Source organism: Molothrus ater, chromosome 11 (genome assembly GCF_012460135.2).
Source record: "Molothrus ater isolate BHLD 08-10-18 breed brown headed cowbird chromosome 11, BPBGC_Mater_1.1, whole genome shotgun sequence".
NCBI classification, from domain to species: domain Eukaryota; kingdom Metazoa; phylum Chordata; class Aves; order Passeriformes; family Icteridae; genus Molothrus; species Molothrus ater.
In genome coordinates this window covers 5,049,608-5,119,719 of record NC_050488.2, presented here as the reverse complement: position 1 = coordinate 5,119,719, position 70,112 = coordinate 5,049,608, and the positions used below count along the sequence as shown (strand labels likewise).

The 70,112-nt window shown below is 46.8% G+C and overlaps 2 protein-coding genes across 3 annotated transcripts; one reads left to right on the top strand and one right to left on the bottom strand.

Moving 5' to 3' along the window:
• Window positions 1-29,848: 29,848 nt before the first annotated feature.
• Window positions 29,849-40,442, bottom strand: C11H3orf18 (chromosome 11 C3orf18 homolog). Of its 2 annotated transcripts, none has more exons than XR_008508570.1 (5): window positions 36,645-37,041; window positions 35,285-35,310; window positions 33,686-33,815; window positions 31,244-32,426; window positions 29,849-30,320 (listed from the first exon to the last, which is right to left on the bottom strand). XR_008508570.1 is itself a non-coding variant. In XM_036391021.2 (5 exons), the coding sequence occupies exons 2-5, from the start codon at window positions 36,876-36,878 to the stop codon at window positions 32,346-32,348; spliced, it is 471 nt and encodes a 156-aa protein (XP_036246914.1). In that variant the 5' UTR covers window positions 36,879-37,041; window positions 40,359-40,442; the 3' UTR covers window positions 29,849-32,345. The 2 variants fall into 2 exon arrangements, 1 of the variants encoding a protein (XP_036246914.1); XM_036391021.2 differs by adding an exon at window positions 40,359-40,442 and having other exon boundaries at window positions 29,849-32,426.
• A 193-nt stretch (window positions 40,443-40,635) lies between these two features.
• Window positions 40,636-67,130, top strand: HEMK1 (HemK methyltransferase family member 1). The gene is given in 12 exon segments (XM_054516096.1): window positions 40,636-40,791; window positions 43,178-43,604; window positions 44,069-44,160; window positions 45,133-45,226; window positions 56,753-56,837; window positions 56,840-56,901; window positions 58,932-58,996; window positions 60,792-60,841; window positions 62,062-62,167; window positions 62,880-62,975; window positions 64,707-64,820; window positions 65,157-67,130. Coding segments are annotated over 11 exon segments (1,062 nt in total). The 5' UTR covers window positions 40,636-40,791; window positions 43,178-43,343; the 3' UTR covers window positions 65,194-67,130.
• Window positions 67,131-70,112: the final 2,982 nt, after the last annotated feature.

Below are 70,112 nucleotides of genomic sequence, written 5' to 3'. Positions count from 1 at the left end.
GCAATAATATTCCAGCATTCCTTCATTTATAACAGGGCTGAAGTCTACAATGTGTCTAAGGTGACCAGGAGAGATTCACATCAGACCTCTGTCATTTGTTTGGTTCCACTGGAGAACAAAAATTTATTCAGTATTATCTTCATTTTGAAAGTAAGAGCAGTGATACTGGAGTCTTCTGTAGCAGGTATGGAGTGAGTAGGGACAGTGAATGAAAGTGAGGAAAACAGGAATAAATAAATTGTTTGCTTGTTGTTCAGTGTTTCTCAAATGATTCATGTTGGCAATACAACCTGAAGGGATGAAATTAATAAAGTCCAAACTGTCTGTTCTTGCACTTGCCATGCAGGTGCACAGAGGTAGTAATGGCAATGGTGTTACATTGGTATAATTGCATTGTATGTTTGTTTTAAGAGGCTGGCAAAGAGCTCTTGGCTATAAAGGGTTGGGATGTTCAAAGAATACAAGAGCAAGATTCCTTTTGCCTGAAGGTCCAGCTGCATGTTCAGCATCTCTCTAATCCTCTTCTCCTCCCTGGACTATGTTTCTTGACCTCCGTGGGGGGTTTTGATCCCCAAGCAGAAACCCCAAATCTATTACTTGGCCATAACTGCCTGAGGGGAATATACCACACAGAAAATCCTGGCACTTCCCTATGGAAACAGGGCAATGTCTGGAAAGAGACACAGGAACTCGACTCTTTGGCATGGGTGTCCCCACCAGGAGTCACAGCCCGTGCTTGGCTGATAGGGAGTGTCTCCTCTCAGAAATTTCTGTACTAGCAGAAGCTTCTATCATCTCTTTAGGGGCTTTTGGTGATGCTTAGCAAAAGAACTTGTGGTCTCAGCTGTAGACCAGGTAGCTACTGCTGTGTGGGGGTAAATAGCCTACCAGATCTGTCAGTAATTGTCACCTCGGTCACTGGCAGTCACCTCTCAGCCAGAGAGCTGAACTGAAGCCATGGATGCTGAACCATCTCCATGCTCTGAGACATTTATGCCAGCCCAGCCTGGGAGCTCAGCAGCAGCAAGGTGGACAGTAGGGCTTGGGCTGTGTCCCTGGGTGCTAGCAGAGCCCTCAGCCAAACCCCATCAGGCTGTTGGGCTATTCCATAAAGGAAGAGGCAGTGGCTTTGCCTGCCTCTGAAGGAGTGAGCAGGACCAGGCAGCTGTTTGACCCACCACCACTTGTGCTGGCTGCCTGTGAGGAGAGCAGGGAGCCCTGGGTGTGGGCACTGGGCTGGCTGCGGGAGGCACCCACCCACCCACCTGGAACACACAGGGCCCATTAAGAGTTAATGCCTACAATTGGAAATGAGCAGCAAGAGCTGGAGGGTTCAGAAGGATGGTAGTGGGTGTGAAACACTCTAACATTCCCATTAATTTGAAATGTCTCCGTTCTGGCCAGAAAGAAGTGCCCAGATTTTTTAGTCAATATTAATTTTACACTTGGCACCACAGGAGAGTGTGAACTGCTGAGTTCACAAAGGGCCCATCTAATAAACAGACAATAGAAAATCAGAAAAGGGAAGATTGAGCTCACTTGCCCGGGCAATGAGAGTATAATAACCATGGGGGCTGCAGAGGGCAATGGAAAATTCTGAGCAGTAATGAGGAGTCACAGCAAGTGCCTGTGCCTGGGCTTGCTGGGCACAGGTAGGAGCCAGGAGAGAAGGTGGGATGGTGCAGCATTGTGTGGGGAGAAGGAAGGCTTGGATCAGGAATCAGAGACAGATGAGGAGGAGGATATCTCGTCACAGGTGTGCTATAGGAATGAAGGGCTAGATTAAAAAAGCAAATTGTTCTCCTTCAAATGAATCTCAAGCCAGCTCTCCATCTGATTTCCTTTAGAAGAGGGTTTGGCATTTTAGATGGGCTCCCACATGCATGACTGGTGCTTGTCAGCTCCCCTCTGCCCCTCCCTGTTTGATCACCTCTCCTTTAAATGAACTTTTCCCATCTCCTGGTGGCCTGCAGGATAGCAGACATCAGGCTTTAATAGCCAAGTGAATACTGCAGAAGTAAGAGAGGAACTTGATTCCAAGGAGCCAGATGCTGCTAGCTTTTTAATAAACCCAGAGGAAACTCTCTGGGAACTGGAGATAATTGTGAGGAAAACAGGTTGGTTTGTCAAACATGTTTGCCTGCTTTCCTCAACTTTCAAGCAGTCTGCAAAACAGTTTCTTTAATTCAATCTTGTTGCCTAGCACAAGACTTTCCAAAACCAGAACTACTTTATTTCAAACTAATCCATGGGCACTTAAAGCATACAGAGCTCCTGGTGCTCCGTGCCTTGGCCTCTCCTTTCTTCCTGTGGTAGTAGAGTCCAAAGCTGGATAACAGACTGAGGACTTCATTTCCTGCTGTGGCTGAGCTGATGTTTCAAAACAGATTGATTTTTCAGCAGGATTTTTCTTTTAGTTCCCTTCCCTTTTCTTCTTAATGAACACTTTTCATATCTGTAGAATCTGAATTCTACCTCGATTGAAATGGCACCACTGTTATCAAAATTCAAAGCCTGGATCTCAAACCCCAAGCCACTGAAATCCCTGGCAAACTTAGCACCTGGTTAATGAATACATCTTGAGGAGCCCAGATACTTTATTTTCATTTCTGTCACACAGTTAGTGTTTTTGATCTGCCCATTAGAGAAGCAAGGTGAAAGAGTAAGAAGTTGCCTGTCTCTGCATTATCTGCCTGTGACAAGGTGCCAGTGGCTGCTGCATCTGATCAGCTGTAATATTCAGGACTGATTTCTGGATGGAAAGCCACTGATTTTGTTTAAGATCAGAAGAAGGAAAAGAGGCACGACTTCCCAGCAGTTGTGATCCTGTCAGTGAGATTAAAAACAATGAAATGCATGGCATGTGAAGTCCTTGAAAAGAGAGGAAATCAAAGCCCTGGTAAAAAAAAACGGGGAAAACGAAGTGTGGTTAGACAAAGGAATAAGGGATACGCGTGAAATGCATGTGTTGGAGAGATGGGGCAAATAGACTCCTTTGGAAGAATGATGAATTCCCAGAGCCTCTGGTGTGAAAAAGAAAAGGCTTGTGGAGAAATCATAAAATATACTAGGAATGAGGACAGGGGTGGGAGATGGGGCAGTCCTACGGAGGAATAGAGTAGCTGGGTGCAGGGGCCTCCTGCAGCAGGAGAGGTCCCTTCTCTCAGGGGTGACACAGCACCAGCACTGGAGACCTTGGGCAAAGGCAGCAGCCTGTGGGAATGTCCTGGGCAGATGGCTAAGTAAATCATAATGCAGAGACCTGGGCTCAATCTCATTTGAAACTGCAGCTCCTCAAGTCTCTTCCTTTTCAAGCTCAAGCTGTGTTGCTGGAATTGTCTTCATACAACCTGGAGGTTTAACTGGCTTTTCAGACAAGCTGAAATACAAGTAAATAACTGCAGCCATCTTTTTGCACCCAAATTTGCAACACTCCCGAGTATAACCAAAGAACAACATCTGTTCTGAGGTGGGAGTTAAAACCTATTGTGCATCCTCTGCAGGTGCCTTGCACTTGGTCTGTGCCTTTCCCCTGCTTGTTCTGTGCAGCCCAGGAGACTCACCCTGGAAGTCTTGGGCTGTGAAGTAAGGACTTGTACCCCAAGCAGCTGTGTGCTTCTGGGAGGTCAGCAAGGCTGAGGGTGCCATTCATGGCAGAGGAGTGCAGTAAAGTGAGGCTTTTTATTTTTTAACCTTATTCTATCCCATTTATTAAATGTCTGCTTGAAGTTGACTGGCTGTGTTTGTACCATTGGACTGTGTCTGTCTTGATCATGGCTCTATCTGGGAGTGATGGAGGGGTGGGGAAGACAAGTAAAGCTCTGTCTTGATGACAACTTCTGCCCCAACTGTCTTGGTACACAAGCTGAAGTGTGCACATCTTCACATCTGCATTTTTTCAGTGGAGCGACACCTCCTCTTTCAGCCCCTAACATGAAGACTTAATAAATGCAACCTTTGACTTCTCCCTTCTCTTTCATTGAACATGTTACCTTTGTCCATGTGTTTTAGCACCTTGGTGTGGTGGCTGGCAAAGACCTCACTAGGACCCTGCTGTCTGATGTGGTGTGGATCAGGCTGTAAGAGTTGAGGTGAATGATAATGTGTCTGTTCTGAGATAGCCACCCACTTACTAACATGCTTCATTTGGCCAAATAGCTGGACAATTCGCTTACTTGGAAACACACCCCTTTTGTGACTGCTGCTGCTCTGTGATGGGGGAGCATGAGGCCAGTTGTGGATCAGTACTGGGTAGGTGCCACATAGTTCCACTGCTGGGTCTTGAGTGCAGTGATCACTGCACCTCTTGCACGTGTGGTGAGTCCCACCCTCCCACACAGGGCATGTGCGAGGGTTTTGGGTAGGAGGGTGTGTGTGGGGCTCTCACTAGGCCTCCTTTCATTCTGAACTCCCCCTGGCTGCTTGCTGAGGGTGTTGATAGCACCTTCTTGCTCCCCCACTTTGTCACAGAACATAAAATGCTGGCAAAACAGGTTTCTGATTTGGATCCAGAATCCAACATTTGAGCAGCCGTGATTGCTAAGAGATTGCCAGGACTGGAAGGCTTCACCTGAGGTCTGAGGAACTCAAGTATGAAATAGCTGCATTGCCAAAGGCAGTGTGTAACATTGCTTTTAAAAATTTCTTGGCACCTGAAGTATGGAGAATGGGTAAATATAACATTAATCTTTAAAAAAAGGTTTGGGAGAATCCGGGAAACCAAGAGCTAGGAAGCCTGGCATCTCTAGTACATAAACTAGTAAAAGCTGTAATAGACAAAAATATGTTTGACAATGAGATAAACACAATCACATTGGGAAAAGTCAGTGTGGTCTATATGAAGGCAGGGTGCTAGTCTTGCAAACCTCTTGGAGTTCTTGGAAAAGAATGTTGATAAGAGTGAAAGAGCTGGTACTAGATTTCTGTAAGACTTTTGACAAAGTTCAGGATACCTTACTGGGAACATGTGCAGACCCTGCAAAGAAGAGAAGATCCTGCGATGTACAAATAATTGACAAAGAGATTGGAAACAAGGTGGGAGAATGCTGCCAGTTTCACAGTTCAGTGCTGGGATTTCTAATGTTGAACCTATACAGGAATGACCAGCAAACTGGGAGAGCAAGTCTGCAGACTAGCCTGTTAAAATAAAAATTTTCAAGGCAGCAAAGATGATGGTTAACAGTGAAGTATTGTTGAAAAATCCCGAGACTGAGTGGCTGGCCAGTGAAATGGTGGATGAAATTTCAAGTAAATAAATGTGAAATGAGGTATGCAGAGAAATAGGGATTGTTGTGCATCTAAAATCATGGGCTTGGAGTTGGCAGAGATCTTGAGGTTATGTCATATAACCTGTGAAAGCATCAGGTCGAGCTTAAGAGAAAGATAAATCAAATACTAGAAGCTCAGAGAAAAAAAAAAGACTAAACCAGGAAAAAGGAAAACACTGTTGAATGGTTATGGAGAGAGTGTTTGGTTTAAGTTATTTGGTGTTTGGTTTAAGTCTTGTTTTGGTTGGCTTGTTTGTTTTAGTAAAAAAAAGCCTGATGTGCTTTCACCTTCAATACAACACATGGTTCTGCTTTCTCCATACTCAAGGAATATACTAGGCATGGGAGAATTCCAATAACAGCTTCTGTATAGAATTGAATGAGAAACTGTCCCCAGCTTGGAGGAGACATGCCTGAGAAGTATAGCAAAGGTGGAAGAGCTGTTGACTGCCTTCCCCTGCACAGGAACAAGGGGTTTTCAAAGAAAGCCTTGGCTTGAACCATCATGAATGTTCTTGACTTCTCTGTTGTAGGGTGGTTTTTCTCATGTACAGCAAAATCATCTCTCCTGAGAAATGCTGCTTTCCTATCTGAATTTCTTTGCTGAAAAGGGAAGACCAAGTTCCCCTAGGTAAAATCTTGTGTGATAATTTATGCATTCATTATGCTGGCCCAGCCTCCAAATAGATGTTTGGCTGTGGAGGGAGTTTCCTCACCCAGATGAATCACTCACTGGTATTTATGCCATACATGCATGATAATCTTTTTGATCTCTGTAGGCATCTGGGATTCTTCTGCTTGGGTAACTGGCAGCCAGCCTGGCTCATCACAACTGGCAGCTGCAAAGGTGGAGACTGGCTAGAAATAGCTGAAAATTGATAAGACCCTTTTGGAGACCTCTCTTCCTTTTGCTTTGAAGGTGTAGCATGCTTGATTGCCACGTTTGCACCATTGCTTACACACTGCCCTGTGTCATCTCTGTCCCCACAGCACAGGGCCTTCCATAAGAGCTGGGTGAGGGGGGAAGTGAGCACAGGGAGTTAGAAGGGGCAGGGCTCAATGTGGACTTCAGAGCCCCTGCATAGTCTTACTGGATGCTGAATATTCTGAATTTGCTCTCTGCAAATCCCCATCAATCTGTGGCTTAAAGAACCTGGGGAAAGTGTTGGAGTGGACAGTGTTTTATCACTAGCAGGCCAGCTCCCACCTGCATTAGCACATGGCCCCATCCAAAGGTCACTTGGGTGAGCTGAGCAAGACTTTTTCCTATCATGTAGGCTTTTTCTCTTTTATGTGCATCATTACAGACATGAGCCCTGCACCTTGTCTCTGTGCAAGGTGTGTGTAATGTTTAGGTCATAAAGATTAAGTCTTGCATTTGCCCCTGGACTTGAGAAGAAAAATCAGCCCTTATCAGGAAAGGCTGTATAAACAGCTCATTTCTACTTTTCTGTTACTCCCCCTTACTCAGTCCTGTTTGTCTGTCACAGTCCTATCAGCACACTATTATTGTCACCTTTAATCAACCCATGAGTGTCTAGCAGGGAGGTGTTTTGGTAGACATGTGTGTGCTTGGGAGTCCTTGGGGCCCTTTCCTCTAAGGAAGTTATGGAGAATAAATGGTCTGCCAGAGTTTAAAGTGGTGCTGCTGGAGTTATGGAAGAGAGAAGTGCTGTGGAAGTACCTGAGATCTCAAAATGGTGTTGCCAGAATGTTGAAATGCAATTGAAGTGTGCAGAAAAGAAGGTGGAAGGAAAAAAGATCCTGAAAATAGATTTCCCAACAGTTTTAAAATTAGATTTTCCTAGTGTTTGGTTTCTAACAGCTTGTAATCAGCTAATGCTTGTGCTGTCAACGCAGGTGCTTGACCATCTCTGCGGGTTCCACGTTGTGTGTTTCAGTGACTGGTGGTTTCTGAAAGCCCTGCCTGCTCAGCAATGAGCTTGTGGGCAGCTTGGTAATGGGGAAAAAACCTGCAGCTTTCCCTCTGGGAAATGTGTGGGCAGAGTGCCGCTCTGTGGTGACACGGAGCACGGCGTCCTTGGCGCGGGGTGGGGGTTGAAAGAGCATCTCTTTGAAGCTGATGGAAGGATGCCTGATTTCTTTCCAGGGTTTGGGTTTTGCCTGGTAAAGGAGCAGGAGCAACTCTCCAGACTCTTATATTTTGGTTGTATATTTCCTCCCCAGGAGCCTTTTGAAAAAGGTAAAGCAAAACGTGTTCTGCTCCAGTTGTGTGTTAATGTCATGCCTTTCCTCAAAGGACAGGGAACTAAGGAGGTAAGAACAGGACACATACAGATAATATGCCATGTTCTGAAATTTTGTCCAAACAATATGTTACAAATTGCCTCAGCTGTAGACAACACAAATTCAGGTAGTTGGGGCTGTGTTTTCTTGTACCTGTGCCAGCCATGCCAGGACTGTACTGTGATCATATCTCTATTACAGTGTGCATTCTGCACCCACAATGCTTATACTGAGACTAAAGTTGTCTTTGTTACTTGTCCTGGCATCCTCATAACTTGGTCATTTGGCTTTACTAATAGGTCTCACACCTTAATTCTTGCTTTTCACTGCTTTTTAGCTTATATATATACAAGTCTGTGGATAATTTGCTTTGGGTTCTGCTGCAGGGAAGGGAAGGCTTGCTTCTGAAGCTGTTTGTTGTAAGATTGAATGCAAAAGAGAACAACAGTAAGCAGCAGCCACCTTGCCAGGGGCATAGCCTGCAGGCTTTCCCTGTGCTATAAACCAGGCACTGGCTCTGCAGCTGTGCCATCCATATGCTCAGTGGCTCTTTGCAGACATCATTCCAAAGCAGCCAGGCTTCATGAGCTCTTCAGCCTGATCATAAGAAATTTGGTAGAATTTAGAAGTGTGTGTGAGCTTCTCCTTTTCACTGTCCCTTTCAGTGTTGTAAGGAGGATTCAGCTGCTGGTGTCTTGAAGCTGCACATGGGATCCATGTTGTTAAATCAGGGAGGGGAGCATGGTATGCACCACATTACACCTTCAAATACACACACACTCTTTATGTGTGTGCTGCTCTTCCCTGCCCTTGGAGGGCAACTAAGGGATAGTCATGAGCCTGAGCTGTCTCCCTCAGAAATACACATCTTTCTCCATGTGTCCACCAACCCCCAGCCTTTTAGTTTCCCATCTAGTCCTCCTTCATACCTAGCTATCTGCTGGTGGAAGGTTCATTTTGTGTTACAAAGGTCCTTCAAGCCCATCCCCAGGCAGTCTTTCACAATGTCTCCACATGGCTTAATCGACCAAAGTGTGAGCTCTTTCTAATTCTAGCTGCACCTTTCTTGCCTGCAGCAAAGCTGTTCCCTCTTCACATTCTCAGTTGTCCCACCTTCCTTGTCTGCACATTGTCAGGAACAGTAACTGTCTGTTGCTATAAAGGTAGAAAAAGGTCACCCTTTTTACCAGCTGACAGTGCTTATGGCATTACTTTGGCAAGATTTATTCTTCCCATTGCAAGAATCAAATTCTATCGCCTCTGGTAATTAATTTACAGAATTTTGGGTCTGAAATGGTGAAATATTCTTTAGCTTTTCCATATGAATCACAAGCTTTGTAGCTGTAGAACCAGATGGGTTCTAAAGCTTCAAGTAATACCCGAGTAGTTCAGGAGATTTTGCAGCCATGGAGGACAAGTAAAAATTCATTCTGGTCCCCAGGGATCACCTTTTCTGGCCCTTTCATAGATAATTCTGCATAAACATACTTGACTACAACTTAGTTAGAAACTTCATGTCACAGAAAAGAGGAGTTGCCAGACACACTTCATTTCTCAGGGAATATTTGTTACTATCTGTGCCAACCCTAGTGCTTGTGTGACCCATTTGTAGTTTCTCCATGGGAAGAGGCTCCACAAACTCATAACTTAGTCCAGTGCTTTGCTGTCCTGACCATTAAGTCATTAGACTTTCCTCAGTGTTCAACTTAACTTCTGCATTTAAACTAACTCTTTATCCTATCCACATTATTACTTTCCTAGATGCTGCACTACTCTGTGTATTGGAAAGTCATTATCATGTCTGTCCTTGGTGCTCTCCTATCTCTTTCTTCACAAGCCATGTTTTCTAAGCCTCTGATTTTTTGGAGGCCTTCCAGCAAGTTCACAACTTTCTTAAAGTGAGATTTTGTAACCCCGTGTCATCCAGAGAGTTTGAATGAAAGAATTAAGAAGTGTAGTATTGTGGGGCACACTTCCATTACAATAATAAAATAGAGCATGGCAAATCTATTTCTTATCTTGTGGAAATCACACCTCAGCCTAATCTCCAGTTAAAATATTCATTAATGCAGTCTGAATAATAAGCACATATAGAACAATTACTGTGAATCCAGCTTTCCTTACACTTAGGAGATACAGGTTTGTGCACATGAGAGGTTCTGACAAGATCAGGATAGCAGTGAATGGAGCTTTTTATACACACCTGTCTCTAACAGAAAGGGATTATACATAAATGAATCTCCAGCTGGTGTTAGCCTACATATCTCACACTGGGCCACAGTGACCAGTCTGGTTTCTGGAAGACTGAAGATAAGGAATAGGAATACAGGCAAAGACTTGCACTGCATTGTGGTAAAATCTGGATGCTTCCTAAAGGAAACTAGTGAGTGTCTTGCAGGCATAACCTAGCCCTTGTGCATATCAAGTCTTGCTGCAAATGTATGAAACTCTCTGGGAACATGAATGTCTTGGCAGGTCACTCAGACTGTGCTAATTTGACCCCATGCCATCTAAGGAATCCTTGTACTCTAGATTTGACTGCTGCTGCTTTTCTGTTGACTGGTGTAGGTCATGCTTGTTCCTCCTTCATGGGACCTCCAAAGGGGACATTTCATCAGATGGTGCAGTTGAGACCAGGCTTTAGCCCTAGTGGGCACACTGCTTTGGTACCTAATATTTGGAGATGAGGAGAGGGGTGCAACAATGTTTGGGGTTTTGGGGGTTTTTTAAGGCTTTAGAGCGTGAGATTTAAGGATCTTTGTCTGCTTAATTTTGCAGGAAAATTGTTTGAGTGGACTTGATAACTGAGCAGGGAAAGCTGTGTGCTTTTCTGAGAAAAGTATGATAGGAACCAGCACCTGCAATCTGAAAGCACAAACCAAACTGTAAATTAGGCACCCTGTTTAGAGGGATTAGCCACTGAAACGCGTGTCCAAGGGTGTGGTACATTCTCCATCCCATGAGACCTCATTATCTGCAACTCCCTGAAAGGAGGTGGTAGCCAGCTTGGGGTCAGCCTCTTCTTCCAGAAAACCAGTGTAGGATAAGAGGAAATGGCCTCAAGCTGTGCCAGGGGAGATTGAGGTTGGGCATCAGCAAGAATTTCTGCACAGAAAGGGTTGTCAGGCATTGGAAGGGGCTGCGCGGGGAGGTGATGGAGTCACCGTGCTTGGAGCTGTTCAGGAAACAGCAGATGTGGCGCTTGGATCCATGGTTCAGTTAACATGGAGGCATTTGTTCAAATGTTGGATTTCATGATCTTGGAGGTATTTTCAAATCTTGATGATTCTGTGATTGTCTTCAGAAACACATTTTCTGGGACTGATGGTTTTGTCAAGTGTAAGATTTTTGGGCTCAGTCCAAGAATAATGGTGAAATGTCAGTCATTTACATACAGAATGATCAAATAATTTCTCTTAGCCTTAAATACTTAAGAAATTATGAAGTGTGGATATTAAATTAAAGACACTATTTTCCAATATGTGCCAAATAAATATTAAATAGGACTCCATGTTCCAATTTTGTATCTGACATTTCCTAACTGGAAGTTTAATTTCTAGAATATTAATAATGTTCTTCAGCACTTAAGGACTGTCAGCCATCTCTGGTTTAGTGTTGTAGAATCAAGTTTAATACTGACTTGCTGGGAGGTGTTTGTATGAAATGCAGATTTCTTAATTTTGTACCAAGGGTAACAATTCAAGTTCTGACTCGGTCATTATGATTACACTATGTTCATACAGCATGCTTGCAGCTTTTTGTCTAGTGATATTTAAAAACAACTTTTTAAAAGTCATTTAAAAATGAAAGAAGTTTGCATATTTTCATATGGAACAGTAATGCTTATGTAGGAGCATATTTGATAAATATTTATATATATACATTTAAATTAACAGACAATAATTTTCAGGTACTTGATTTCATACACTATTTAATGATTTTTGGATTAGACATTGTTGCAGGGGTGATCAAAGGGCTCTCTTAGCCTTTCGTGTTGATTTTGCTTTATTAGTGGTTTGGAGCTCCAAACAAAATCTTGAGCCACTTTGCCTAAGACATTAAATTACATGGTAGGAAATGAATCTCTTCCCAAAGGAAATATTGTCTAAATAAGCCAGATGTTACCTGGTTTGTTATCCCCCCTTTACATGTGGAAAATTGAGTACAGAGCAAAGGTGCCATTCCTGAGGTCACAGGGAAAGCACGTGGCAGCCCCAGGGACTGGACACATTTCCAGAGCCCCTGTCAACAGCTTTAACCAGAAGATCATTCCCTGTTTATAAGGTAGGGCAAGATCAGTATTGTTCCCGACTGCAGTAAATTATTTAGGTGCCATATTTAGATTTAGAGAAGTTACTGAGGAGCTCAAGTGATGCAAACCTTCTGTATGGATGACTCTAAGGAAAAAAAATTGTCTTTAGTTTATTCAGTGGTACTGTCACTGTAAGCTATTTACTACTTGACATAAAGAAAAGCCTCAGATTTTGTCTCTAAGATACTGCAATGGGTTTTTGCAGGTGCAGATTGAGGCATTTTAAGTCTATAGTTTTGCTAATGGTGGTGTGCCAAAAAAACCCAACATAGGTGTCTTGAATATGTCAAGGCAGTTGCGAAAAGTCTGTGTTTTCCTTGGCAAAATAGTTTTGGGGAGTTTTGTGAGATCTAATGGCTGTTCACAGAACTAATACAAAATACCTAACTTAGAGCTATGCAACATCTCCTTTTTAAGTATGTTTATGCTTAACTGAGCTCAGCTTCCCATTTTTATTTGTGGCTTAAAGTAAATGCCCTGAGCACATTTTGCACTCAGATTAATAACCACTTTATCAACATAAGCCTTCCTGGGGCTGCCCATTTGGGGTTTTTGTTTTGGTGTGGTTTTATTTCTTTCATAAAACAGGGTCAGCATGGTTCTCTCTAGCATTTGTAAAGAGGGAAGTACATGAATAATCTGTCCCCTTTATTCAGATCATTCCTTTCACTTTTGGAAACTGGCCTTATTTTCAGTTATCAGGCCGATACGTGGAAGCTGGCTGGTGTAAGTGGTCTGGTTGGGGATTTTTCTTGGTGCTGGTGGTTGTGTTCAGTGTGTGATTCCAGGCGTGTCGAGGGGAGCTGGGTTTCACTTGCAGTCACTGCTCAGGGCTGCCATCTCTGGAGATCTCCGGCAGCACTGGTTCCATATCACAGACTGGGAGCACAACCCACGGTGCTGGGCTCGGTCTGAGGCTCCTGAGATGAGTGTGTGCGGAGACCTGGGTTAGCTGCCTCTCACCACTACAGGGGGCTCCCAGCTGCTGGATACCTCTCTTTCTCTCCTGCCTTCACTGCTAGCTCTGCTGGGGCTGCGTCAAGCGCTGCTGCCCAACTTCTCAACAGGTAAATCTTGTTCCTTTCTTACGGCGTCATCTGAAATGCGTATGCAGAGCCAGTCTGCAAGATGCTGGGGTTTATTAAGGTGTGGGGATTAGTGAATTGCAGGTTGGTAATTGGGAAAACCTACTTTCAAGCAGCCTGAAGTACAGAATTTGCTGCCTTGTATGTCCCCGTGCCAGGTGCCACAATGCCAGTCCTTGGCAGGAAGTGCAGAGGGCCATTTCCTGGCTTGGCACAAGTGGACAGTGTTTTGCAGATGTCAGTAGTTGAGCTGTACAAGATATTCTGTAGAGGAAAAAGGCTCGATGCTATCTCAAATCAAAATAGCTGTGATTTTTAAATTCTTAGTAGACACAGATTTCTGCTTTTCCTGTTATTTTCCTGTATATACTGTTGGGTTTTTCTCCACCAATTTAACTCTGCAGTGCTTGGGGTGCTTGCTTTTTGGATGAAAGTGTCTGGACAGAGACTTTAAGATAAGAAAGAGTTCTTTGGCTAATGTTTGGGTCTTTGGACAAATTCCTTGAGGGAGAATTCTACCAGGCTTCTAATGTGTACTGCTAGGAAGTCTACAATCCACATAGGAGTCTCACTGATCTGGCTTGATCATTTTGGGAGAATTGCTGGAAGTGTCCAGAGTGTGAATGACAGGTGTTTCAGACCCCAGGCCCCAAGACTTGGGATCCTGGGTCTGGTACAAGGTTTCCTTGGATAGAGGCAGTGAGCTGAGCCGTGTCCCCTGCCTGCTGGGGTTTGGGAGGGGTGGGAAGTGCTGTGTGCCTCTGGGGAACCCAGCTCCCACTCAAACGCTCTGTGCCGGGTTCCCAGGGCAGGGAACTCCACCTGACAGCTTTGGGCCAAACTGGTCCCACGAGCCTTCAGCTTCCTGGGGAAAGAGGGTGAGGGTGTGTTCTGCTGCTCAGCAGGATGTGGCTAATCCTGAGCTCTATTTCTTCAGTTGCCACCACCTCTCCTTTGTGCTCCTGAGCTCAACATGGGGGAGGCTGCTCATGCATTCCTCTAATGATGCCTTGCTCTGTTCTCTGCTGCTGAGAGTTCTTCGTGTCACTCTGCAAAAAAGGAATTACTTAATCCTCAATCCCTCCACCCCAGGTTGAGGGAAGTATTAATACTTCAGTGCTATTCCATAATCTTACAGAGAGAAAATGTGAAGCGTAGAAAGATTACATGCCTTGCCAAGTTCAGAGTCAGAAAGAGATTCCAGATCTCTCTTCCTTTCTGCTCTTGGTATCCCCACAGTGCTTTTCCATGGCTCCCTGGGATGGTTAACTGCCTCCTTGGTTTGCTTTTTCTGACCATAAGAAGCTTGGAGCTTTGATAGGGTTTAGAGGCTGATGATGCTGAGGTAGGATTGAGGTTGAACTCACTGTGGAATTCTGTGGTAACTTCAGGGAAAGTCCTGTGCATGTGGACTGAACAGGACCTCAGCACAGCCCGGACTGTATGTGTGGCTTGACACATTGCACAGGCAAGAGCAAAGCCTCCCTTTGCTGAGGAAGAACTGGGAATACTTCAGGCTAACTACAGCAGAACTATGGTGGTATTTCTATGACTAGATGGGGTATGGATTAAGGTGAACATGGTGCCTCTCAGAGCAATAACTGGCTTAGGTATCTGGACAAAGAGAAGATGGCAGACAGTGCATCAAGCAAGGCTCATTCAAGAGAGCTCTTGCAGTGATGTGCTGATGCTGGGCATCGAAGAGTTGGGAAAGAGGAAACAGAGCCTGTTCATGTTCACATCATTGCTTGAAACTCCATAATCATCAGCCCTTTTCCCATGTTGCTGTGTGTGTCTCTAATGTTTAAAAAAAAAAAAAGAGCTCCTAGACCCAGTTTTCTGGTAGATAGGTCATTATTCATAAGCTCCTGTCCCAGCCTTGCCTCCTTTGGTGGCTGTGTCAGAGCAGCCCGAGGCAGGATGGCCTTTGGCCTCGCTCAGGCTCTTTGCCCTCAGCCCCATCTGCAGGGTAGCTCAGCATTCAGGGAGCTACACACCAGTTTGTGGATGGAGAGCTGAGACACACAGGGACACTTTGATTGGGGTGATGCAGAGGAGTCTATAACAAAGTGTGAAATGTAGCTCTGTTGAGCTACAGAAGCTCTCATTCAGACCTTGAGCAAGTCTCTAGAGCTAATGTGAAGCACGGAAGCCCTTATGGTTCCTGTATTTTTTGTCCTCTGTAAATTTAAATAGTTTGTCTTCTGACCTGGGTATTTTATCAGTCAAGATATGCTGGAGGTGGTGGAATAGCTTGCTGGTTGAATCATTTTGGAAGCCACTGCTATTAACGTTACACAAGAACTGAATCTTTCCCACTGAAGTGTTGCTTAGCTCATGCTTCTCAGATTCATGTGAAGTTAAGTTAGGCTGTCTTTACTGCAAATAGTTTTGAGAGTAAGCATCTTTATCATATTCAAAGTGTTGAGATCAGATTGGAAAGGGTGCAAATGACAAACAAAATGATCAGGAGATACAATTGCATCCAAGAAACAAACGTGCTGGTTTATTCAGCCAGACAAGAGAGATGTGGAATCTGGTACAGTTTAATAATGGAGGAGAGAGAAATGTTGCTGCTGAAGGACTTGGTGATGCAAGAACAGGTGACAATAAATTGTTCATTAAAAAAAAAAAAACAACTAACTAGCAAGGAACTAGGAGACTTTTAAGCATGAGATCAAAGAAGCTTTAGACTTAGCCACTCAGAGTAGTCAGGGAAATCACCTAGAGAGGTTAGTTATGATTTTGAGAAATGATTTATGAGACAGTGGCAGTTACCTTCTGTTGCCACAAACCTGATTTAGTAGCTCATAAGTTCCTCTTTTTACAGAAAAGTCTGGCAGAAAAGGCACATTTGCCAGAGTGTTACTGCCACTGTACTTTCCCAAGGGAGCTGTTCCAGTGCATGGCTATCCTGCCTTTCTGGTAGAACTGTCCATGGGGAGCTGCAATGAATTGTGTTATATCTTGATCTACTGCGAGATCTGAAAAGATGTGAGCGTTTGATTTCTCGGAAGGTGAAAGTAATTTCTCGTAATACGAGCGCAGGTTGTTATTGCTGCAGTTATTGGAATGAGAGTTTTCTCCCTGCCTGGCTCTTTAGATGCCTTGACTAGCAAAGTCTTTTATCCCCCTCTGCTTGATGCAGGGCTTGGACCAGATTTTTCCTTCTGTCTTTTACCAGAGGAAATAAAGAGTGACCACGTTGATGGAGCCAGTGAAGCTCCCCTGGGTTCGCTGTCACACATGACAGCAGCACAGTGGTGCTGTGCTGCTAAGTGGGAGTTGTGCTTGGGAGATAACTCCATCACTATCTCTATCATAAAATGAAAAGTTAAGGCTATAATGCAAGGTCTCTTATAATCACACTCTAATTATGCTTTGTAAAAGGCTTTGCAAGCTTTTATTTTTTAAGTGAGCACTGCAGCTAGAGGAGTGTTTCTGGCAGTGAATCACACACGTGGTTTGGGAGGTTTAGTGCAATGTCTCAAGCATCCCTGTGTCATACTGTGTCTGTCCCAAGGACATAGCCCAAAATGTAACCTCACTGAGGAAACAAACAGGGAGGGGTTCTGCCCTTTAATTTACCTGCCCAAGTCAGCAGCCTCATCCCCAAGGCTTCCTCGGTAGTCTATGGAAAGGGAAAAGTCCCTCAAGAACACTGTTCAATACTCTGTGTTAGGCTACAGCTGCATTGTCCCCAGGAGAAGCTTTTCTTTCTGAGAATTTGTGATGTGAGAAAAACTGGCTTTGTACAACTTAGGACTTAAATCAGGTGTAAAGTACTATGACTGTGAGCATTCCCTGCCCTCTGCCAGGTGCCTGGGAATGCATCTGGGACATGATGCTTTCTTTTGAGTGATGTCTCTACAACACAGAGGTCTCAATCCTGCCAAAATCATGCATTCACATCCCTGTGCCATTTGTAAAGTTTGTTTATATGGCTGACATAAAGGTGGTCTAAAGCCCACAAACATTTGGATAGGTTTTTCAGATCTTGTGCCCTTGGTGGATACAGTGTAGGCCTGGGCTTTATCCCTGCTGGCTCCAATCCCAGCAGGGAATGCAGTGACCCTGGAAGGTATACTTGGCTTTTGCTATACAGTGTGGCTCAGAATTGGTTTGGGGGTTTATATGTATACATGGAAAGTTGTTGAGAAATTTGAAGTAACATTGCAGTGGGTGCTTTTGCTTTGTCCGTGTCTTGCTTGAGTCATGTAAAGGTGACAAAAGCCCTAAGGGCTGATGCTTGTATAGTTTTGCTTGTGTGTTTATCTTTTCACACCAGGCTTTGAGAATGATGTGCCTTTGGTGGGTGATAGGTATGTGGAAGAGAGATGTACAAAGCAACTGCTATCTCTTGACAGTCTCTGGCATTTGTCTTCTGCAGTCCTGCCTGTAGAAAGCTGGCCAGATATGTTAAAGGCATTGTAGAATGTATTAGTTTAGTAAGGTTTAGCAAAAAGTCATTGTGCAAGAACTGGCTTTCTTTGCATCTGGGGAAAAATTCTGTGCACTGTGGTTGCTCCCACTTGAATAATGACATGCAAAATTTGGATTCCATGCAGGTGTCAGTTACAGTGAACTCTTGAGGGAGTTTGTGTCAGTAAGAGCAGTGGCTTCAGTGTCTTGTCACGACTGTGCAGATTGTGTTAGGATATGGAGTGAAGGTTGGAAGTTCCCTTGCTGCATCTGTCAGTGACACTGTCAGCTTCTGCATGTCCTGCCTGTGGTGACCAAGGAGGACATGCAAGCTGAGACTGAAAAATAGAATGAAAGTGTTGAACTTCACCCTCCTATCAGCACAACCTCCTCCAGATAAGGAGCTGTAATCTCTGCTCAGGGACCTGGTCTGGACAGCACTTTCACACTTGTCCATTCCTATGGCCATATCTGTTCCCTTTCCACTGGCAGCGGAGGGGAGGCTCAGGCTCTGGAGGCTTCAAGCCACCTTTGCAGCACACTGGGCTCATCCAGGAGCAGGTGGGTGTGACATGAGCTGGGCCTGGCTTAGACCTGCCTTAGGGAAGAGCCACGAAGGCTTCTCTCCTCCTAGGGCAGTCCAGAGCCTCAGTGACCCTCCCCTGCCTCAGCCAACTCCAGGTGCTGCCACCAGCCCGTTTGAGCCCCAGTTCTGACCAGAAAATGCAGGCTCAAGGAACTGTACCTGGCCAGAGGGCAGAATATTTGTTGCCATCCTCAGTTAAGGTCCTCTCTTCTTTGCAACTTGAACATCTGATCAGACCACAAGACTGTGTCTGTAAAAGCACAGCTCTTCTCTGAAAGAGACTGCAAGTGTTTCATGCTTGTCTCTCAGGGACTTGGTGGCAACTCTGCGTGGCTTGCCAGTAGAAAGAAACTTTTTTTTTTCCCCTTCGTGCCTCTCCTCCAGATGCAGCCTGAACTCAGAGACCTGAGCTGTAGTCTTTTCATCACCCTCTGATCAGAGGGTTTGATAGAAAAGCTGAGTGTGCAGCAGCACCTGTGAGCTGGGGCCCAACAGTGTGCACAAAGGGACATGCAGGGAGTTCTCTTGGTAGGGCTGCTCATGCATGAGCTGGAACTGAGCCCAGATGCTGCCCTCCAGCATTATTTTGAACAAAAAAGTCACACTCTTCTACATGGTGCAGCTGTGCCCTTACTTAGTGCTGCCTTTATTGCCTCAGGTAGAGCCTGCTGGAGGGACCTGGGGACTCAGCAGTGCTCAAGGCCGATGGGGCAAAGAGCTCTTTATGCTTGCTGTTGTTATCTTTCATTTAGCAGGTGGAAAAGAAGAATTAAAACAGGTAAAGTGAAGAGTTGCAAAATAAAAAAAAAGTTGTCAGGTGATGGTTTAGCAGAGAATGTAGAAATGCATGATTCATCTAGATACTCCTGCTTTTCTAAGCAATAAATGGTGCCACTTTCCTAACTGCACTGTTCTCAGCTGTGTATTTTGTGATAACAACTACTGACAAAGGAGGATTCAGCTAGCACTGCTGGCCTCTGTCCACCTGAGCTCAGCCTCCTGATCCCCTCCCATCTTCTTGAGCCCTCCCTTGTGTGCAAGAAGGAAAGGAAGGCCAAGGTCTGGAGGTGCTGTAAGTGGACTCAGATCCTTGGCTAGGTTTTGACTCCACACACAAGCAAAACTTCAGTGACCCCCACCTCTCCTAATGTGCCTGGGATTCAGGTTTCTGCTGAGGTTCTGGTCAAGGTCTCCCTTCCTCTTCCTTCTTTGGGATGTGAGGGTGTCCAGGCTTGCAGTCAGACCTCCACCTTCTCTGGCAGACCTGTCAGAGGAGAGAGAAGCAGGGAAGGTCACTGGTTTCACTGGTTTCTATGTACTCTCAACAGCTCATGATCTTGTATATTTCTTAGAGCAAATAATTTGGATCAGGGCTCATTCCAACCACAGCAGGCACTAAGCAGAGCTTGGGGCCAGGGAGGAGGCTCACAAGCCTGCTGATTCAGACTTCCAGCAGACAAGCCAGTGCTCAAGATCCTACCAAACCCAGGTCTAGGGGCTTGTGCTGTCCTGTAGAAAACAGTGAGCTTCATGTAGGACCAAGGGCTGAGTGCCGTGAATGGGGTCAGGCCATCTCTCCAGACAGTGCCTGTTCAGTCAGTGACTAAGAACAAACTCTTGAGAGGCAGCTCCAGAGCCAGACTTCTTAGAATTTGTACCCTTGGACTTGTTCTCTTAAGCATCCTCATGTAAGGCTCTGTTAGCTGTAGATTTTGGTCTCAGGATTAGCTTTGGTATTTGACAGTATAGGAGCTCCAAAGGAAGCTTTGCCCTTGACTGGTGCATTTATAACTCACCACCACCACTTTATTTCCCACCTCCTTCCTTTTTGGAGGAAGCCTCCAAAGAGTAGAGTTTAGAGAGCTGCAGACATTCTCTTTTGATTCAGATTAAACTGGGAAAGGTAGATACAGGTACCAGCATAGTCCATGCCTGGAGCAATTCAGTTCCTTTGGACAAAAGCCTCAGAAAGCTGAGGAATAGGCCAGGTAAAAAAATGTGCTCTATAGATTTTCTAGAACCAGTTATGCTCCCAAATGTCTGCTGGGTCCTGAACTCTTGCAGCTGATGAAAACAATAGCAGCTGCCATGCCTGATTCTTTCTCATTTCAGCCTTGCAGGTAGAGGAGAATCCATAACAAGATAAAGCAAAAAGAGGAGACAAGTTTTCTTTCCCAGTCCAGGAAAAAGAACCTGTTGGATTATAACCCGCTAACAGTGGAGAGTGCCAACATGAGCAGCGACGGGGCAGAGAATCCCATCTCATCCACACTGACCCAGGGCCTGAAGAGAAAGAGGGGGAGACCAAAGAAGCAGCCACAGGTGAGAGAACATCATCCCAAGAGGATGCCATGGCAGTAGCCTGATGGGATCTGCAGGCAGCCCTGGGAAGCTGCTTGCTAACAAGGACAAGGGGAGGAGAGGTGTTCTGGGGTAAATGCTGGGGCTACCCAGGACAGCAGCAGGATCTGCACCCTGGGAAATCTCAGCTCCTGGCTTCAGAGGCGCCTCTGATGTGACAGGCAGTGACAGTTCAGCTAGGACATGTGTAAGAGGGGCTGGCCAGATCTCTGTTCTAGCCTGGAGACTTTCATGTGTCATCACCCTCTGTTTATGCACCAGTAATTGGATAGAACAGGTGAGGCCCCTTGGCTAGAGTTCTTGGAACTTACTCATTTCCCCAGCCCAAAAGACAAAAAGAGGTAGGAATATTGCTGATCATCTTCTAATGCACTTCCCAGCTGGAAAAGCAGAGACAACCAGCTATTTAGGGGTCTGGGTGTTCTTAGTGGGGTAAGGCAGTTCAAGACCAACCAGAATGAGAAAACAAATTGTTTCAGGGATCATCCTGCTTAAATGGTTTTCTCCTTTTATCCCAGGAGGATGGTGGAAACACAGCTATTATCCCACAGGATGCTGTGGAACCACAGCCACTGAAGAAACCACGAGGAAGACCAAAAGGAAGCAAGAAAATTACTGTTCTAACTGGAGGAACGGTGAGAGGAAATGGGTTATACTCATTTACAGAGGAGAGAAGCACTGCCAGAGAGACCAGCAGGGATGTTTCTCTTAGCTTAAAAATAGTGAAAGTTGCCCCTAATTCAGCTCAGCTTTAATTACCACCGTTGGACAAATCAGTTACTGTGGTTTTAGTCCTTACTCACCTCCCAGCCTTCCTGTGTTGCCACTGCCTGTTCAGCAGTTTCCTCCCAGTGTTTCTCCTCCACCACTGCCAAATAATCACAACCAGTGCAGTCAGGCAGGTGTTTCCTCCTCAACTGTCTTCTATCCTCACCTTTTGCTTTTTCTGCTACTTGTGAGACAAAACCTTTTCTACAGAGGTCACCTTGGCCATGTTCAGTGGTTTAGTCACAGTGCCCAGCAAATCTGAGAGCTGACAATATTTCCCCTTTGTTTTCAATAAAGGCAGGACCTTCTGCTGGGAAGAGGCGAAGAGGGAGGCCCCGCAAGTGGGTGAGTACGGTGTTCAGTCCTTTCCCTCTTCTCCAGTCACAGATCCTGGGGAACTTGCAGCTGTGTTTGCCCTTCTCAGACTCTGTGTCTGCCACAACATTCTTTGAGCTTTGGTAGCCTGGAAATAATTAGGGAAGCTCTGACTGCCTTCCTGATGGCCTCCAAGATTCAGCTACTGAAGAATTCTGAGAGCCATGGGGAGATGCTGTACTTAATTCAAGACATACCAGACTTCCACAGTATAGCACTTTCTCAGGCTTGGAATGTCAGACCAGAGATTCCATCCTTTCTTAGAGAGGGGTTGTCTTCCCAGGAGACTTGAAAGACTGAAGCAATTGCTTAGCATGTCAGTTTGTCTCAAAAGAAGAAACTTAAAATTAAGCGAAAAGAGAAATTTGATGAATGGAGAAACTTTGAGTCCTGTCAGCAAGAGACTTTTTCATGCAACAAACAAAGGATTAGTAAGAGTTAGTAGCTAAGAAGAAAACATTTCAGGTGTAAAAACAAGACAAAATCCTTTTAATCAATAAGGATATTCAGTCCTGTGAACTACTCATGGTATGTTACCTGTCATTAGGAGTGATTAAAAACCTCCACAACAGCCACAAACCATTATTTAGTGCGCATCACATTGCTAGATCCAAACCCAAGCTGTGCACTTGCTGCAGGAATCCATAGGTTTGTTGTACAGCTGTGGTGGCACAGGAGTGCTCAGGAGGGAAAGGAGCACTTCTGGCTCAGCAGAACCAGAGGGACAGAGCAGCCTGAGAGGGCCATGCAGAAGGCTTGGAGGGAAAGGTTCACCAGCCGGGAAGTGCCAGGATTTGGGAGAGAACAGAGGTCTTTTCTGATGTGACAGTGACCTTGCATGCAGATATTTCCTGGATAGTGGGAAGCTGTTTGCAAACCCTGTGCAGAAGGTCCCAGACAAGGGGACTGTTGCATAAATCTGAATGTTCCTTCTCTGCAGTCCAGGTAGACTGTTACCAGAGAAGGTAAGAGTCAAAGCCCATTGCTTTCCCCAAGCCCATTTACCTTATGTCATTTAAATACACTGATTAGGGAAGCCTGTGTTACCAGTGCTTAAAGCAACCAGCTGTGCAAACTGAGATCCTCAAGCTCTGTGGAAAATCATCAGAGGCAGAAGTGGCTGTGTCTTACAGAACAAAACCTTACCCAGTGAGTTCTGCTGGTGTCATTTCTGGACTGACAAATCTCAAAGACAAGCAGGAGTTTTTAACATTTCAAGATGTGTCATTTTAACTTTGGTTATTGAAGGATTCTGATGTTTCAGTTCAGAATTAAAGAGCTGAAGAATTTTTGGGGAGCAAAACCAAAGCAGAAGAAAAAGAACAATAATTTTGGGTTTAACTGTCAATAGACAAAATGTTTAGGTGGTCAAGACAGGGAAGAATCTGAATTATAGAAAATATTCTTGATTAAAACAATCTCCACAGCTGCATAATGGGCAGCTTTTTTCAAAGTGTTGGGCTGTGTGTCACAAGGCTGATATTGGGATGGTTTACTATGGATTCTGACAAGTATTCAGAGACTTGTGAATGTGTGTGGACACTGCATGCCCTGGTGTGTATTCTTGCCTATGGTTGGATGTAGGAGTTGGTGGCAAATGGATGTGCTGTCAGGGCTGCACAATCTTCTTTAAATAATAATCCACCTACTTTGCATATTTTCAATTTTGTCTTTCTATACCTAATTTTGCATGGGAGGGGGGGGGCTTGTTTATTTTTGGTGTTTTTTCTTTGTAGCCTCAAGCAGTGGTCCAAGAGGGAGAGTCTCAGGAAGGAAATCCTCTGGAAAGCAGTGACTTGAATTTGAACTCGGCACCAGCCACACAAGGTTTGAAATTAGATAATCATAATTACATGAGACTAAACAGTAGAGCCACACTCTGGCAATCCATGCACTTACCCACAAAGCTCTGGCTGTAGTCTTCCTGGTAAGTCCTATAAACAGAGGAGCATTTGGAAGGCTTCCAGGCACATTCCTTCCATCTAATTCAGTTGTTACTAATTCAGCAGAAGTGGAGGTAGAAAAAAAGGAAGGGAAGAAAATCTGTCTGTCTTTCCAAGAAGTCACATATCTGAGGTTCTGATCATTGCTACAGGTACAGCTCAGTGAAATTGTCTGGCTGGTGTGTAAAAAGTGAAAATAGTCTTTTGTAAATGTCCTGCTTTACTTGAGAAACTTTATGAATAGAAGATCCCTTGGTATTTGGGACATTTTAGTACTCTGAATTAACTCCAGAATGCTTCCTGGATGTTCTTCCTCTCTCCTTCCTGGCCTGTGCTGTAAGGCAGAGCTCTCTTCTCTGGCAGTGGCTGGCACTGGCAGAGGTGCCTCAGCAGCACAGACATTGATGGCACTGGCCAGTTTCTGTGGAAGGCTCCAATTTATTTAAGGTTCTCTGAGATGAGATGCCAGATAACAGTTATTGCTGTTGTAGGAATGTACAGATGCAATACACAGAGCCCCAACCTCACCTGATCCCTGCAAAAATGCAAAATCTGACTCTATACCATTCAGAACTGCTTCTGAGGTAGATTCCAGGAAAACTTGTGTGCATCTGTGTCCTACCTTCAGAGAGCCTTGTAGGAAGCTCTTCATGAAATGTTTTCCCTGGGGGGAGAAGGGGCCAGGAGCCCAGGGGAGGCAGATGTTGCCTGGTTTGCCACGTGGCAGCACAGCTGCTCCCTCCTGCCTTTGGTGTGCAGCCCAGCCCGGTTCTTAGAAAGTCCCTGGAAATGCCACATGCTGAAATGCCAGAGGAGTTAACCTCAGTTGCTCAATTCAGTTTCCTCTGGGGCTGCTGCTCCCATATCGCTTCCTGCCACGGAGCCGAGCGCTGACATCAGCGGAGCCGCAGGCTCAGGGGGATGAGCTCACCTCAGGCCCGGCCCGGCCGCCTCCGGGACAGTGAAACATCGCCCCAAACCACAGCCAGTGGGGCCTTTCCTCCTCCTTTCGGCGTGAGCGGGGCCCGCGGCAGCGGCAGGAGAATCCGTTTCCCTCCTGTGGCAGGGAGGCAGCAGCAGCTGGGACAGGAGCAGCGGATGCTGCGGTCGCTGGAGGGGCCGTGCAGAGATGATAGTGCAGCCCCAGCCGACAGGGGACTTCTGCTCTTGGGGAGCGTCTGCACTTCTGTGAGAACAAAAAACGGCCAGGAAATCACTGGGGATAAGCATGTACAGTATGAAACCAGGCAATCCTCTGGAAAAGGTCTTAAGTTGTTATTTGCTTAGGAGCTTGAGATGGAGTGGTAATCCTGGCTTAAAACTTCTGACTGGAAAGGAGAATGCTGTTCTGGCTTACTGGAAACAGTAGATCCTGGGGCTTGTGTGCAAGCACAGTGCAGCTGTAGCAGCAGCTTGCAGACAGGTAGCTTCTGGATTAACCCATTCTGTGGGTCTGGTTTAACTGGGGTATTATATGCCTGCAAGATTTTGTGCTACTCATGCAGGAGGCTACTGCTCTGAGACTTGTTAGCAGGAGTCTGTGATCACATAATGATCTGCTATAGACACAGCCAGAGCTTTGGCCATTGAGGGCTTTGGTATTTTTTTTTTTTTCACTTCCAGGTGAGGATTTTTGAGGTGCTGCACCAGGGAGGGGATGGGAGGGTACAAGTGCTTGCCCATCCTGCAAGTTGTACACTGCACAAAACTCCGAGTGGAAAATGGATCTGCCTGGACTTGGTGTCTGCAGCATTCATCTGAATTGCTGAAATAAACACTGACTGTCTCTCAGTCTGTTATGGAGAAAATCATGATATGCAGCAAGAGCTGCATTAGAAATACGCAAGATTTGCAAGCCTCCAGTGGAGCAGAGAGCTACTTTAAAGCCAGCTGGTTTTTATATTCCGTGGCCTTTGCCTGGGGATCTAGCTCTGCTTTTCCCAAGGCACTGGTTATGGGCAACTCCAGGTTATCCAAGAGCAGGCACGAGTTTGTTCATGGATCAGGCTCAGTTGTGTGTTGCCACCTGTAGATGCCAATCACAACTCCAGCATAAACATTTCTGGTTTTATGGGTCAAGAAGCATTTGGGTTTTTTTCTGTGAGTACCATTACTGAAGGATTGATGAATCTCATTTCATGTGGCTCCTAAGCCACAGTGGCAGATGTGGTTTGTCTGAATAACTGTTCTTGGCTAATGGACTGTAGGTGTGAGGGAGAAAGAGGTTGCTTTATGGTAGAATTTCCAGGAGCCAGTGCAAAGCCCAGAAGCAGCCTTGGGATCTTGCTCTTTTTTGTATATTTTGCTATCCTTGCTTTCTTTTTCATACAAGCTTTGTCTACTTTGTTTCCTCTGCTGCCCCAATGGTCACCTCAGCTCTCCTGAAAGCCAGGGGTGAGGCACAGATCAGAGCAACCCTGTGTACCAGAAACATTCCCCACTCACACCATTTCCAGACATTCTGCACATCTACTTCCCTGGTATTTAATATTGGGTAGGGCACTTGGGTACTTGGTGTCTCATGAAGATTCGAGGAAATACAGAATTGCTGTCAGCAGAGGTGGTTGATGAGTGTTTGAAGAGCAGAAACCAGACAATTTGACACAGACTGTCACTTCTGGGCCTTCAGTAGCCTCATGCTGAGCCCTGCTGCCAGGGAAGCCATTTGTGTCAGGAGCTCCATTTAGCCTGGAGCTGGTACAAGAGCAATGGGAATGTTGTTGTGAAGACCTTTGGTTGTTGGGGAGTGGATCCTTGTCACCTCTCAGCCTTGTAAGAGGTACTGGGCAGCAGGGCTCCTGGACTCAAAGCTCTAACCCTCTGTCTCCTGTGATCTTTCCTTTAGACATCACTGGAAAAGACGGCTCCAGGTCTGGCAAAACCACTGGTCTTAGGAGATGTCTGAGTAACATCCCTGCTGCAGCTCAGTAGTGTCCCACCTGTTTGTGTCTTGCTGAAGCCAGAGGAGTGGAAAGCAAACAGGACTTTTAATGTTGTATTTCACATTCTTCATTTGTGGTAATTTTAGCCAAACTCTCTCCTGTTGCCTGTGGACTTGCTTACCCCAAACATCCAAACAAGGATTTAGGGGAAGAAATGGCATTTTGCCTTGTTGGAGAGATGCCTTTTAGAGTTTGTAGTATATCTTCTGTGAGTATAATAATTTCTCTTTAAAATACTTGGATAACCTAGTGCCTTGCCCTGTCACGGAGAGCAGTACTTCAACAGAAGTTGACTCAGCAATACAGGTACAGGAAAGGAAATCTATTTACACAGCTAATGGCTGAGCTTGTCTGCCATATCACCTCTGGCAGGCTGATGGAGCAGTGCTAGGAGTTAAGTTTTGCTGTGTTGCCCATAGGGACTGTATCTGAAAGACAGCCTTTGAGTCCTTCCTTGACTATTTCAGAACAAAACACCTTCATGGCATTTCCAGCTTGCCCTGCACTGCTGTTCCAGTGGCCAGTAACTTGCATGCTTTAGAGGAAAGTTTGCACCCTGATGTCTTAGGGATTGATTCTGAAATGTTTATCTTAATGTGATCAGCTCAGGGCCTTCTCCTATAACTTCTTCTGGCCTGGTGCTCTCCCCCCCGAGTTTGATAGCGGCTCCAAGTGCACAGTGCTTACAAGCTTAGTCACAGCCACTGGATTTCATCTCTTCAAAGGAGTGTCTGTAAAGAGCCAGTTAAAAAGTTGCTTCCTTGCAGAGCCTCAGGATTCAATTGAAATTAGTTTAAATTCAGTCCCTAACATGCGTATGTGGGGTCCTCTAGTGTCACAACTATGCAAATAAAAGCTGCTGATAGTTCAGTTTTGGGAGACAGCAGTAGCCACTTGGTTTGAGATTGTTGCTGGCTGCTCTCAGTTTCACACTGTTTGAAGATTTGTGCTTTTGGTGTCAGAGCTGTTAAATTCTGAGGAATTGAGGGTATTTCCAATATCCAGTTACAAATAGTGAAATCCCGGTGGTGTTTTCCATCTCCTGGATGTTCTGCCTGCCTATTAAAGGGACAAAGTGGGTATTTCAATTATCTCTGACAGGATGTAAAATTGGCTAGCTTTACAGTGTTAAATATTTAAACAGAACATAATTGGCTTTAAATTTATGGTGGTGCATAGCAGAAGCCCATGAAATGGCTGTCTATATTGAACTCATTTATTATCTTTTCATCAGAGTTCTGTTCCCTTGGCAAGTATTTATTTAACACCAGAAAATGTATGCAGAATTAAGAAGGGCTGATTGGAGAGATAATAGGGGGGAAAGTGGGGTTTTTTTTTCCTTTTGGGTAATTTTGTCCAGTCCATCTAGTTTAGTACTGATAGGTCCTGATCCCATTAATTCTGCTTAGTAGTGATGAGAGTCCTAGTCCTCATTCTGTGTGGTATCTGCTTTGCCCTAAGGGTATTCTCTTGTCTATGGAGCTTGGTGGTCACAGCACAAAACTGCATCACAGATAATCTTTGTGCCTCCACTACCAAGTAGCAGAGAAATCTAGGACTAAATGGATTAGATCACAGGGACTGACCTAAATCCTGTGCTATAGGATGAGCTGTGCTGCCAGATACAAGGAGTTTGACCCCCAGCTCCTGCTGTGGGGATAACTCTGGGTGGGACATGATACAAGTGAATCTGTACTGTTGATGGGGACATGAGAAGGTGCAGTTCCCCTGAATTCTGCTGCTCTTCAGTGCACTCCCAAGTTCAGCTGCAGTTCATATCTGCATTCAAAGGCTACTCCAGTAGCAGCCCAATATATTTTACCAACTTCTGTGCCTGATTTTCAGTTGAATTGGCAGGTTCAGTACTCTGTTTGCAGGCTGTACTGCCTGTTTAATTAACCCCTGCTACCTGAGAGCAGTAGCTGTTGCAGTGTGAGACTGTAACTTCAGCTTCTAAATGGATTAGGGATTACATCTGTAAGAGACTCAAGCTTTTCCTGTGACATCAGTCAGTCCTTTCTCAGCTGGTGGCATGGAATAGGGATGCACACTGCCTTGGCTAGATAGTAAATCCATCTGCTTTAGGTCAGCAGTATTCCTCTGGGAAGTGCATGCAAAGTACTTCTTAAAATTAGATTTTAATTTTTTTTTTTTTTTTAGTCTTTGCTGCCTCTTACCAGTCTGCTGAAAAACCCCAGAACTTGTTTCCATAAGAATGCGAGTGCTGGAGGAGAACAGAATTCCACTCTTTTAGCAGCTCTTCTGTGTGTAGTTGAAACCCCAGTTCATAACTTCAGTTTCCATTAAAATGGAAGTTAATGCCTATGAAAGGTGGACAGAATTCCAGACATCTTCAGGGAGCTGGGATTTCACGCTGGATCACTTGGATTGTCTTTTTTGAAATGATAAATGTTTTTATTTCCCAATTAGTTAATTACCTTTTCTCTGTAGACAAAGCTACCTCTAAGCAAGTGCATGTCAAGTGTTTTTAAGCTCAGGCAGTTTTGGTCTGACTTGGCCAAAAATAAGAGGTCATTACAGTTGGTTAAACCACAGGAAGTGACTGAGGTTTGTTGTCTAGCAAAGTTTGGAAGTTTCCCATAAATGGTTTTGGTGAAGGCATAGAGAGTGTTGGCAACTTGCAAATTAGCCTTGGAGTATGTTAAATAAAGGTCTTAAACAAATGCCCCTCAGGCTCCTGCTTTGCCTCCTCCTTGTGCAGCACCTTCAGCACACACATGGCTGGATAAGGTGAGTGTCTCTTGACCTGGACTTCTGGGGATTATAAACAGAAATTTGGTCGTTCAGGAGCAGCCCCAGATGGATGTGAAAACAAGAAATAATAAGCATGAGGAATCACACATGGAGAAAATCAGCCTCCTAAGCCCAAATGTGGGGGCCTAATTCCATCCTTTTGTGTGTCTTGGAGGCTTGATTGGAACACAAGCCAGTTCTGCTTCACATGTACACCCAGAAGTCTCCACAGTCAAGTCTGTTTCTCCCCCACATGGTTCTGTGGGCTATACAGCTATTTAGCTTTAAATACAATTAATTCTCTGCCTGTGCACTGCCTCTTGAGTTCATCTGACAGCTTTCCTAACTAGTCCCAAGCTTTGGGGCTGTGGGCCAGATGAGGCAGGAGCAAATCTGAAATCTATCAGCAATGTCATCATGTTGTTCCCCTCGGTGTGGGCAGAGCTGCAGGTGAGCTGATGAACCCCTGGTTTGTACAGGAATTCATCTTAAGGGTAAGTTGGGATTTCTTTTTGGGCTCTGGATGCCCAGGACTGGCAGCTGGAAGCTCCTGCCTTCCTGCCTTCTCCAGCAAGCCTTTCTGAAGGGATATGAGTTTCTGTGCTGTAGAACACTAAACTTTGACCCCCACAGAGCTTCCCTTTCCAAGTTTTTCACATTAAGTTCAGTTTTTGAAAGAGCAGGGGAATTCACTGCACACAAATTACCAGCAGATACTGGGGTAACACTCCAGCAGTTCCTGTGGGAAATTGCAAATGACAGGGGAAAAAGACAATCACACTAGACTTTCATGTAAATAGTTTAATTATATTTCAATGCATTAAAACACAGAAACACTTGAATTAAATTACATCATAATGCTTCTGCTAAATTATACATCCAAGAACTGTGAGAGGAGGCGCTATGGAACTAAAAGAATATGAGCCCAGCAATTACCCATAATATTCTTTTAGTCTTATTATCTGTACTTCTTTACTCTTAAGGGCAGTCATCACAGGACAAAGCCTACCATCACAGGGAGAGAGGTTCAAGACAAGTCCTGTGTAGGTGTGTTTGTTGTTGCACTGCAGCACACAGAACTGGGAGAAGGGCACACACTGGGCTGAGGCATTGAGGAAACAGCTCAGCTCACACTTGCTTTTTGTTGACTTTAAAACAACCATTCAAATTCCAGTCCTAAGAGTTCTGGGGAAAATGCTGCAATTTAAGACAGCTGGTCACCCGTACTGCCACGTGCTTCCCTGTGCTGCTGCAGAGCCTGGAAGGGGGGACAGGCAGGAAGGGAGAAATCAGCTGTGGCTGCTCTCAGTGAGCACTTGCAGGAGCTGGCAAGTGTGTGTCTGTGTTGGGAGGTATTTGTCTCTAGGCTGATGGCTGGGAATAGCCACAGACGGACTCCAAACGCTAAGGACCTAATCTGCATTACACTGAGTGTTTGTACCCATGCACCTTCCTTCCAGCAGCATCCCCGGGGGCAAACAGCAGCAGCCTGGGAGTGCCTCCTGCCACATCTCCTGGCAATGAGGACTGGGCTGTTTTTCACATCCCAACCCCTAAAATACCCCCAGAAATCCCTAGTTCTAAAAAGACAGCTGGATACTGAAAAACTAAAGCAATTTAGCCCTGCAAAGCTGCCCTGAGGGAAGCTGGAAGAGGGAAGGCTGGTAAGGAGCTGTACCCTGCAGGGGTCAGGGGCACAGGCCCAGGAAAGAGTCTGCATTTAATGAATATGGGAAAAACAATCACACAGGGGAAGAACAAAAACTAACTGGCAGGTCCAAACTTGCAACAAAGCACATGGTACCTGAATTGCCACTCTGAAACAACTCCTTGCATAAAGCTTTAGATCTGCATTCAAATTTTGGCTTGCCCTGATTCCCTTTTAACTGGTGCTGTGGATGGAATAAAATCTGATTGACAATGCCTGTAACCACACAAAGATCAGGAGGTGATCAGGGCACAGCTGGGCACTGATGCTGCTCCCTGGCTGCTCTGCAGCACTTGGGGCCAGTGCTCACCAAAAGGCTTTCAGCCAACAGACCCCCACACTGCTCTGCCACGTGCCAAGGTGGCCAGAGACCCCTTGGCACTCTATTCCTCCTGCAGCCCTGAAGGATGCACAGGCAGAGATGCTTCAGGGCTACAGGGAAACCCCTGGCTTACCTGTCTAGTCCCACCTACCTGTTCCTAGCAGGTAACTCGAGCAGAGGCTAAGGCAAAGCTCTGTGTTCCCTTCAGCAGGAAGAAGAGAAGGCTCTGACTGCAGGTCCTGGCAGGTAAGGAAGTACAAACCAGCTGTTAGTCATCTCTGGGGGCAAACACTGGGTTGTTGTTGAGCCAATACATGTTTTTCCTTTTTTAAAAGAAAGTATTTCAAAGCTTAATGTTTTTTCCTGGATAACGCTCTGCACTGTAGAAACTTCCCTGAGCCAAAGCAGGAAGGGAGAAATGGTATTGGAACCCTAGTTCTGCTTAACTCCTCTTTGTGGCCCAAGCACTCTTATTCCTAGCTCAGCAGCAGGGCTCACATAGCCAGATAGTGATAGGCCCTGGCTCTAGCTGTGGGAAATCCCCTCTGTCTATAGAGTAGCTCTAATTTGGGATATTCAGCCACTTCCTCAGTTAAGATGCTATCAGCCAGATCTTCACTGTTTCACTTTTTCAAGCCAGTGAATTCCCATGCTACAACACCTCCCTGGTGCACATTTACCAGCAGCCACAGGCCCGGGAGAGGATAATCCCTTGGTTGTGTTCTCCTTGCTGTGCCCCAGGTCACCCCTTAGCTGGGGCAGGCAGCTCTCCTGGCTCAAAGAGGCTTTGCCACCAGTCCCCAGCACTGGCCAGAGCTGTGGTCACTGCACAGAGAGGCTCATCCAGCACTTTCCTTGGGGCCTGGGCACACAAAGCCAGTGCAGTAGTTCTCTGAGATGTGCCCCTCTCTCCTTCCCTGACCCAGCGAGCACAGCTCTGTGCTCTGACAGGTTAATCTACACAAAGCAGGCACTGTTCCTAAGCTCAAAGCTTGGTAGGTGGTGTCAAGCAGTGCCAGCCCAGAAACTGGAGCTCAGGAGGTTTTAATGGTAACACACACACCAGAAAATCACCACTGCCCTCACAAAGGGTTTATTTCCCAGAGTGGTGGCACTTCCTGTGCCCATGTGTAACACAAACCAACAGGTGACCAGCTGGGCTCAGTGGATCAGCCATGCTTGAGGGAAGTCACTGCTTTGTTGGTTTCATCCTCCTCGTTGTCAGCAGGATCCCGGGGCAGGTCAGGGCCCGGTCATGCATTGATGGCGTTGGCCACGTCAGTGAACACCAGGCGGCTCGGTCTCTGCAGGGCTCCCTGGCTCGGCAGCAGCACCTGCAGGGGAGCATGAGAGCTCAGAGCCCTCGGGGCTGCACCTTGGAGCGGCATTCACCCTCCCAGGGGAGCCATTCACCCCTCCCAGGGGCGGCTGCCCGGCTAACGAGGCGTTAACAAGGCTGTGACAGGAAAATACAACAGCCTGGAGAGTTAGTCAGCACATCCATGCCAGTTTAAAATCCCCACGTCATTGGATTACTGGGTCTCACTATTTATATATACAAGGCAGCATGAAAAGCTTGAGATATCAAGGAGGCCTGGAAATGTGCATTTGCCTGAACTTGAGCTGTTGTTTTAGACTCTCCCTCTCTTTTTATATTGAATCTTTAAACTCTTGTATTTCCCAAGCATTAGCAAGAGGGACCTGAGGCATCCTGCTGGCCAGTCTGTCCCGGGAGAGGATGATTCTGGTTTTACTGGGCTGAGGTTAACTCTGGCCTTAAAATTTCCCCCCCTCTACTACCTCCAGGTAAGCCCCCATGTAAATTAATAGAGGGATCTGATGTTGTTCTAGTATGTGCTACTCAGAGAATAAGATTCTTTGCTTTTATAGACCACATTTCCTGCTTTCCAAACTAGTATATTTCATGTTGGTTATCTTTCATATTCCAGTGTGAAATTTGAGCTCTTCAGCATGTTAAGAATGTCTCAAGGTAAGTATTTTATAATTACACTTGTATTTATTATTTCCTCTTTCCTTTTCTGCCTACACCAAGCTTGCTACAGATTTTCTGAAGGTATAAAGTGTGTGGAAACTGAGAACCGTTTGGGAGAACTCCTGCTCCTGGACAGGAAAAGCAGGGGATGACATGGGTAACAGAGAGCAGCTGGAAAGGAATGCATGAAAGGAAAGGTATGTCTGCTCCAAGGACAGGCTGTGTCACTGGGTAAGGGACACCTGTTCCAACCATCCTGCTGGCTCTTTTAAAAAGGCTTTTTGTGTAGTAGTGGTGGTGACAAAGGGAACAGACAACACTGTGAAGCTGGACCCAAACAGTGGTGAGAAGCCCTTCTTTCAAATATCTCCTACCTCTTGTTACAGTGGGCAGGAGAGAGCCTCCTGTCAAACACTGCCTGACTCCTCAGTCTACCCTAAGCACTCCAAAACACTCAGGCCTCTACCTCCAGGGCTGGCAGAGATGGGGAAGTCCTCCTGAGATCTTCCCTACCCTGCAGCCCTACAAAATCTCCCTGGCCCTGTTGGAAAGCAGTGCAGGGAGCAGTGCTGCAGTGAGCCTGGGGTGGTTGCTGCCTACCTTGCTGTGTGATGCCTGGGAAGAAGCTGCATCTCGCCCGTGTTCCAGCAGCTCCTGCTCCAGCTCATCCTGTTCCTCGGTGGGATCAAAGTTGTACATGGGCATGAGCTGGTGCCGCAGCTTCTCCAACCTGCCCAGGGGGAGGGAGAGGGTTGGCTGAGAAGGACAGAGCTCAGGCTGCTTCCCCACCCCACTGCTGAGGCTTTCTGCAGCCTGCTTCTCCTGCTGCACAGGGATTCTGCTCCTGTGGCTCTTGCTGGATGAGGCTAAGAACCTACTACACACAGCTGGCAGGAGTGCAAGGCACCCAGAGTGCAGTTACAAGGATTAACTGCCATCACTAATCTATGTTGGCAGGCATTTACACACAGAGGAATCGGGATTTAAGTTCTTGCAGACCTTAAAAGATTAGGCTTTATGTGGAGGGACAAAAAGAAACAGTGGAACATACTGGCTTGGCACATTGTGACTTTTCCCCCTGTCCCTCTGCCCACACTGCACTTCAAGCTCCAGTGGCCTGAGAGTACTTTAACTCTGGGGCTGAAGTACATAAAATTAAACAGAAATAATGAACAATAAATAGAAAATAGGAAAGAGAGAGATTCTCACAGGGAGCTGATGCCTGTGGACACTGTTCCTACTCTTGTATCATTGCTCCAAGAGACAGAGCTATGAATTATTACTCAAAGGGTCTCCTCAGAGCTGGGTGATGGATGGGGTGGCTCCTGGGAGAACACTGAGTCCTGCCTTTGGCTATAGCTGAGTTTTGAAGTAGAAGGAAACACACAAGCAGTTACTGGCAGTGTCACCACAAGTATCTATTTTGGCAAGTGTTAGGATGACACATTCTTCCCCTGCTTCTCTATGAGCTTACCAGCACAACCATTATCTCCAGCAGTGCTACTTTCACAGGCCAAGCACTGCTCCTGCAGCAGCACCCAGACCTGGGCTTTGGGGCTGGGCTAGGAAATTTTACAGTGGGCAACAGCACTTTCTGGAAGTCTGTGCATGGCCAGATCTGCCCCAAGGAGTGGGGGAGGGAGGAGGTACCACAGCTTATGGATCTTCACCAGAGTCCCTGCTGTGACACAGAAGAACCAAGATGTGATTGTCCCTGTGTGCTGCTCTCCTCTCTATTTTCAGCCAGGAGCTTAGCAAGGAAATTAAGACATTAACTCCTGGGCTGAAGCTGCATCTCTGCACTGTGCTGCTGTCAGTTGCTGTCACTGCCTGGGCTGCTAGAAAACAGCAATCTGGGAATGGCTGAAACCTGAGATCTACACCTGTCATGATGGAGTTCCCAGCTTCTTTATACAGCCATAACCCTCTCCTCTGTTTCGATGCATCTCATAGGTGAAGTGTGATGAGTTTGTAGGATCCCTGACCTCCTCCTGCTCAGCCTTATTCTCCTTCCAAGCTGTGGAGGAGTCTTTGACACTCTGGTGTCAGAGGGATGCCCAGTCCCAGGAGTCAGTGTGCCAGCCTCAGTCACACAATGTTCTCCCACAGCCATCACTTGCACTCTCCCCATCTCCTCCTGAGCTCACTCTGCATTTTGAAGCACTGAGTTCCCTTCAGCCAATAACAGATCTTACTTACCTCTTCCTCTTCCTGATATACAGAACCTGAAGGAGAAAAAGAAGCATCATTACAGCAGTCCCAGTAGGATGGGGAATAGCTGAGAAGAGGAATTTTGGGCACACAGGAAAGAGGTAGAGAAGGTTGGTGCACTGTGCACCAAAGTGGGGGAAGGGAGAAGTGACAAGGAAAATGACATTTCATATGCATCACTGTGAGCTTGGCAGCACATCATGTCTGACACTAAGTGCTCAGTGGCCTGTTATTAGGTGTGTTAGTAGGAGTAGGAGTATTAGGTGTATTACCAGGTGTAGCTCAGCACATTTCTGTGGCTGCAGGACATATATGGCAATTTAAGAGTGGATGAAAATGCTTCCTTTGTGATTTTCATGTGCAGATTTCCTACAGCACAGAAGTGCTGCTACCCCCTCCCCAGTAGAAAGGGAAGAAGCAAAGAGGGAGGGCATGCTCAGGGACTTGCCTCTGTCAGCCTCTGCAGGGAAGAAAGGGAGGCTTTGGGCCTCCACAGCCTTGTTCTGAGAACTACGGACGCTGGATGCTGCTCTTGGGAACTTTTGACTGTTTCCAGGTTTTCTTAGGGGCTTTTGGAAAAATTCCTCCGGGGGCCTGCAATGAAATTTTGCAGTAGGCTCCTCTGATGGCTGTATTAGTGAAGCCCTTCCTTGCACAAGGGATGGGAGCTTGCTGCTACCTTCTGTTCTCTGTTGGCAGGGAAATGATCTGGTTACATAAAAGGAGAGCTGCAGCCCTTGCACTGCCTGCCCAGAATCGGGGTACCTGAAAGCTTCTGCCCACAGCATTAATGGCAAGGTTAGTGACACACCAAACCCTCAAGGACTGATACCTAGCAGGCAGAACCTTGGAAATGCAGTCCAGGGTGAGTCTTGCTAAGATGGATTCAGGCCACTTTAATTCAAAAAGAATTACCCCATGTCCACAGGGGGGACTTACATGGTTTCAACAGTCTGCTTGAAAAGTTAATATGGATAAACTTTCTTGTGGGGCCCAAGAGAAGGTTTAAATCAATGCAGCTGTTCCAGGTAACAAGTCAGAACAGAATCTGCTTTTTTCCCTTTTAATTGAATTTCCTATTGCTATTAAAAACAAATACTGTTACATATGGCTGCTCCTAGGCCTGCTGAGCATCCCATTTGGATCAGACCTCAGGGAGACTGCAGAAATACTGGAGCACTTGATAGAGGCCTTAAAAAAGAAAGGACTCTCTGGAACTATCAGTTCCCAGCAGTTCTGGGTGAAACAGTAATAGAATTCAAATAAATTATTCAGTGTAAATCAGTCCTAGAACCTCTAGCCACCCTCCACCCTCAAGAGACAGGAATGTTTAGCTGGGCTCTCTTACCATTGCTACAGCCAAGCCAATCACAGTAATGATCCCAAAGGAAAGCAGCATGGTGCTCATGCCAGGTCCCGTGCTGGCCATGTCTGGGATTTTGGTGCTATTGAAACTGGCAGTCTCAGGGCTTATGGTGGCTGTTTGTGGTACAGTCACATCCAGAGCTGTCCCTGGGTCTGGCCTGGCCGTGCTGGGGGTGCTGTGATGCAAGTCATGCACAGAGGGTGAGCTGTAACTCATCCTGCCAGCTCTTGGTAGCTCCTGTTACCGAGCTGTTGTCCTCTCCCATCAGCTACAGGAGTGCAGAGCTGCCCTTCCAATCGAGGGCCCCACGTGAGACCTCTCCTGCAGCATATCACCACTGATGAGTTTTCCTCAGGGTAGGAACCACACTGGACTTGGCCTAGGACAGAATGAGAACAAATGAGCAGTGCAGAGCTCTTGGAGACAGGCACAACCTTTCCCACAGTTCCCCAATTCACCAGCACAGTTTTTGAATGCCTGCTCAAAATAAGAAAAATGTTTTTTAAGCTTACTGAGAGCCCCCAAAGTCATGCCTGATTCACTTGGAGTTGGTGATAACTCTCCCATCACTACTCCAGCTCTGCCTCCTTGCAGTCACTTGGAGATCTGTGTGGGGACAACCTCAGAACCCTTGTCTCTGGAAGCCCCAGGCTGAACCAGGTGGTCTCTATCTGTCCCAGGATAGAGCATCTTCCTGCTTCTGTCTCTTGCTTTTAATTTTTGAAAAGTTGTATTGATGCCCTTATCAGTGGGAATATACCCAATGAAATGACACTCAGCTGTGAGGCATCCATATCTCAGAATGTTTATTGAATCCAAACTAGGAGTTCCCTGTTGTGTGCACTGTCCCACTGCTGCTCATCCCACTGCTCTGGAAAGGGTGGGTTGCATCAGTCCTCCATCTAAAGACACCAAGTATTTCTCAATCCCTCATGAAAGCACCCACTCAAGATTAGTCATGCACTGGCAATTATCAATATTAATTTTAAAATTAGTCCAATTTTGGATTGGAGTTGTGAAATTTGATAGATCTGTTCATGCTGAGAACATGAAAGGCTTTAATTGCTTCATGCTTCTATTGTGCAAATGATCAAGAGTTGCAAAACACCATGGGATGAGCCTATGGGAAGTATTTGCACACTTTGTTTATAAAAACACTGTATGTAACTTTAGATCATCAGTTGCTTCCCTGAAAACGCAGCTACCTCTGGAGCTGAGCTGACCTGAGAACTTCTGTAGCAGTTCTCTGGTAATTTCCCTGCAATTTAGCAGACATTGCATCTCTGGGCTGGAATGCAGCTGGGACAGAGGGGTTAGTGAGCTCTGAATAGAAAAAGATGTGCCTGCAAAGAGAAACGAGCCATTGTTCTGCTCCACTCTGTTCCATTCCAGGCAAGGTTACTGTGCAGTTCCCACACTGTGGTGCCTTACTGCTGTCCACAACTGCAGCAAGCAGCATGATCAACATCTGCCACTAACAGCTGGAGCAGGAAACCACCCCAGGCAAGCAGCACCGGCCTGTGCTGTGCTCAGTCAGCAGCTGGAGCAGTCACCTCCACTTGTCCTGCAGCTCCCTGAGCAGGTAAATGCTTTGCCACTCATGCAGGGTCTGTCTCAGTCCCCTGGAAACAACTTTGTGAAGCAAAGGGGAATTCTGAAGTGTCTGGAAGACACTGTCAACTCCCTGGAGTTTCTAGAGAAATGTGAATAATAACAGTTCTGGTCTGGTCCCTCCTAACATTGTGCTGGGCCACAAGTCATTGCAGCTGAAGGGGATTGTGCCCTTCACTGACCATCAAGCCCTGCACTCTGCTTAAACCACAGGCACTTGGACTTCTCCAGCCACTCCTGACCACAGCACAGCTCAGGTGCAGTGCACACTTGGGCACAAAGATGGCAAATTTGAAATCAGTGTCATAACAACAGCAGCAGCAGCAGTCACAGCCCAGCAGGGAAAGGGAAGGAATTATTGAGCAGATCGAGCAGCTGCTCAGGCAGAATCCATCAATTTGTGCTATTCAGGGAAACTTTCCATAATGATAATACCCATTTTTTAAAAAGCCACTGCCAAGGAAATAGTGGAAAAAGAGCCTAAATGAAAGGAGTGAAGCAGGCCCAAGGGCTTTGCAGAGTGTGGCTCTAGATCTTGAACAGCTCCTAAATTTTGGAAACAAAATTGGTTAGTTCTTCAGCTGAATGTGGTGTCAGTTCTAAAAAACTAAAAGGGCTGGATTGAAATAAGCCAGCTGAAATCTGGTTGAGGAAGAATGGAGGCTCTTTTTCTTGCTCTTGTCATCCTGCTCATGCTAAAGGATTCCTGTGCCCACAGACCTACTTCTAAAAGCAGTCCTGTGTCAAAGGTTTCTGACCTGGCTTACACAACCACTCCCAGGTTCAGATAGGGCTGTTTCTGCTCCCCAGCTCCTCCTGGTCCAGGCTGCAGACAGACAGACAGAGAGGCTGAGTGCAAGGATGGCCCAGGGCCCACAGCTTACACAGCAGAGCTGGGGAGGATCATCTTTCCCCACCACCCTCCTTTCCCAGTTGTCATCCTGGTGCTAGAAGTTTGATCTGCAGGCTGGGCACACTCCAAGCCTCTGATGGCAGCTGTAGGGCCAGGGACAGCTACTACCTATCACTGGCAGGTTCCAGCACAGTCCATGCACAAATAGAACAGAAGAGGAACCAGATCCTCAGCTGCTGCCAGCTGGCATTGTTCCACTGCCTGCACCAAGAGAGCTCCTTGCACAGCCAGGAGTGCTCTGTGCTGGGCTCTGCTGGGTCTGCAAATAAGGAGAACACGTTTGTTTCTCTCCCAAGCCAGCATTTCCAAACTGATCTCTGATAGGTGCTGCTTACTTCTGAGTTGAAGAAAATTGTTCTGGGCCCCACCTTGCGCCTTTTCTGAAGTATTGGTTTTAATCTCTGTGCTGCTGTTTCATTTTGGGTGTGACAAGAACAGAGATTTGTGTCACTGGGATGAAGATGGGTCAGAGGGTTTCTGCATGAAGAATAATAACAAGTATAGTTTCTTCATTACTTCACCAAGATGAAGTATCTGTGGTAACTCAGCAATACAAGCGGCACTGTGTTGCTGCTGGCAACGGGACGTGGCTTCCCCGTGGGTGAACTTTTGGCTTCCCCCACCGCTTCTCCAGAGCTGACCAGGCTCCAGGGCAGCGGGGAAGCCCCGACCGTGTGTGCGCACTGCCCCGGAGCTCCCCGGCTGTCACCGTCACCCTGTCCGAGAAGGGCACGGTCCCGTCACACCCTGGCCCAGGCGCGGGGACCGTCCCCAGCAATGTCACCCTCCTGTGACCCCGCTCTGACACAGCACCGGATCGGCAGCGACCGCCCTGGCCCCGTGCGCACTGCATCGCTGCCGGCACTCCATCCCTGCGGGAAGTCCCTCCTTCCCCATCCCGAGAAGTTTCCGGGCGGATAACGGGTTACGGGGCCCTTCCCGATGCCCAGGCAGCGCGGGCTCAGCCGCGGACTCACAGCCGGCTCCCCGCTCCGCCGGGCCTGCCCGAGATACGGCCGGGACCGGACCCCGAGAGGCCGCGGCAGCCCCGAAGTGCCCGCGGGAGGGACGGGACGGCGCAGCCGGACACCCCCGCGGCGCGGCCCGGCCCAGCCCATCCCGCCCGTCCCTGGAAGCGCCCCCCGCGCCGGGGCGGCCGGGCCGGCACTTACTGCGCGCTGCCGCCGAGGCGTCCGGTCCCCCCGGGGCGCGGGCGGAGCGGCCGCCGGGGGCCGGGCCCGGGGCCGCGAGGGCCGGGCCGGGCCGCGCCGCGCCGCTCGGCTCCGCGCCCACCGCCGCTGGCCCCGCCCCACCGCACGCCGCCCCAGGCCATTGGTCAGCGCCCGCGAGGCGAGGCTTGCGATTGGTTGTCACGGCTGTCACTCGCGCGCGCGGCGGCGGCGGGCCGGCCGTGCGCTCGGGAGCGGCTCCGTGTGCGGCTGCTCCTTCACGGCCCTGCCGCGGGACGGGAGGCTGTTCCCACGGCCACGGCTACGGCCCCGGTCCCTGAGGCAGCCGGCTGTGCCCCCAGCCCCACTGGGAGGCGGTTTGGCTCCCGCCCCCGAGGGAGCCGGCTGTGCCCCCGGCCGCGCCGGGAGCCGTGAGGTGAGGCGTCGCTGTGCGCGCGCTCGCCTCAGAGCAGCCCCGGGCCCACTGTCGCCCCTCAGGCGAACGGAGCCCCAGCCGTGCTCGTGGTGTTTCATGTGCAGGGAGAGCTGAGAGGCTGGAAGAGGAGCCGCCTCCGGGCCCGGCGCTGCTCCTAAGCCTCGTTCACCGCCGCGGGTTGGCAGCTCCTGGCTGCCCTCCCCGATGTGGCCTCGGGGCTGTGCGGCGCTGGCTCAGCCGGACACTGCCAGCAGCTGGAACGGGACCGGGACAGTGCGAGCTCCAGCCCTTGCTCGAGCCTGTGAGTGGGGCAGGGCCGAGAGTGCGAGTGGCCGGGCCTTTCCACAGCCACCTGTGCACGTGTGAGGCTACAGGGAGAGGGAGCTGGGGCTGAAAGGACCAAACTACGAAACTGCAGAGGGGAAAGGGAAATCTGCCTCCTCCCTGTGTGCAGACTGGTATTTGTACCAAGAAGTAGCATGCAGGGATTTTACATAAGTAGCTGATCTCCTTTATTAAGGGAAACAAAACAGGGAGCCACTGGAGAGGGTCCAGCAGAGGGCAACAAAGATGAAAGGTCTGAAGTATGTTGTGTCTTGTGAGGAGACACCACAGGCGTTGGGCCTGTTTAGTCCAGAGAAAAGTGAGAGAGGATCTCGTTAATGCATATAAGTATTCAAAGGACGTTGTCAAGAGGGTGATGCTCAGCAACAGGATGAGGAGTAATGGCCATAAAGTAAAACACAAGAAGTTTCACCTCAACGTTAGAAAGAACTTCTTTACGCTAAGGGTGGCAGGGCACTGGAATCGGCTGCTCGGGGGGCTCATGCAGTCTCCCTCTCTGGAGATACACTAAACCCACCTGGCCATGTTCCTGTGTCACCGTCCTTGGTTGGGAAGTTGGACTGGATGATCTCCAAAGGTCCCTTCTAACCCCGGCAGTTCTGTGTTTCTGTGCAAATTGTTTCAGCCGTGGCCAATTAAAGTCTTCTCTGCCTCCCTTAGAACGGTAATGGTTGTTAATGTTTTATTCTTTTAGTGTTTATCTTGTAGCAGTAAACAGGGCCTTGGAGTGGGAAGCTTCCCAAATAGATACTGTAGCTGACAGACTTTACATAAAGGCAGGTTTTCATGGAGGCTGTTTGTCTCTCTGCTGAGAGTAGCACAGATCCTTGGGCTCTTAGAGCATCCATCCCTTTGCCAGGAGGTAGCAGGTAAGACAATCTGGAGATCTTCACTGCAGGATATTCCTTCTGCTGCTTCCCTGGGCTATGTTTGATTTTACAAAGGAGGGCAGTGGAGGCCTGACTGTTCCAGGGTTTCCCGGTGCAGCAGGAGCAGGACTGTGGTGTCAGTGCCTGCCAGGCTGGAGCCCAGTTGGTCTCCCTGGCTCTCCCTGCAGCAGCATTCCTAGGGGGCAGCTGCCAGCTGCTCAGTAGTTGTTTGTGTGGTGATTTTGGGGAGAAATTGGAGTAGAGGAGGTTGTGGCCTCTCTGAGACAGTGTTGAAAAGCAGCCATCAATAGAGGAATGGCAATGAGTGCTCAGGGAAACCCATAGTTGCCCCAGGGACTGTGAGTCAGAAAAGAGAGGGGCCCTCATTTCTAATGGATCACAGCAGGAAAATGTGGTTGTTGTTCTGTTTGTCTCCAACAGTTCCAAGTGTGATATGCAGCAGCTGTTTTGTAAGGTTTCATTTCCTTTGTCTCCTGCAGTCATTTTGTTTGTTTTTATTCCTCCTCTGTCTGGCTCTGCCTCTTCTCTCCTTTAGGAGACCACTTCCCTCTAGCAGGGTTTGCCCTTTCTGACCTTTCCATCTTTCAAGTGTTTCTCTTCCCTCTATTATGTTGTGAGGGGGCTCTGTCCCCCCTTGTTTGCCCTCTGGGGATGGTAACAGTGTGAAACACCCTTGATCCATGAAGTCCAGGTCTTCTGTGAGCATCCCTGCCAACCTCTGACTTCTGGTTTATGAACAGAGAGAGGAATAAAAGAAATAATCTAGGAGAGACTGAAGGTCTTCCTAGAGGGAAACCAGGGTGACCCCCCTGCGGGGTGGAGAGCCAAGGACTGGAGCTGAAGGTTGGTGTGCCAGGAACTTTCTGGGCCCCAGGACGGGCAGCAGAGCTGTGCCTGTGTGTGGGCAGCTCACTTCTGCCCTGCCATGGGCACAGCCTGGCCTCTGACCTCTGGAGATGGGCAGCTCTGGGAAGGAGCAGGTTGCAGGGCTTAGCTGGTTGGCTGGCACGTGAGTCTTTTGTTACTGGTACGGTGTGAGTGATTGGTTTTGTGCTTGTGGGCTGGGATTAGGGCAAGCAGTCTGCATTCTGTCAGAGGGGAACCTGTTATTTAGTAGCCCAAGGAACTCATGCTCTTCTCTTGTTTTCTAGCCCAGAAGAGCTGCAAACGCTGTCCTGTGGAGAACCCACTGACTGTGGTCAGCTGGTGCTTAGCCAGTGACCTGTGGTAGCACCAGGTGAATCTCAGCACTGACAGATCAGTAGGTGGAAACAAGGAACAGGTGTGGAAGTCAGAAACTTCAGGAACTTCACCACAATGAGATGCCTCACCCTTCCACTGCTCCGGAAGCTGTTGAGCCTCCCAGCTCAGTGTGTGCCAGGGCGAGGGACTCCAAGTAAAGGTGCTGTGCTCAGTGCAAAGCAGTTGTTTCTGAGGCAGAGCTGCAGTGAAGGACCTGGGCTCATGACTCCCACTGATATGGTCAACTATTGGCAGAAGGTGTTTGAGACAAATGGGATCCCTGAAGCACAAGAATCCAGTCAATATATTGTGTCATTTGTCCTGGGAGCAAAAACAGTTAAGTAATAGGAAAAGAGTAAGATTTGTGTGTGCTTTTTACTTCTTCATTTTCATTTAATCTCTTACCTTTTTATCTGATTTAGAGGGAGTAGAACAACTTATCCTCCCTTAGATGGCAGAGGGAGTGAGGGGTAGTGTATTATTGCCAGTAGAACACTCAGGGGTCTCTTAAAAGATCTCTTTTGCAGACACTGAAGTGTAACATAAACATCCACCCTGACTTGCCTGATGAAGTGATTCTTAATTTTAATTGCTTTTGTGTACCCTAAAAAGTAGCAGAAGAACAGCTGTAAAGGTTTGTTTCTAAACATGCAGATAAGTCTTCTGATAGCTCTCCAGCTGGTTTCTAGCAGTCCCAGGCAATTGTGTTTGTCAGCATCCTGTGTCACCCTGGAGGATGCCCATGGAGAGGACCCTCCAGTGGCACAGGTGGGCAGATTTTAAAGTGACTTTGTCCTCAGTTTCAGAGTCTGGATTGCAAAAGCCTCCACACTCCACTTACAGCACTGCAGCAGGAGCAAATCCAGCAACTGAGCCACAAGCGGCTCCAAAGGTAGGAGCATCCTCTTGTACCTGTTCCTTTGGAGGGCTTTCCTTCAGCCTAAAAGCAGCCAGGAGAATGGCAGCAGAGAGAGGCAGCTCAGATGTCAGCTGTGCTGTGGTGGTCTCTCATGGTGATTCAAATGAGGGCTACAACTTGTCCACCTGCAAGCTACTGTCCAGTTGGTCAGGCCTCAGCCTGTACTGGTGCATGGGGTTATTCTTCCCTGGTTTATATGATTTCATATTACTCCTCGCTGATTTTTATGGGATTCCTGTCAGCCCATTTCTCCAGAGGTCTCTCTGAAAATTTGCACACCCATCTGGTCTGTTAGCTACTCCTCCCAATTAATTCTGTCACTGCAGGCTTGCCAAGGGGGCTCTGTCCCTTCAGCCAGAGCAGTAAGGTGTTATAGGATATTGATCTTGGAGTACTCCACTAGGAATCAGCCTTCAGTTGAGCCTTGTGCTGCTGAAATCAGCATTCCAAGCCTGACTGTTCGGTCAGTTTCCAGCCCACCTCATTTATCCAGTCTGTACTGCATCAGCTTGTACACGAGGATGTTATAGGAGACAGTGTCAGAACCCTATGGTTTTGATGTGCTAGACTGGTCATTGTGTCATGGGTGACTATCAGCTCATTCAGGAGTGATTTCCCCTTAGTGCATCCATGCTGACCAGTCTCAATCACCTTCCTGCACTTGGCATGTTTGGACACAGCCTCGAGGACTCTGTTCCATCACTTTCCCCAGTACCAAGGTGAGGCTGACTGACCTGTAGTTCCCAGTTCCAGTGCTTGATGACAAGCTGGGCTGTGGGCAGGGAGCTGCCCCTCCTCCCTCAGAGTGCACATGCACATTGCTGATGCAGTTGCTGGCCCTGGGCAGGGGTTGTGGTGAGCAGGGAGGAAAGCAGCGTGCCATGAGAGTGCCTCCGGTCACCCAGCGCAGCCCCAGAGCGCTCACGCTCCCCTTGCCTGCCACAGGATGCCAGTGCAGTACGTGCTTGGAGAGTGGGACTTCCAGGAGCTGACCCTGAAGATGAGACCCCCAGTATTTATTCCACGGCCTGAAACAGAGGTATGAATGTGGGGAATGTGGCGGGGGCAGGCTTGGATGTGTGAGTTACATGGCACGATACAATCAGGGCGCTGCTGTGAAGGCGTCCTGCATGCTGTGAGGCTGCAGTGATGAGGAAATCACATCACTCCACTTCTTTTAGAATGGGGGTGGTTCAGAGCTTGTGATCTGGAGCTGATGCTAGTAACCTTTGCCTCCTGCCTCAGAGGAAGGGATGCTGCAAGCTGATGTATCTCCTAATTACACAGAAATCAATTGCCATTGATGGAAGGGCGTGGCTTTGCTTTCCTTAGTTCTGCTATAGGAAGGACTCCTGAGAAGTTCAAAACATCTACTGCTATGTCCCATCCCCTGTATGCTTAGGGCATACAGGAATCTAAATGTTGTCCAGAGGTTGCCAGCAGAACCCTGCAGTAGTAGGAAAACAGTAAAGCAATCCAGAGAGCCTGAGTGTCCATGTGCTGGCTGGTAGGAAGTGGCGCCTACCATCTGTTTCATGGCTCCATGGTGGTTTCTGGACAAATACAGGAAACTGAAAGGTGAGTTCTGAGCTGGGCTGGAATTAAATGTGACTGTCAGTCATAAGAATGTAAAAGACAGCCATACATGACCAAGTTAAAACTCTGTGTTCCCCAGCATTCCTACTGCTATGGAAGAGCTTAAGATCTACGTGGTGACACTTGCCCTGACAATAGCCTAGTTTCACTTTCAGCACATGGGCCATCCTAGCAAGGAAACTTTTTGTTTAGTAGTCCTCAGGAAAGCTTAGGATTTGCAAGGTGGGCTTTTTGTTTGGTTTTATTTTGGATTGGTTTGGGGTTTCTTTACCTTCTGAGAATTTGTTTTCTTTTGGAGCCTGTGTTAACTTTTGGAGAGGAAGTGGTCTTCTTACTTCGTCTATTTATGAGTACCAGAAGCTTAAACCTGTTTCAGTCTAGTAGTCATTTCTTCAGTTGTTTGCCTGTTGTAATGGGCAAAAGTTAAAACAGGAATTTAAGGACAAAGACAACCTGAGCTTCTGTTGTGCCCTTTGAAGAAAAGATGCTATTGAAATCTGTGAGGGGGTTCCAGAGCATTTAGTGGGAATCAGCACAGCTACAGCATAGACATCCTCTCAAGTCACAGGGAGGAAGAATATTTAGAACCAGAGTCTTTGTTTGGTGTGGGGCATGAGCAGCACCTCATGGAGAATCTGCTGGGCCCTAAGTCATAGTGCTGGCACTTGTGTCCAGAAAAGTTGGGAGCTCTCTGCCTGCTCTGGGTTGATCACTCTGTAGTGATTGAGTTTGGAGATGGAGGCTCCAAGGAATAATTTTGCCAGTTGGAGCCAGCAATGGTTGCCTTTGTTATTGTCAACAGTATTTCTGCTCTGGATGATCCAAAAGAGTATTTCCAACCTCCAAATCCCAATTAGTTCATGGATGCAATGGGAGCATTGAAATCAGGGAAAACTTGTATGTTCTGCAAGTCAAAATATCTGCTGGTGAGGCTTCCTCTGGAGCTGTGCTCTGGTTCTTCACCCCATGCAGTGCCAGCCTCAAAACAAAGGCCTATTGTGTGGGGTGGAAGCTGGGCTGGCCAATGCTTGAGAATGTTGTTAATTGAGTCCAGATGCCTGATTTTTGTAAAAGCATCTCTGCTGGCCCAAACTGGAGTGCAGTGCTGTGTTTGAAACCACTTAACATATCCTGGTGCAAAAATGGAGTGTAAACAGCTTAACCCAGACTCGTCTCTGGCAAAACTTTATTTGTTGTGTCACTTAACTTACTATGAAGGCACATTTTTAGCACATTTATTGCAGAAGACCAGAAGTTTATGATAATGATTCAAGAATGGAGCTCTGTGGGCAATGGAGAGTTTGCTTGTGATGTGCTGGGGAGGTTCCTGTGACAGAAGAGCCATGGGGACAAAATCCAGCTATTGAGCAGCACCTGGCAGGACACGGCTGTATACTGGTGCTGCTTCCAGGAGCTGTGTCCTGTGTGTAACCTGTACATTAAGTGGTGTCCAGATCCTTTCCTTCTGCTGGAAGAAAGGCTGGTGATCTCTGACTTTGTGTGATGGGTTTGGGTTGGGCTTTGTCTATGTTCTTTTTCATCAGAGCAATTCTTTTCAGCCTTCACTGGACTTGAAAACTGCAGTGGAAGTACCTGCTTTCAGAAATGTTAAAGTTCTTTGCATCTGTTGCTTTCCTTTTATTTAGAATTTGTCTGCAGTGTTCTTAAAGCAGTAGTGCTGAAACTTTTCACCAGATAATTTCTGTAAATAATCCTTGTTCTTTAGGAAGCAGTTAATTGTTATCCCAGGTTCAAGTTTATCTGTGACTGCACACACAAGCCACGTGTCTTGTTTTTGGCTGAGAAGATGTGACTCCCTAAACTGTGCAGATACACAGGCAGCTTCAAAATTTTCTTCCTAATTTTCTGTGTGTGGCTTCTGCAGGTGCTCCTGTGTGTTGGTTTGAGTCTGAGGAGAAGGGGAGCCATGTTTATGACTCATGTGTTGTTCTCTGGTTGCAACAGAAGGATTATGACTCTTGCTCCAGGGCCTTGCTAATGGCATGAAATTAAACACGGCATGACCCAAACCACAAGCATTGTTTCAGGCCTGGGGACAGAGACATGCAGAGAGAGAAGCTCCCTTGTCTGCTTCATTCTGTCCTGTGTGAAATTTGCCCCCATGTGATCTGTTTAATTCTCTCTGGTAGCTGTCCCCTCTCCTGTTCGCTCCCTCCGGGAATATTTGTGCAGCACATGTGGCTTTGTTCTGCTGGTCCATGGGAATCTGGCTGGAAGGGGACAGGCAGCCAGAAGCAGGGAAAGAGCAGGTCCTGTTCAGGCTCTGGGAGGAAAGCTTTGGACTGGCTGCTGTGAGTGCTGGGTGGGTTTGGGAGGCCCTTGGAACTCAGCATCCTCCCACCTTTCCTCCTGTGGCACCAGAGCCAGGCTTCTGCACTGGGGAAGTTTGAACCAAAGTTATGGGGTGTACACAATGAGTTATCTTTGTTAGGTGATTATTGTAATGCTGAGGCATCCCTCTCTCAACACTGCTCCCTCACTATTAATGGAGAAGAAATACCTTGTCCCAAAGCAAGTATTTTTTTGAACTTCTAAAATTTTAGAAGTTCAAAATTTTGCTTTTTTGCAAGAAGTTCTTGCTTTGGGAGAAATAAGACAAAGAGGAGGAGTATTCAACCAGCCGTGGATATGTCATTCCTTTTTGCCCGGGTGACTGCAGGCTCTCTGATGCTGCTTTGGCTCGGTCCAGGCCGCCTCCAGGGAGGGGTGTGGGATACGCGGCACGCCCGCCTCGTACCCCCAGAGGGCGCTCCAGGCTCACGCTCTGCGAGTTCCTGACTGCTCCATTTCCCATCCGTTATCCCGGCGTTTCTGATGGTTCTGAACAGGCTTAATTGATCAGTGGAAACATAAATGGCCATCATTCGTGCCTCGCAGCTTTTGATAGCTCCTACAGCAGATGGTGGGAGCAAAATGCCAAGAGAAAAGGTGGGTGTGGAAGGGTCCCTTCTTCTCTTGACAGTCAGCAGTTAAGGAGTGTTCTTAGCCAAAGCTGGATTTGGGGCCGTCCTGCTTCGTAATTGTTAATGGATCTGTCTCGCACTGATTTGTTTAATCCTCTTTGGAGTCTGTCTATGTCTAACCTCCCTGGCATCATGCGACAGCAAATCTTGTATTGTAGGTGGGAAAAGTGTATTCTTTGCTTCTGGTGCTGCCTGCTTGTTTAAGCATAAAGGAAAACCTTTAGTTTTTACTGTACAACCTTAAATAATTCACTACAGCATTTGTAATTTTTAGTTATGTCTCTGTCTATTCTTTTTCCACCTGTGATTTTTAAGCTCTTTGTTTGTTTCCCAAAATAGGTTGTTTCTTTCCCATGATAACATGCTTGAAAGCTGAAGTCTATGCTGTTTACTTGCACCTGCCTGTGGAATGGCATTCATTGTGTGGGGTGTTCTGTGAAAACACTTGAGTTAAAGATTGGCTCAGAGAAACTTTTCATGAAGTTTAACTTCTAGATAACATAATCATTAAACTTTCAAGAAGGTCCAGCACACAGAGAAGGGAGAGTTTTCTTTTCCTGACCTGTATATGCAAATAAACAGATTGCAAGGTGGGCCCTGTCTCTCTCCACTGTTTTATGTCAAAGCAGTGACACATTTTCTGTTCCAATCAGTGCTGAAAGGAAGCCTTTGATGCAGAAATGTCCTTTCATTTCTGTAATTTCTTTACCACAGATGGATACTTCTTGGAAAGGTCTGAAGGTCACACTGTCTAGTGAGTACAGCCATTAATCAAGAGTCAGAAGATTGGCTTTTTTTCATAGTTTTGCCTCTGAGCAGTTGTCTCTTCAAGGGAAGGCTGCATCCCCTTTCTGTGTAATGGGTTTCCCAGTTTGGGAAGTGAAAAGGCTAATAGTGCCCTGTCTTGACATAGTTTAAGGTCCTTTCTTGAAATATGTGTAGACTTGTATAAGGCATATTAAACATAAATACAGTAGAGCATTATTTAATAAATAAAAACTACCTGCTATCTGTCAAAATAGAGCTGTAAGCAAATGTGCTAAAGATGTTGCTGTTGTGGCCTCACAGATCAGATTTTGCCCACATGATAGACAGCACTTTATCCATGTATTGAAGGAGAAAAATATTTTCTGCAGGTTGGCTGTGGCACAGAGGGTGGGCAATGGAGGTCACAAAGGGAGTGGAGCAATTGGAATTGCCCTTTGAGCTAGGCACAAGGATCATATAGAGAGAGACAAATAGAGCAGCCTGTGCCTTGTGGCTGAGGTACTTGTCCTGCCAGAAGGGCTTGGAGAAAGATTTGGGATTGCCAGTGTCTCAGGGATATTGGCTGACCAGGAGCACCCACTGTTTGCTGCCCAGTGGGCTCATGGGATCCTTGCATGTGGGACAGGGGAGTGCCACATGCCTGTAGCAGCATTAAATAATGAGTATTGCAGTAGTGGAATAGCTGCAGAACTATTATGTCCAGTTATGTTACTGACTGCTTGAGGAAGAAGTGGAAAATTAGATTTGGAGAAAAAACACTGTGTGGATTAATAGGTTGAAAAAGTCTGCCTTGTTGTTGAAGACTGTGTAGCTCATCAGAGACAAGCTTAGGGGTAAATTATCTGGCACAGACAGCAGAAATTTGAAAGCTGAAGTCTCTCTGGTTTCACAGACAAGTGTATAATAAGCACTATAAATGCAGGGCAGAAGAAAAGGTGCACATCTCAGCAGAGAGTGTAATTAAATGCTGAAACAGCATAGCAAGAGTCTATTGCTGGCCACTTGAAAATCAGGACAGAATGTTTTCCCCGGACAGATCTCTTCTTGTTCAAAAGGAAATGATGGAAGAAACAGGGTTGTTCCTGGCTGACTGGCCAAGATGAACTGTGGTGGTAGTTTCCGCTGGCTTCCTATGCAAGAAAACAAGACTCTGTTAGTGCAGAGAATTTCTTCCTAGCTGGTGATTTTCAGGAGAGACAAAAAATGGAAATTTAAAGCTAAAATTTGTGCTGAAGGCAAGGAAAGCAGCAGCTGTTCTGTTTAAGTCATGCACAAACCTGTCCCCCAGGTTAACTTATATAGACTTTTCTAATATGTTCTCACAGATCTCTCTGTTGTTAATGCCTGTATTTTTGGGGGGTTTTAATCTCCCTGTTGTGATTGAAAGAGCCTCCTGTTCCCATGCATTTCCACTGAGTCCTGTAGCTCATCAGCAGTGAAAGCAGGACGTAGGACTAGAACTGGAGAAAAACAAGCATTAAAATGGCTGTGACAGATGGGACTGAAGGAGATTCCCTCATGAGGGGGGGAAAATCCTTTTCCTCCCCCAAGCTCTTTTCAAACATCCAAGTAACTAGAGCTAGGGATTAGCAAGCTGGACTAGTGCATCTGTCCAGATACTGTGTCTGGCAGTGGTCAATACCTGTATCTGCAGAGAAAGCAAATACCTTTCATCTGGAGAGGTGTGGCTGGCTAGAGCTCTGTGCTGGACACCTGAGGTATGGCCACTGTACAGCAATTGGATCCACTCTTGCCCCTCAAGCATGGCTACATTTAGATGTGACAGCTGTGGCAATTTCTCTTGGGCACGAGCACAGACAGGCTGCTGCCTGTTGGTAAAGTCATTCCTGGGTGCTGTCACAGCCTCAGCTCCAACAGATGAAGCAGCACGTGGCATGTGCCCTGACATCAGGAGCAGCTGCTGTGACCAAAGCCAAACCCCTTCCTCAGTACTGGGTGTGCTTTGACATGCTTGTGTGTCATTGGCAATGCCTAAAGCCACCCTTTCTCTCAGGATCAGTGGCTCCTCTGGAATTACTCAGGTGCTTTCATTCCCATCCATTTATAGTGGGACTTCCATGGGTTTGATTCCCTATGGGCCAATTGCTTCAGAGCTGGACTCAGTGATCCACGTAGGTCCCTTCCAGCTCAGAATATTCTGTGATTTTTCTCTTTCCTACTATAGTGCCAGGCAGAAGAGGCCAGGACAAAAGCCCTGCCTGCCCATGAAGCAGTGGTTGGTTTGATGGCTTGGTTTTGGAAGTGGGATACTAGCAGGGATTTTCTAGTGCCATTGCCATGGAGTTGGGTTTCCAGCTTGGATTCCTGGTGTTTGTCATGAGCTGATTGGGAGCCAAGTGAGCAAACAAGATGGGAGAGGTGATTGGGTTAATATCAGATCAGGTTCTATGGAAAGTCCTGGATTCTGAGAATAGAAGTTTCTGGAAAGCACACAGATAAGTAAAACATTCCCAGGAAGTGAGTGAGAACAGAGAGAAGGTTATTGGTTATCGGGGTTTTCCTGAGGTTTTTTGCTTTCCTTCTTCAGTTTAGTGACCTGGGAATTTAGAGTCTCCTGCCACCCTGGCTCTTAGCCCTGGAACTTTGTCTTCCCTGCTTTCCCCTGGGGCATGGAAAAAGGGTGCCTGTAGGGAGTGCAGTAGCAGTTTGTGACTTCCACCCTTGCCTTTCCCATTCCTCACTTCCTCTTGTTTTATTTAGTTAGTTTGTCCTTTTTGATGGCAGAAACATATGATAGGGCCTTCCCAGGTGCTGGGCTGTAGCAGAGGATCCCCTCAGCTCTGCAGCCAGCCTTGAGCCCAGGAATCTCTGCTGCCTCCTCCCGACTGTCTCGGGGCTGGAACCCAGCTGAGCCTGTGCTGGTTCTGCCTGGGCTGCAGCTGTGCAGCCTCTGTGCTTTGGGTGCTGGCAGCCCCTGGCCTCTCACTGCTTTGTGCAGCTGCAGTTCCAAGAAATGCAGTGAACCAGAGCCCTGGCCACAGGGCAGAGGTGACATCAAGAACTTGTGAGAGCAGAGAGGGTGCTGGGGGGCCTTGGGGAACCACACTTGTGGGTGGAAGGGTGAGGCAGAGGCTCAGGGGAAGCTGGAGGTGTTCAAAAAGTTTTGCATTTGTTGCACTCAAAGAGAAGGTGGGGGGTGGAGCCCAAATAAAGGACAGTGTGAACTTAGGGTGAATCTGGCAGTCAAGCAAGATTTCCTGGAACCACAAGGTGAGAACAGCCTGTGAGTGGTTTGGCTAAGAGACAAAAACTTGAGAGCCTCTTGAGTGCTAGATGTTAGGTAGCATGAGAAGCAAATATTTGTGTCCCCTGTACGTGTAAGCACAGGGTAATCACAGAATGACAGAACAATTGAGGTTGGAAGGAACCTCTGCAGATCATCCAGTCCAATCCCCCTGTCAAGGCAGGGTCACCTGCTGCAGGTGACACAGGAGTGTGTCCAGGTGGGGTTGGAACATCTCCAAGGGGGACACTTTGTGTCTTCTCTGGGCAGCTGTTCCAGTGCTCTGTCACCATCAATGTAAACAAGTTTCTCCTCATGTTGAGCTGAAACTTCTTGTGTTTTAGTTTATGGCCATACATAAGATTTCCTTCAAGGAGAAACTTCAAGAGGCTACTGAATCCATTTTTCCATCTGACTTCTGTCTCTTCCTCCTGGCTGTTTCAACACCTCTGCTCACCTATTATGGAATGAAATGTGCAGTCTGTCCCTGCATGCAGGTGTCACCAGCTCCATCATGGGGCTGCCCAAACCATGTTGGGGACCTTCCTTCCCTTTCACCTTGCTGCCATTGCTAGCAAAAGCAGGCAGAGGATTTTAGGTTTTCTGGTTCTGTCTGTTTGCCATTCAGTCCCTTCACTCCTTCCAGAATTGACTATGCTGCATGAAGGAGCTTCTTGCAAAGACTAGAGGAGAAAAATTCTTTAAAATGTTCCATTTCCCCATTGTGACACAATTATCACACTGATACCCACGTGTCTGATACCAGGCTCCAGGATGAAAGTAGTTCTGCAGTACCTGTAGTACTGGTTAGCAGATTTTTTTTTTGTTGTGGGTTGGGTTGTAACTGACAATAATGACTCACACTGTAAACAATAATTTGAATGTTAATAACTCCACAATTGAGAGTTCATTCTACCCAGTGATTGGCATGCTGTGAGCAAATATGGAATTGGGTCACAAAGTGTTTTCTTTTATTTCCCACTGGAATTTCTGTAACTTCATATCTCAGCCTTCAAAGCTGGTGATCGAACTGATGGTTAAAATGGCTTTTGATAATGTTGGCATTACATTAGCAGGTGTTTGTGCTCTGAATCTGTTCAGTCTGAGAAGACATGGGGTATCCTACCCAGTAAAGACCCCAGCCTTTGGCCAGTTGCAGCTGTCCCAGTCTCAGTTTCTCAGTTTCTCAGTTTCTCTGCCCCAGGCACCTCTTTCAAGCAGCATCAGCCTCTTTGTTGCTTTTCCCTCGCTGTGGTTCCAGTAGGATTCTTGTGCAAAGGCTGGGAATGTCTGACTTGTCTACTTTGTAGTCTTTGTATGAACACTGTAATACTCAGCCAGAGATACTTCATCTCCAAGATGAGATTGAAAGGGGCTCTGCTGTGTTCTGCAAAGTGCTGTAATTTATCAATTTCCAGTGGTGATATTTTGGAGGTGATGATGTGATTGGAGAAGTACAGATTTTGGCTGGATCATTTGCTAGAAGGTGAAAAATACTGAGAAGAATCTGACAAATACAGTTTCAAAGCAATTTTTGATAATTTAATCATTCCTGAAACCTAGTGGCAATGAGAGTGGGATGACTGGACATACTCTGTGTCATGATTGCTGGATTTTCCTGATTGCCAATTAGAATACATCTTCTTCTTTGCTGGTCAATCAGGTTGAAAATAATTATTCAGCCTTTTATTGTAGTGAGGTACTAATGTCTGGAAAATGATGCCATTCCTTTAGGTTGTCCCATTATTTTTTATGTCTTTTACTTTTGCACTATTATGGTAAATGTGTATTATGAGAAAACCAGCCTTTGCCTCAGTAAGAATTGAAATTAAATAACCAAGACAATGAGGGAAGGCAGTCAGAAAGCAGGACTCAAAGCCTAAGTAATATCAATGTCCCATTTTATTTGTATTTTATGTGGTAAAACCTGAAATCAGTAATGTTTAAATGGGAGCCTTGGCAAGCACACTAAAATGCTTTCACTGTGGAATGTGTAAAGTAGGCATTCCATCCAAACCCATCAAGCTTGAAATTACTAATGAGAAACCTTAAGGAAGTTAATAAATGGTTAGAATAGTTCCAGTGTATGGAAGTCATATTTGGACATTTGTAATCAGTAACTTGTGCTACTCTGGGAACAGATGGTTCTGAGTTACTGTGGAGATTTCCAGGAAATGTTTGTAAGTGTCCAGAAATGGCTGGTATTTAAAGAAGTGATTTAATAGCCAAGCAGAATTTTTTGTGTGCCTTTTCTTCTGTGGTCTTGGAATCCTCAGCACCCCACCTGCTTTGCCAAAGGAAGCTGTGGCTGCAGTCTCTGGCTGGCTGCAGGGCCCGAGTCTTTCCAGGCTGATTCATCTGGAGCTGTTTGAATGGCCAAGGCCTCTTCTCACAGAAGTGGAGAGATCAGGTGTTTATTTTTCCCTTTTGCTGTCTGAGTCCTGAAATAGTTTCCTCCAGGTTGGGAGCCTGTGAGACTGTTTACATCCATAATTGTCTAGGAAGGGAATCCCAGAGCAGCAGTGAGGAATTTGGGATTTTGGAGGCTGTTAGAAAACCTCCCATATGAGGGCAATGCCAGTAATGACATGGTGACCAGGGCAGGGCAATTGTGATGTGGCTCCTCATCCCTGGCTGAGAATATTTAGATATCAGTCCCCAAACTGCTCCAGGGATGGTTCATCAAAGCTCATCTAGGTGAATGCTTCCTTTTTGTACCTGTTTGCATCTCCCTTCCCACTTACTGCACACGTGGAGTGGCCTGTCATGAAGGATGACCAACAGCTCTGAATCTCTTCAGAGGTACTGCAGCTTTGCACAAGGCATCTCTTATGCTGCACCGCAGTAAGGATGAGAGATCCAAGGAGAGGCTTCTGCCCTTGTGCACAAGCCTGTCCAGTTCAGGCTCCTGACAAAAGCCATTGTAAAGTAACAGAGAAGCTGACCTGCCTGCCAGGACTTGTTCCTTTTAAATATTCCAGCTTATGCCAGATATTTTTTGCAAATGTTGTTAAACTTTCTGGATTTACAGGAGAGATCCAAGAGCAGCCCTCTCAAGTAGAGAATACTAGGGAACACCTAGGGCAGAAGGCCTGTGTGTGCTGTTGTGCCCTGGAAGCACAAGGATGGGAGGGAGCTGAGGGCACTGCTGAGCTGTTGATGCACTCAGAGGGTTCATGAGGTTTCCATCTTACAGTTTTCTCTAGTGAATAACAAAGGAAGTTCATGCTGCAGTTGGAGGGAGCTACATGTGTGCTTTCTCTTTTATCTCATTTTCACAAACCTTAGAAAACTTTGAGACCTCTCCTGCTCTATAGGATTTTATATAACATTGCAAAGGGATTTAAAAAAGAAAAGATTGATGTGAGGGAGGAGGCAGACATGGCAGAACTGCATACAGATCCAGGAGCATGGATAAAAATCTTTTCCATGTGATTTTATAGCAACAAAATGTAGTAGGATTCCACAATCTGAAATCCATGCAGGGAGCTGCTCATTTGGATCATTTAGTAACTCATTGCCTTGACTTTTCATCTGCAGGTTGGATTGGTTCAGATGCTATCAGGAGCTGTGTAACTGCCTCCTGGTCACCTACTGTACTGAGACTGTGTAGAAATCTTGGGTTTTGAAGCTTACAAATTCTGAAAGCCAAATATTTGGAGTAAATGGTGTTGCAGAAGATAATGTGCTCCAGCTGTCTGGTTATTGTTTTTCCCAACAGTGGTAGAAGATTTCAGAGGATCTGTGGGAGATTGTATCCTGAGGATTTGGTCACTAATCAAAGCACCCTGTGGAGCAGATGGAGCTGAAGTGACTTCTGGAATGTCAGTTCCATTACTTCCATCTGTGTTTTTAAAATTAGCAACAAAAATACATTGGGTACAGAGTCAAGAAATTTAAACTTCAGTCTTCAGATCACAAAGGTGTGAGTCAATACAGCCCCCTTAGTAATTTTGTTTGTTTGTTTTCTTAGGACCTTGTCTCTTTAGTTGTGGAAGAAGAATTTCAGAAATGTGAGAATTCAGCCCTCTGTTTCCCAGTTCCTGTTCCTCATCCTGTGATCTGGAAATTGGCTGTGGGTCTGGAGCAATTGCTCTGAGTCTGCTCTGTAAACTGCCACAGGTGAGCTCCCTTCAGTGCTCCTGGTGCAATAGATGGCTGTGTTAGAGGACAGTCCCACTCTGCTCATCTTCACTGAGATGTCACAAACTTCTCTGAAGGAACTTTGGCAGCTCAGGTCTCTGACAGGCTCGGTAAGTTCCTAGCAGGTAGAGGAGGGATATTTGGGAATTGCTCCCTCTCCCCATCTGTCTGCAGGAATAGCAAAGGCATAATCAGAATGAAAGAAGTGAATGTGCTCATTCTTGAGCTGCTGCAGCTCACTAATAATCACCTTACCTTGAAGCCCTGGTGGGTGTTGGTTTAAGATACTAACCTGGACTGAGGACAGGAGGACTGAGACATGGGCTCACACTCTATTTGTTGAATTTATGGGGCAGTCATCTCTATAAACCACATTGCTGTGAATCAGAAGATCTGCTCTGTAGGAAGCTGAAGACTAAATGATACAGGAAAGGGATTACCATAGCAGTGTCAGTACTTGGGATCAAAAAGACAAGCAAATCTCACTGCCACAACTGCCAAACCACATTTTTGTAGTCTTCTGTTCCCTAGTAACAACCCACAGCTTCTGAACAGAGTCAAAAAAGCAGGAGGGGACTGAGATCTGGGTGACCAAAACCCTTCTTGCCCTGATTCTTGTGGTGTGTAACAGGTTTATGGAGATACTCTTGGTCAAGAAAATGAGAAAGGAATCCAAGATCTCATTGCCTGTGGTCAAGGGAAAAATATTCCCCTCTCCTCAGAACTGCAGACCAGCCAGTTCCTTCTCAAGAATGAGAATTGCTGTGGCCAGCTCCTCCTCTTGTAGAAATATAAGCCTGGCTGTGTAAGAATTAGAGGTTGATGCCTCTAATGGAAGGGGTGTTCCTCCTCCCAGTGACCTGAGAAGGTTAATATTTGAGCTTCATGACTTCAGAGTATAATTGCTCTGATTTTCTGAGCTGGGAGAAGAGCTTCATGCTCTTTTCCTTGCTTGTTAATTTAAAGAGCTGTGTCAGTCTGTCTCTGTAATTCTTCATGACAGTCCTTTCCCAGCCCAAACTGCTGTACCCAGGGAAATAAGGAGCCTTGACTGATTAGAATTAGTGGTAGCCACACTGACAGCTTAGTGGAGTTACACTCTGGGTAATCTCCTTAGTGTTTGAGGCAGAATTTGGCACTAAGGTACTGAGAAAACAGCAGCAGTTTTTCATTTATGGTCTCAGCTGTGTCCTTCACCTTAAGGGTGAGCTTCATGTGTGTGGGTGCTGGCCCGGGACCATGAAATTAATCCCCTTAGGAGTGATAGCAAATCACACCATCATCTCCAAATGCCAAGCAGTTTCTTCAAGCATGTGTCCTCTGTGTAAATCCTACCAACATCTGTGCTTAAAAAAACATTAAGCATAGCAAAACCAAGTTAGGCCTTGTCTGTGGTTTTCCCAAGGTGGAATTGAAGGTCAAACAAATCTCTCTTTGTGGAGCCTTGTCTCTTACCATTATGCTGGAGAACTTTCAAATACCTGACACACTGTCAAGTACATGCAGTCAGTACAGGCAGTGAATCTGTCTAAGGACTGCATGGAGTAACTGGGTAAAAGGTGTCTGCATAACAGATGGAGAATGCCAGAATCTGTGTCCAAGTGGTTGTGCTAGTGTCAGAAGGGATCCTGTCTGTGCTAGGAAGGATAAATCCACCAACATGACCTTCCAGCAGTCTGTGCCTAGCCCAGACTAGCCATAGTGCTGAGTCTCACCCTGCCAGGAGCAGTGAGGGGTCAGTGAACTGAGTCACTGGGGCTCTGTTGTTGTCTGTTCTGGTGGGCTGCTGGCTGTGCTGCAGAGAGCTTCAGTCTCCTTAGTGCTTTACACACATCACTGTGATCCCAGCTATGCCCTGCAGGCATTCCTCAGGAGCTGTTTCTTTCAGGAGCCAAGAGTGAGCAGTCTCTTGTCAGTTTTGATCTTGCATGTTTGGCAGAGCATGTCTGCTCAGGAATCTTGATGTTATAACACCTGCTTGGTGGATTTGTTGTTTTTTTCTGTTCCAGAGCAGAGTCATAGCCATGGACAAAGAGGAGGCTGCTGTGGATCTCACCAGGGAGAATGCATATAGGTACAAGACCACATATTACTCATTTTTTTGTTAATTGTTGCTTGAGAAAGACCAAGAGTTGTCAATACTTGTACATGTCTTTCATGTTTATCACCACTGGAAACCAGAGACTGTTTAGTTGTTGAGCTCCTAAAGTTTGTAACAATTCAGAAAAAAAAAAAAGCTTATGTTTACCAGAGTGTATTTCTTTGGCTTGTGAACATGCTTTGCAAAGACAGCAGCCTAAATAAAGCAGTGGTACTCCATGCTGTTTGTCAAGGTTTTTCAGAGTGTTTTTGGTAGCTATTCTTACCCCTGTCTGTGAACTCAGGAAGCTCAGGACTGAAGTAGGAATGTTTATGTCACTTAGGAGGTTAAGGACAAGTGTATCCTGAGCCTTTCTCTCTCTGGCTCCCTCAATCATTATTGTTGTGCTTGTTTCTGTCCTTGCTCCTCCAGAAATGCTTGCAGAGTCAAGTAGCACTTTTCCTCTGACGTGCTGCCCGGTGTCCCTCAGCATCCTCCCTGCAGTCTTGGTTTGGTGGGAACGGTGCTGCTGGATCCCATGCAGTTCAGGCACCTGTGCTGTGGCAGGATGGATGTTCAGAGCTGCTGGCTCAATCACATTGTGCTGAAATCAGAGAGATGTCTGTCAGGTTGTCCCTGTCCTTCCTAGAGCTCCACTTCCTCAGCTGGTTCTTCTGTCACATTGTTCTGGACTGTCACTAGCACAGGGAACCCCAGAGCTGGAATCCCAGTATGCTTCTGAGTCTCTGTAGGCTTTGTCAAATGAGCTCCAGATTGCATTCACATCCTCAGTAACTGCTGGGCCCTAGCCATTCATTAGAACCATCTCAGAAAAAGTTCCTGTTGCTATTTCTCATGGAGTCCAGTACAGCTGTGAGTCTCAAGAGGTGCTCTTTAACTGGGATTTCTGTCCACAGACCCACGTACCCCTCTTTTCCCAAGCTGCTGCCAGCACTGGAGGGGCTACTTCTGGTGCTGGCTGCACTGGGCTGCATTTCTTCACTTCTTGCAAGTCCCAGCTTGTGTGTGAGTCTGAAGAGCTGAGTAGGAACAAGCTCTTCCCAAACTGGTCACCTCACTGTTACCCTTTGCCTCCTAGCCCAGTTACAGAGAATGGGGAGCAGAGGTTTCTTCCTAATGTGCCAGTGTCAAACCAAATTCTGTTGCAATTTTTCATAGATATAATAAAAGCTGGCCAGATCTTTGTCTCCTTGATAAACTATAACTCTGGCCTCAGGGGGAAATTGTCTTGCTTATTAACATTGCTTGTTGGCTCAAGAGTGGATGAGGGAGTATAATGCCACGTCAGAGAGCTAAATATTTCTCCATGGATATTTTCATTGTGCCTTTGTGATCTTGTCCCTGGCATGGGGCCCTGTAGCTCTTGGGAGAGAAGCTATCAGGATAAGCTGTGTTACTGCTTGACTGAACCCAGCTTAGGTCCTGCCTGCTTTTCAGAGCTCCCTTATCCCAGCTGTGTTCTCTGGATGCTTAGATGAGTCTTACTGGATCGATCCCAGTGCCAGATCCATCTGGGCACATGGCACACAGTGCAGGAATCCCTCCCTTTCCTGATGCCCTCAGCAAAGGGAGTAGAACTTGGGTGTGAGGCCACTGTGGTGGGAGGAGAGAGTATGCTGGGAAGATCTTGGCAGCTGTGAATGTATGTTATCAGATAAGAGGTGCAATATTTAATGATCTGTTTGTAGAATGTATTGCTCATGAACACAAATACACCTCCTAATCTTTCTTCTTTCTGTTGTTGCATCTTGCATCTGGAATGTTACAGGTTGCAGCTCCAAGAAAGGATTCACATCATCCACCAAGATGTTTCACACAGTAACTCTTTTCTTTGTTGTTTCCCCTTTTTGTCTTTGATGGGTGGAGGGAGGCATGAGAGACAGCCAAAAGATCATTCTGGGATGCAGGCAGCAGAAGAGTGTTGAAGTTAATAGAGAAAAAGGTCAGTAAGAAGTGAGCCAGTGAAGCTTTTCCCTGCAGAGATTTCCAGGGCAGATGATCAGCTGACAGAAGTCCCTAATGGTATCAGAAAGTGAATTGTTCCTGGGTTTAGGTGTCCCAAGGTTGTATCTGAGCTGGGAGTCCAGGTGCTCTTTACTGTTGCTGGGGAGAGGCAAATATATAAAGAGTGCAATTCATTCCATGCTGACATAGAGGCTTTAGATAAACATGTGCATGCCTGTCTCTCCATTGATGGTAGAGGGAGCCCATATATTTAGCTTAGATTAAATGCCCAACCATATTCACCTGAAATTAGGTTAGTTGAACCAGGAAAGGATGCTTTTCTTCCCCAAAGCCAGCTGAAACCAGTTAAAACTAGCATTTGGGGGGGCCTGTCCAGCTAGGTCAATAGTGCTTGGCTGTTTGTCAGCAGCTGTGGAGCTGCAGCACTGTGGGTACATTAGCACACCTTTCTGCACTTGTTTTTGACACTGCTGCCTCTTAGAGCTGAAAGCCCTGTGCCAAGAGGCTGCCCAAGGACAGTGCCACACTCACATGGTTCCATGAGGTCTGATTCAGGGCTGGCCTGTGTCAGACAGAGCAGGAGTGTAGGGAGCTCTCCTGGTCTGCAGAAGAGCAGCTCATTGCTCTTTTTGCTGAGGGCCCTGGCTCTGCAGCTCGTTGGAGGTCCTGCTGCAGCTCTGTAAGAGGAGGGATGTTCACCTGGACAGCCAGTCTAAGCTCCCACTTAGGCCTTTGTGGGCTCTCTGAGTACTGGTTGTTGCTTTAGATCTGGGTGGGCACAGAGTTCCAGGGCATCAAGCTCCTGTGCTTTTTAACATGTTTTTTTAAGCAGGCTCTTGATATGAAAAAATGATACTTCATCTGTGCTTTCCTTTGTATCACTCTTGCACTCCTGGGACAGGGAGCAAGGCACACTATTGCAGAAAGAAATATGATAAAGTTTTATGATCACAAAGCAGAATCAAACACATTTACACATGCCTGGAGACAGTTTCTTGGGGAGGATCTTGACACTGAGCTTATAGGGAAGATGCTGTGGTTGAGAGCTGCTTGTGATTCTTTTTCTTTTCTAGGTTCTGCCAAACAGCTGTTGCTCTGGGGCCCCATAGATGTCATAGTCAGTAACCCCCCATACGTTTTCCATGAAGACATGGCTTCCTTGGATGCAGAAATCCTCTGGTAATCAAACAAAGACATTTTTCCTCTCCTGTTCTTTGAAGCAAGGTTTTCTGTCTGCTTTCTGTACTACACACAGTTGCACACAAAACATGCAAATGTAATGTACACATGGAAAATATAGGTGTGTTTATTTGGGATGTAATAACACAGGCTTGCTTTGATACTGCTTACATGCCTGAAGCAACATGGAATATTTGTTAAAATAGAAAAAGTACACAGTTTGAAATTAGCAAGTTCCCAGTCCAAAACTGATTGTCATGCATGTGAGAAGAAAGTCCTGCCCCCACCTCTGTCCAAGATGTGCACCAGAGCAGGTTCTGGCAGCTGAACTTTCTGCATCCCAGCTGGCTCTGCTGGGCCAGCCACAGCCTGAGCTGCTGTTTGGCATGGATCAATCAAGCCCTTGCTGTACAACACCCTTGCTCTCTGGCCAGCTTAGGGAGAACAGACCTATGTGTTGGAATTGTGAGACCCCAGCTACAGTTGGCTCCTAATTTTCAGAAATACTTCAGGGGATGTTTTCTCCTTGTGCTGAATGTGGGGTTTCTCAGCCCAGTGGTAGCTGCCTTCTCCCTCCCTGTATTTCCCACAGAAGTGGGTGAGTGCCATCCCCTGCTCTGGGAGTGCTGCAGTTCAGGTTTGGCAGGTGCACTTTTCTTTGTGGGGTGATGCAGGAATTGCTGTCAAATGTCTTTTCCTTCCCACACTCCAGCTATGAGGACCTTGATGCCCTAGATGGGGGAGATGATGGCATGAGAGTCATCAAAACAATTCTGGCTTTGGCTCCTTCTCTTCTCAAGGTTGCTGGGTAAGGACTACCATCTTTTGAATTTCATGTCTTTTATCCATCCACTTCTGTAAATTCTGTACTTCCTGTATGAAAACAAAACAGAGGGAAAATAGTTGCCAATTGTCCCCTCATTGCCCCAGTTAATAATAGTTTTTAAAATGTCATGTGTGTAAGCAAAATTAGCTTGAAATTGTTATAAAGGGGTGTGAGCCCTTTCCTTGGCTGTTGGTGGCATTTCCTGGTCATTAGTGAAGTGAGGATCTTTGAAGGTGAAAGCAGCAACAAAAAGAACATGGAAGAGAGCAGCCAAGAAAGAGAGTGCAGAAAGCAGGGGAGCTTTCTGGGGTGAGTACCTGATGGAAGGAGAAGCAATGGAGATCTCTTTGAGGCTGGATATAGATCCCCACTTCCCTCACACCCTTTCATTAGGGGAAAATTCTTTGTTGTACCAGTACAGAATGCTGAATATCCCAGGAAAATGAAGATCAGTTAGGGATAGTTTCTTAAATGTTAAATTTCTCCCTGATTAATATTCAAGACTGATTGTTCCTATTCTCTGTTATGTGGGATCCATTTTGAAGACCAACATGCTGATACCCAAAAGTCTGGGTGTACTGTTCATGTGCCAGGGCATTCACACATCCCATTGAATATTCCTGACATTTGGCCACCATAAGAGAGGTCATTGAAAATCTGCTGTTTTGAGAAGAAGAATGGGAATATTGAGAGGCATAGTGCATGCAGAATTCATTCCTCATGCTTTGCATGACCACAAGAGCAGAAGATGCTCCTCAGAATTTCCCAGCATTAGAGACTGGTACTGTGGGGTTGTTTCTTAAGACTATTTCTTTTCCTTCTTTTTTTGCTTGTTTAATAAGGTCAAGCCCTCATTGAGGAGTGGAAGTTTTTTAAGGTCAGAAATGAGATCCACACCCAGCTTGTAGTTAGCCTGGTGAATTTGTAGGGAGTATTCAGTGTGGGATGCTTTAAGCGTTCTCAGGAGAGCATTTGAGGGGTTTGGCTTGTGTCCTTAGCCTGCTAAAAGTGTCTCTTGCTGTGTCCCAGGCTATAACCAGCTCCGTCACTCCCTGTGCCTGTGAGCTGGGGTGGTTCTGCTTTGTCACAGGAGGGAACATGGGGAATGAGCCAGTGTCATAAAGTCTGGCAGAGATGGAAATTGCCCTGCAGTGCCCAGGCCTGGTCCTGGTGCCCTAACTGAGGTTATTTGGTCAGTTCTGTGTAGGTCTGAATGCTGGTGTTGTTTTCATAACTGATTTATGGAGACATTTACTGTGGAAGAATGTGTGTTCTGACTTGTACTTCGTGTCTCTTGCTGCTTATATACAGAGGGACTTCAGGCTGCCAGGCTGGTGCTCAGTGCTCCTGCAGCATAAAAACTGCCTTCTGCCTTTAAATCTTGGGGGGTTTCAGAAGCACATGGCTGGTGGTTTCTCTGGGTGAGCTTCAGAAGGGCTCATTACATCTTGATTCAAGGCTTTAACTGCTCAATAGAGTACCATGAGAATTCCCCCAGGATCAACACTTTCTCCCCTGAAGGAGGCAGCTGGGATCTGCATCTTATGTGGACAGCTATGATCTGGTTTGGGGTTGTTGGACTGCACTGTGTTTACTGACCTTTTCATTTCCTGCACTGGTCAGAGTCATACAGAAAGAAAGATCTTAATTTTTATCAGTTTAGCAACCTACATGTGCATCTCTCCAATTCTGCTCCCAAATGTGCCTTTTCAGGAGTGTATTTCTGGAAGTTGATCCCAGACATCCAGATATGGTGGAGCACTGGCTACAGGCACACCCAGAATTACTGCTCACCCTCCGTGCCATTCACAAGGACTTTTGTGGCAAGTAAGTCTCTTTTTGCCTTCGCATTTTTGGAGGCTTTGTGTCCTTTGAAGAATATGTTCCTGCACCTTTATGTATTGAGTGAACCCAGAGCAGCTTCACAGCTGAAGCCAGTCTTTGACAAAATAGGGGCTCCCTGGTTGTATCTCAGTTTCTGATATTCTGAAACAGCCTGGCAAGTGTTTGAGTCAGAAATTCTGACCCAGGTGAGCATTTCTGATGGGGTGACTGGCTCTGGTGGGGTTATTGCCCTTGGAAAATTACTACTTTTATAGGATGGAGGTAGAGGCACATTGTCCCTAGTGAGACTTAAAGCTCTGGTCTTTCTTTTCTCCACAGGCCTAGGTTTCTGCACATCCAGAAACAGAGCAGCTGACAACTGTCAGACATAACTCTCCTTGCAGGATGCTTTTTGCTCTTGAGCCCAGCTGAGCAGCTGGTTGAAAACTCCTTCTGCCTTGTGAAAGCAATCTCCATTCCCCAGAGTGTTGGACTTTCCATGCAGTGACAGACCCCTCATATCCTGACACAGACCTCATCCAGAGATGCAGAAGTTCAGCTGAGCACGTGCAAGTGTTCCACCTTCCTCAGGGAACTGCATGAAACATTTTAGTCTGCTCTGCTAAAGTGACTCAATCCTCTCAGGACCTAAGATAGAAGAGTTCACAGCTCCAGATTAAAAATACAACTTCTCAACGTGCCAAATCACCTATTTGGCCTAGAAAGAATTTATTATATTTTTTTCAATTGGCCTTGAGATACATTTATATAAAATATGACCAGATGGGGTGATAAGCTCAAATCCTGGCTTATACTGGCACATAGATTTGCAGGTATAACAGGACATAACTGTTGTGCACATTTCAAATGCAGTTCTGTTCCAGGATCCTGATGCTCCAATAGCAAAGCAGCCTTTGTTTCCCACTCCTGCTGAGTGATTTTCTCTGAAGGATCTTACAGCACATCTTACAGCACCTGAATTTACAGCCTTTGACATTTGGTGGATGCTGCTAGAAATGGTCAACACATTGTAATAAAGACAGTGCTTCAGACCAGAGTCCTTAAAAGAATTTCACTGCAATTATTCAGAGATGCTGGCAGGCCTGAATAAACATCTGGCACCCACACATTGCTCTGATAGTAATAGAAATGCCTAAATTCCACATGAGGCATTCAATTGCAACACTTTAAAGAGAAGGCCAGAGTCACTACTCCACTTTTGCAGATGGAGAATTTGAAAAACAGGAGGTGAAATGACCTGCATGAAGTTTGACAAGCTGAGTTTGGAGTAGGACCCAGTCTCTTGACAGGTGTGGGAGTAGCTGAGGTCTGTCTCTTTGGGAAGGATGAGTCAGACTAGGCCTGCCTGAAACAGCTCTGAGAGAAGTCCCTAAAGTGGACAGTCAACATCATGTCAGTGTAAATAATGGCAGGATTAGATTCAAGCTGCTGCTTGCTGCTGCTGTTTCCAGTGGTGCAGGTTCCCTTCTGGAGCACAGCTAGCCAGGGAAGGAAGGAAGGAAAGAAGCCAAGGAAAGGGTCTGCTCTGCCAGGACAGATGGAAGCAGTTGCTGGGCCAGTGGAGGTGAGCACTCAGGAGGGGTGGGAGCATCCAGCCAGGGCCCTGCTGTGTGTGCCAGGGAGGAGCTCCCAGGCTCTGTCCAGGCTGATGTGGGGCTGCACAGCCAGAAGCATCAGGCAGGACATGCAGCAGCAAACTGAGTCTGTTGGAAGGCTGCAGCAGGGTCACAGGGTGTTACATGAGCCCTGATACATCCGTTCCCTTTCCCTCTGCCTCTCCCACATCTCACTCCTCAGATGAGTTTTCTCCATCCCCTTCACTCCTGAACATGGGCCCTGCTTTCCCACAGACACCTGAGCTCTCTCTGATGAACCAGCACTTGGGTTCCAGCTGGAACCTTTCCCTACTCACAGTTCTTTTCATAGACTTGCCTTTCACCCATTGTACTCTCACATTACATTTATCCACTCCAGTAGTTTACCATGTCTGTACACTCTTTACTTGAATTTTTGAGTCTTTGGCCTGCAGTACCTGCCCAGGTTAAACACAGTAGAGAAAATCTAGGGAAGGAGAGAACAAAAATAGGTCAGTTAAAGTGCACTTGAGCATAGGTTTGGAAATACCATTTCAGTACAGCTGATTTCTGGTCTCCTAGAGCCATGAGTACAAAGTTCAGTCAAACGGTATTTTGTGTGGTTGTGGCTTTTTTTCTAATAGTAATTTAGGGGTATTAAGTTCAGTTTGTCAGACTGTTTAAAAATTAAATTTAAAGAAATGAATTCTCAGATTTCTTCTGGGTGTTAGCAGTGTCTGTATATGAAACAGAGCATTCTACACAGCCTGCTTCTGCAGGAGGCCTTAAAAGCTGGGTAGTCCATGAGCTGATGGGGGTGTTAAACAGCATCATGCTGCATTCTTTAGAGGGTGGGCTGGTTCCCTGCAGCAGACAGGTGCTAGGTGGCCCTCTAAGAGTGCCAGTGGCTGGGCTGAAGAAGGCAGGGTGCTTTTTCTTGGAAACATCAGCCAATCCCTTGTCCAAGCCCTGAGCAGAACAAATCCCTTGCAAGACAGACTAGTGGTCTAATCCAGTTGGACAAGTGTTAAATTCCTATACTTACCACTAAAACACTTGCATTTCTATGTATTTGCATTGCCTACTGGTTATATAGCTTGGAAAATCACATAGTGCTGCTGACCTTTTCATAAAAGGAAAAATTGCTGTTCTCCCAGGAGGCTGGATGTTCCTGTCAGACTCGCATCCAAGGGAATGTGCTGCTGTAGTACAATGTGTTCCTGGTGCTTTACACACATTGGCCTGGGCTCCTTTTGGTACAGAAGCACTGCAAAGCTCTTTGGAGGTTTCAAGGAGCCTGGCTGTGGAGCCCTGGGCCGTGTGGGTGTTGCCTGAGGGCAGGAGGCCGAGCTGGCACTGGCAGAGCCCCAGGCACGAGAGCTGCTCCCTGGAGCCACAGAGGCCGAGGCTTCACTCAGCATTCTGCACCATCCAGTATCTAACATGCACTGAATTTGCTGGCAATTAACTGGGTCCTGGGAACTGTATCAAAATGGTGATTTGATTCCTGAGGTGATGCTGTCAGAGGGGGGCTTTGTGTGCTTTCAGGACCCTGAGGAGCGTGGTTGTGTTTGTGCTCACATCTGTCTTTTGGGAGCTGCCGGGTGTGCGGTGTCTGCTGGGGTGACACTGCCCTTCCCCGAGGAGGAGCTGCTTTGGCAGAGCCCTGCAGGTGGAGCTGCGGTCCCAGTTTAGCTGTGTCCATGCTGGAGACACTCCTGCCTCAGCCTTCCCACTTCGGGCAAGGTGCAGGCCCAGGGACAGCCAGAGCTGGGGTCAGCAGATTGTAGGTGCAGCTGCAAATGGAGCTGTTCCTGCGCTGGGGAAACAGAACTTCCACAATGGGCTTGTGAGGCTGGAAGGGGACTCAGCTGAGATAGAGTGGGGTTGTACCTCCTGCTGTGAATGTGAGGCCAAATCTAGGGCTGGAGATCAGAGATAGATCCCGTTCTTCTTCTGGTGTAATGTCCATGTCAGCACCCCAAAGTGCAAGCACTGACCGTGCTCTCAGTCTCCACCTGAGATATGGGGGGAAAGGGACTTTACAGGGACCTTAGAGACAAACATTTATAATCACAGTGTTCTCTGCTGAGCCTGTGCTCTTGTAGGGCTGAGACTGCTTTCTATGGGAGGAGCTGGCAGACACAGAGGGACAGATTAGGGTGACACAGGGCATCTCTGGGATCCCACATGACTCTGTGTGTGTGGATTACTGGCCAGCACTCAATTCCTCAGTGTAGGGCCATAGATCAAGATGGCTTGGAAGGGAACTTGACTGTCATCTAGCCCAATTTCCCCATCCAAGTAAGCATCAACTTGCCTTACATCATTCCTGACAAATGTTTGCCCAGCCTGACCCAGAGGCTCCCATTGCTGCTGAGGACTTTAGCACGCAATCTGTCCTGATGCTTTGTGGTTCTGTCTGCTAGAAAGTTTTCTCTTGTCATGGCAGCTCTGCTGTGACTAAAGCTGAACACTTCTGAGCACTTCTGAGGTGGAGAACAGCTGTCTCTCTCCTTAGAGCACTTTCCATGTGGTAGTCTGTTCCCATATTTCCTCACAGTCTTCATTTCTGGGACAAAGAACTCCAGCACTTCTTTCTGTAGGTGATTTGCACATCCTTTCTTGTGAAATGTAAGGGGGACCATGTATGCTTCAGACTTGTTAGAGGTAATACTTGTGCCTCTGCTGAGTGGGATAATAAAGGTGCTAGAGCTCACCCTGTTATAGAGCAGTTATTTCCCAAGTGAAGACCATGCCAAAACTTGAATTGAGGTTTTTTTTTTTTTGTCTGGGAAAGTTACCAAAAAGTGAATTTAAATTTTAATAAACTACAATCCTGATGAACAAATAAGAAGGTTTCTCTCTCACACTCAAGAAGATAATGAGGTACCAAGAGAGATTTAATCCAGTTTCCAGGCTATTTCCTCTTCCATAGATGTTTTGAGATGCTTTGAGTTCAATATCAGAAGTTTCAGATGTTGTTCTGTGGAGGATCATGTTACAGTCCTTCTCTGTTTCTTTTCCTTGGCAACTGCTGGCCAATCTCAGTGTGGTCCATCCAGTCTCTGGTGAGCACAAGGGCACTTTTATGAAATTCATCTCATCTGCTGCTTGGTGACAGGACCCTGCTGCAGTGTGATAAACCAGATTGGCTGTGCTGCTTTCCCCTGCAAACCCAGAGGTTGTGAGAGTAAGCAGAGCACCAGCAGTCACTTCTCTGCAGCAAGTGCCTCTCTGAGCACAATGAGGGGCTGCTGCAGAGAAGGTGCATCCTGTGCACAGCAGCCACTGCTGCTCTGACGGTGCTCGAGTGTCAGATGTGCTGTGCTGCAGACAGGTGCAGAGAAGTGCTGCCACATATTGTGGTCTCTGTGGTTTGTCTCCTTAGTGTGGCTGATGTCAGAACTGTAGCTTTAAGTGGTAGCTTCTAGCTCTTCTAGCTCTAGAGATCTGCTTCATCTGCTCCCTTCACCAGCACACCTGAATGGTCACCATTCCATGTTTTGTGTGCTCATCTCAGCATTTTGGGCAGAGTGGGCATGGATGTGTGATTTCAGAGGCAGCTGCCCTGTCAGCATTACAGAGATAACCATGAGCAGGGTTACTCCAGGGTGGAAGGCCTTAGAACCACTGCATGTGAACAAACTGCTGCCTGGGGAGGAAGGAGCCTTGGCCCTATTCAATGTTTGCTCTGGGT

What these genes read in the sequence shown, in the direction of transcription:
- C11H3orf18 (XM_036391021.2), bottom strand. Translation starts at nt 36,878, where the DNA reads ATGAGTTACAGCTCACCCTCTGTGCATGACTTGCATCACAGCACCCCC. An exon ending in TATATCAGGAAGAGGAAGAG is followed by an intron (nt 33,816 to 35,284) that starts GTAAGTAAGATC and finishes CCCCCTGGGCAG; the next exon opens with GTTGGAGAAGCTGCGGCACC. An exon ending in CCCAGGCATCACACAGCAAG is followed by an intron (nt 32,427 to 33,685) that starts GTAGGCAGCAAC and finishes GCTCCCCTGCAG; the next exon opens with GTGCTGCTGCCGAGCCAGGG.